The 72,089-nt window shown below is 42.6% G+C and overlaps 1 protein-coding gene across 1 annotated transcript; it reads left to right on the forward strand.

Annotated features, from left to right (window-relative positions):
• The first annotated feature begins 594 nt into the window (after positions 1 to 594).
• On the forward strand, positions 595 to 42,457 carry BRMS1L (BRMS1 like transcriptional repressor). The gene is made up of 10 exons (XM_077819063.1): positions 595 to 755; positions 16,123 to 16,213; positions 17,764 to 17,891; positions 24,193 to 24,272; positions 29,095 to 29,191; positions 31,207 to 31,290; positions 35,268 to 35,332; positions 37,385 to 37,424; positions 38,858 to 38,984; positions 40,879 to 42,457. Exons 1-10 carry the CDS (start codon positions 620 to 622, stop codon positions 41,000 to 41,002), a joined length of 972 nt encoding a protein of 323 aa, XP_077675189.1. The 5' UTR covers positions 595 to 619; the 3' UTR covers positions 41,003 to 42,457.
• Positions 42,458 to 72,089: the final 29,632 nt, after the last annotated feature.

Here is a 72,089-nt window from a genome sequence, read left to right on the forward strand (position 1 = left end):
GGCACTGAAACTCAGTATTCAGATGTAGGGTTCTGATGTCCAGGCCAGGAGGTACCAGGTGCCAGCCAGCCAGCCTGTCCGTCCATCCCTCCCTGGCCCCATCTCACGCTGCACAAGACCTACAGGAGGAGATGGAGCCAGGTCTGGCATATATTCCTAGCTCTATCTCATAAACTGTGACCGTCAAGGAGCCCTTCAATTAGATCAGCACCCTTGGTGCCAGAGGGATTGCAGGAGACGGTAGGAATTCCCTGCCTCTCCAGCCCCAGTGCTCATCACAAACCTGGCACCTCCCCTACCTAATCCATGGCCGTGAAACTACAGTCCCCTCCAGACGAACTACAATTACCAAGATGCTTTGCGCAGCGGCCAACGACGCTTGCTGAGTTTGGCGGGGGAGCCGCCACTCGGCCCAGTATCTACCAATAAGCGGCGAAAAGGGCCATGCGGCAGGGGCTTGGGTTGCGTTGTGTCGCGTGCGAGAATGGCGCGGTTTTCTTGAGGGGCGGGCAGGAGGAGGAGCCGCCGGTGGTGGTGGTGGTGGCGGCGGCGGCGGCGGAGGAGGAGGAGGAGGAGGAGGGAAGGGCGGTCCCGCGGCTCGGCGGCATCTCCGGGGAGGATGCCGGTCCATTCCCGGGAGAAGAAGGAGAACAACCACGATGAGATGGAGGTGGATTATGGGGAGAACGAGGGGAGCTCCTCGGAGGAGGAGGAGACCGAGAGCTCGTCCGTGTCCGAGGAGGGGGACAGCTCAGGTAACCGGGGAGCGGGTTCGCGGGCGACGGCACCAGGGGCCGCTTGCAAATGCCGGGGGAGGGTGGCCGCTAGCGCAATTTCACTGCACGGGGAGGGGGCGTTAACGCCTTCCCCCGCTGTGTGTGTGTGTGTGGGGGGGCAGTCCTCCCCAGCCTCCGCACGGCAGCATCTGACCCCGCCCCTCCGCACGGCAGCATCTGACCACCACCCTCTTCAGCCCTCTCCCTTCCCCTTGCACGGCTGCGTCTGCCCCCTTCTCCCCTGTACGGCAGCTTCTGAATCCCCTTCTTCTTGGTGGGGTTGGGGGTGACAGCCCACAGTCTCCCCTGCTGGGCAACTTGTAAAACCCCCTTTACTGGGGGTACGGCCTTCCCGCTCTGCATGGCAGCTTGTGGACACAGCCCTTCTTCCTCTGCCTGGCACCTTTTGAGCCTCCTCTTCCCAAGGGGATATGTCTCACCCCCTCCTTGTTCATGGCAGCTTTTTGCTTTATCCCAGGGGACCACAGCCTGTGCCACCACGCTCCCTCTGCATGTCTATTTCTTCTTGCCCTGTTGCCTGATGTGGGGGCCACAGCCCCCTTCACCTATCTGGTAGTTTCTCCTTTTCTGCCCTGGGGGGCACATCCCTTCTATCCTTCCCTTATGTGGAAGATTTCATCCTGTTCCCTTCTTACATGGCAGCTTCTCCTTATCTGTCTTTCCTTGACTTGAGTTACTATTTTTTTCCTCCCTATACACAGTATTGTAGTATCTTGTCCCTTGCCAGGAGTGTGGCGTACAGTTGCCAACTCCTACAAGACAATATTATGCATCTCAGATAAGGCTTTTTAAATAAACTATGAGTATTTAAAGAAACTGCAGAGAATTTCTTGTCAAAAGTTCCATAGAAAAGACTTTCCAAGGAATAAATATAATTTTTAAAATACTACATATCACTTACAAGAAATTATCTGTTGGTAGTGTTGTTGGTCCCAGGATATGATACACACAAGGTAGGTGAGGTAATGTCTTTTATTGGACCAACTTCAGTTATGTCAGTTTGTTGATGTTTGGCATTAGTGACGGAGCAGTTGAAACCTTCAGGATTGCAGCAAGGGGTGCATCAGGTAGTTATGTTCAGTATTTTGACTTGTTTATATTCATTGTGGGGGGAAAAAAGTGACGCTGCCTCCATGTCTGACTCTGCCCGGCGACTAGTGATGGTCCTCTATCCCTCTCCCACAGCCAGTGGGAGCTGCGGGGGGCGGCACCTGCAGCATACATTTCCAGGAGCATGGTTGCATGCATCTCTCCTCTGTGGGCTGCAGTGGGGAGGTTCTCCAGCTGCAGATGGCCCGTGGGCCAGGACTTTGAGACCCCTGCTGTTAAGCATAAGGGTTAATGCATAATATATACCTTCCACCAAGTTGGTCCAATAAAAGAAATTACTTTAGTGTCAATATTAATGTGGCTGTGAACTCAGTTGAAGCTACTATATTGCTTTAAACCGGCAAAAAGTGAGGTTGAGTTGGATAGGGAATTATTCTGCTTTAAATCAAGGGAAGAAGCTTTGGATGGAATAAAGTTTTGATAAGTACTGAAAATAATTGGTGAGCTTACCTTTAACATATTTAACTCCACTTGGTTTATTTTATCAACCGGTGTTGTCCAGAAGTTTTAGATATAGTTAGGCAACCAATACAGTCTGCCCTTGAGAATCAAGACTCCTCCAGTCCCACTCCCCTGAGTTTAGAAATGCCATATTAGTAGGGACCTACCAAATTCATGGTCTATTTTGGTCAATTTCACGGTCATAGGATTTTAAAAATTGTAAATTTCATGATTTCAGCTATTTAAATCTGAAATTGCTCCGTGTAACTTTAGGGGGCCTGACCCAAAAAAGAGTTGCGGGGGGGTCTCACAAGGTTATTATAGGGGAGGTTGTGGTACTGCTACCCTTCTGCTCTGCCTCCAGACCTGTGCTGCTGGAGAACAGCAGCTGCTGGCAGGGAGTCCAGCTCTGAAGGCCGAGTCGCCACCAGCAGCAGCACAGAAGTAAGGATGGCAATGGCAAGGTATGGTATTGCCACCCTTACTTCTGTGCTGCTACATACTGAACTAGGCCCTTACTTTGCCGCCACTCTCAGCCTGCCCACCTCTGAAGACAGCAGCACAGAAGTAAGGGTGACGAGCTATGGTGTTGCCACCCTTACTTCTGAGCTGTTGCTGGTGGGGCACTACAGTCAGAGCTGGGCACCCAGTCAACAGCCATCACTCTCCGGCCGCCCAACTCTGAAGGCAGCGCAAAAGTAAGGGTAGTAATACTGTGATCCCCTTAAAATAACCTTGTGACCTCCCCCTGCAACTCCATTTTGGGTCAGCCACTCCAATTTGAGAAATGCTGGTCCCCCCCCGTGAAATCTGTATAGTATAGGGTAAAAGCACACAAGGCCAGTTTCATGGGGGGAGACCAGATCTCCTGGTCCGTGACGTGTTTTCATGGCTGTGAATTTGGTAGGGCCTTACATATTAGTGATGAATGTCAAAGCCACAAGTTATGCTCATCATCTCAGATGAGAAAGACATTTTGTAGGACACCTTGGTATATCTGTATTGGCCACATCTTATAGGAGAGCAAATTCAGAAATTTACTTGAAATACTATTTTTTCTATCTCTACCTTTAAGGCAGGCTGCCCTAATTACCACAAGTCCTGCCCTTCAGGCTTTAGAGGAAGAAGAAATTGTAATACATTTTAGAAACATACCAAAATTACCTAAAACAATTCTCCCATACATAAAGTTGTGATTTTTTTTTTAATACCTTGAGGCATCCCAGGTCTAGAAACGAGTGATCTTTTGGGAAGTGGGGGATTTGATATCTCTGTCTCTATAAATCCTAGCCTGAAGGGCAGTGAGATATCTGACTTCTAACCAGTTACTTTTCCAGGACTATTACCCATCATGCTTCTCAAGTTTGTGTAACTTTAGGGAAGAAATACCAAATTTTTGGAGATAGGGAATATAGTAAACTACTGGCAGATACTTTAAAGCTATTTGGAGGTTGGAAATGTTACAAATAATGCTAGTGGAGATGGATTAATGGGCAGAGTGCAGGTGAGGCAGTCGGAGGTGCATGATAAATCCAGTTGATCATGAAGGTGTGCTATTCCATATGTGTTATCTATACATGAAATACTACCTTCTGCTAGGTGGAAGGTGAGTCTGGCTTGTGTGTGTGTGTATGTATGTACACAACTGTAGACATGGAGGGTCTATGGTTGTGCTAGCTGCAGCTGGAAGATGGCATTATTCTCTCATACTTTGAGATGGTGCATTCCGCATTGTAGCAGATGACAAGAGTACACATCCACACTACCCAGTATGTTGTGCAGGGGGCAAAGGGTCCAGAGGACCACTGATTCTCAAGGAGGATTGGGGTTGAGGTTGCTTATATTGATTTAAAATCTCTTGATATCAGTTTATGAAGTAAACTAATACTAATTAATTTGAAACAAAGCATTAGCTACAAAAATTACTTACTGAAACATGTCTAGAACCTGAAACATAGCTGAGACCCACTGAACTGTGGAACAAAGTAGAAGAAACTTTAGGATCCTGTGTGCCTTCCTGCCTTGTGTGAGGCAGACATCCTGAGGAGTAAATTGTTGGGGTAATTATGTAAGGGAGCTAAAGGTAAGAGTAGGAGGGTTTTTTCCTCCTCATATTTATACTGTCTGCAATGCAAGCCATTAACAGGCTATAACTGTTGCAAATATTCACGTCGAGCAATGGGTTATGGCTAGACAGGATATTTTACAAAACAACTAAATTATTTGGAGCCAGTAAGTTATGCACATTTTCAGTCCATATAACTTTCTGATTTTATTACTACACCTCTACCCTGATATAACGCCACCCGATATAACACGAATTCAGATATGACAAGGTAAAGCAGCACTCTGGGGGGCAGGGCTGCGTTCGCTGGCGGGTCAGCTTGTCTGGCTCCGACATGCTGCTCTGAGCAGTGTGTTAAGGGTGCCGGGCTGGGGCCGAGTGGTTGGATAAGGGGCAGAGGGTCTCGGGGGGAGAGGGGATGGTCAGGGAGCAGGGGTGGTTGGATGGTTCTGAGGTTCTGGAGGTGAGGCGGTCAGGGGACAGGGAACGGGGGCATTGGATAGGGCGTGGGAGTCCCGGGGGACCTGTCAGGGCACGGGGGTGTGGATAGGGGTTGGGGCAGTCAGGGGACAGGGAGCAGGGTGGTTGGATAGGAGGTGGAGTCCTGGGGGTGATTAGGGACAGGTGGGGGTCTCTGGAGGGGGCAGTCAGGGGACAAGGAGCAGGGGAGCTTAGGGGCTGGGAGTCTTAGGAGGGGTGGTTGGGGCAGGGGGTCTCTGGAGGGGGTAGTCAGGGGACAAGGAGTAGGGGGGTGGTTGCATGGGTCGGGGGTTCTGAGCGGTCAGTCATGGGGCAGGAAGTGACTATTAATAACTGAAATGCTCAAGGCCAAAGCAAGTTCAATATAACGCGGTTTCACCTATAACACGATAAGATTTTTTTGGCTCCCAAGGACCGCATTATATCGGGGTAGAGGTGTATTACCCTTGTCTATATTGCCTCTTCCCCTTATTGTTTACTTGTTGCATCTAGTCTTTAGTCAATAATGAATAATTTGTCCCATCCTACTGTTGCTTCTTGCCTGTTAACAGTAAAATAATATTTTAATCAACAGAAGTAATCTTCTGTGTTAAATATAACTTAATTTGAAATTGTAATTTTTGATCTAATAGTACTTCTGTTCTCTGAGTGTGTGTGTGTGTGTCTGTGAGTGTGTATGCAAACTATGGAGTCCGATACAGAATTCCCTGCCTACCTCTCAGAAGCTGCTGTGGTGAATGGAAACTCCCTGAAATGGCTGATGTCCTTTCTTTCAGAAGGAGCCCAAAAGTTCACTGTGACCTGCTCTTGTTCACCACCAAAGCTCTCCTCACTTGTGGAGTACCAATGTTCAATCATTCCACCATGCTGTTCAACTGTATGAGCCAGTGGGAGAGCTAGTGAGACAGCATAGTTTGAGGTGCCGACAGCATGTGGACAACCCAGCTGTCATCAAATGTAAACTGTACCATTGTGATGCTGGCAGACCAGATGCCTGCTTGTCCCTAGGCCTCACTGAACACTGACAAATGCATAGCTGGAAGCCATTCTGGCTCACCTGTATGTTAGTATTGTTAAAATAGATCTTAAGTTTATAAGAATGTGTTTAGACTTGATGAAATGCTTGTAGGATGCTGCATGTATTGATCTCATTTATAACATCTATATCGTGTGGTATGAAGTTATATTGAATGTTTGCATTATAAACCTCTAACTGTGTAACTCACCAAACAGGAAAGGAGCATTAATTAGTATGTAAAATGCTTGTCCTGTACACAAGAAGCCCCGTTGCACCCAAATGAACCATTGTGAAACATCAAAGGACAAAGACTTTGACTGATTGCGCCCATCTCCTCTTCATGAGTGTGGGGAGAGGAGGGAGAAGGCAAACGCTTGTCCCATGAGTTTGAAGTCTGGGGGAAGGGAATAAAAATTCCTGATCAGAAGGAACTGTATCACTGTGCTGCTTGGAATTTGGAGAGGGCAGTATTTCTAAGAATAAGTGTGGGGAGATCCCCATGCTGTTTAGCTTGGATTAGCTGTAAAGGATGTAGAATGTTTGCATGATGCATCAGCTTCTGTTACCTTTTGGAACCGAAGACTGTAACTCATTTGTGTGTGTATGTTTACCTGCATTAACCTTGTAAATAACTTATTTCTTTTTCTTAGTTAATCTTTAGTTTGTTATAGGATTGGCTACAAGTATCTTTGGTGTGAGGTCTAAGGTGCAGGTGACCTCATGTAAGGGACTGGCCCTTTGGGACTGGGAGTAACCTGGTTTGTAACAGTCTGCCCTGAGGCTGGTATTCACATTTGTGAGCTACTGTAGACAGCTGGGCAACCATCTTCCATCTTTAATGCCTATCCGAAATCAGCACCTGGCTAAGAATCTCCTCATTAGTCTTCCCTGTTGCATCTACATTGAAGTTAAGTTGGTAGCAGCCTTATGAGGGAGTAGAGCTAATTTCTACTCATATTGTCTGATGCCTTCTTTGGTAACAGAGGAACACACAATTCCATATAGGACTGTCTATGAGATTGCGCCCCATCTTATTGGACACAGATTCCACTGTATTGATGATGGGTACAGGAACTCAAGACTTGCTTACTGAAACTCATATGGAGGAATTAGGATTCATTGTGTAGCTAGAGCTCTTTCAGGCAATGAAACAGCCACTCTGCTTAACAACACAGTTTGATGCAGCTTTCTGACACAAGATGGCTTTCCATTAGTCCCTATGTGAACAGCGTTCTTAATCAAGTTGAACTGAAGCTAAACTTTCAGATAGTCAAAAACAAAGAAAGAAACTATGATGCCGAACTTCTTTATTATCTGTACAGTGATCAGGTGAACAAAATTTACCTGACTTTTCTATGTCCAAACCTGCAGGAAGCCTGGAGGATAAACCAAATGTTTCAGTTGGAAAGAACTAATGCAGGAAAGCTGCTGCAGGAATTGATGACATTCTACCAGAGCCTTGTGGTGAGAGTTGTGAAACCGTGTGTTTTTTTGAGAACTGGACTGCTGTGTTAAACTAAGACATCACCTTTAAGTCAAATTACTTACCACTTTGTGCAGTCTATTTTGGAGTCGCTTTTCAGCTGGAACTTTCAAAATACGCACTAAGTGTTCCTGTTGTCAAAGACATCAAAAGTAGGTGTCAAGATTTCATGTTGGAGTTCGTGAAATGGAGATTGCCATCAAATGTTCAGTGATTAAATCCCTTTCAGTACTAAGTCTTTCTATTGTGTTCCACCCTGCACGAGCTAGATGAAATATCAATCATTGTTTTGTAGAGACCTTGGACAGCTGAAGTAGTGGTAAAGAGTTTTGCTGGTTCACTGGCATACTCAAGACAACTGAGCAGAGTAGATTTTGGGTTGAAGTTCTCAAACACACTGCTGCTGGGGACAAAGACTTCAGTGGACTTGACTTATTTTCTCTTTTGTTGCTGTCGCTACCTTTTAGCAACACTGCAGTTGAAAGATTTTTCTCAGATGAATTTGATTAAAAACAAAACTGTGCAACAAGATACAAGAGGAACTTTTAGAAAACATTCTTTGAGTTAGGGCATATATGCAGTGACACAATCTGTTGTGAACAGTTTGCACCAATGAAATTATTGCATTGGTCACTGGTGTTATGTATTACCACCAGCAGAAGCATTCTACTTCCGATGAAGACTGCGAGGATGAAATGTTGCCTTTTAGAGACTAACAGTAACAAACCAATTCAGCACAAAATATGGACATTGACTGCCATCATTTAATGCAGTTAGAAATAAATGTTTTTTTTGTACAACATATGTGTGGGCTATTTTTAATGCTGTCATTAGCCATATTTTGTTTGAAACATCTGCCAACCCTCTATTGGGATACAGGTACCAGACTGGGGGGGGAGGAGGGGGTTGATTTTTGAATTTGATTGCCATCTCATAGCTTTGTTGCTAATGTGGATGAACTCCTGCTGGGGCTTGTAGCTTTTTTTATCAGACCTCTACTAGGTATCTAATTAAAGCTTTTGTTTGGTCTATACATCAAATAACAATGTATTTAATAAAACATCTTCACTTCATTATACAGATTGGGCTATTTTTTAAGTGACTTTGGGTTATTAATAAAGTAGAAATCTGGCAAATCTGGTGATTCTTCACCCTTCTATATAGTTCATTGTATTAGCGTGGTATGACACATCAACCTCAATTTGCCTCAATTTTTGTAGGAAAATTCTATCTGCTCTAAACTAACCTGCCAGTTTTCAGGCTGAGGTGACTAGACTTCTGAGCAAACTCAGGTTTATAGGGGAAAATGAGCTGCAATAACCACACAGTTACTTGTTGCGCTCCATAATAAGGTATGCATATTGAGTTTAAACATTTTTAATCACCAAATTTGCAGGGTCAGGAGCATCTTGCAAGGGAAAAATGTAAAAAATCAAAGGAATTTTTCACCAGCTTTTGCAGAGTAGTCCAGATTTTGCTGGATTTCTTTCAATTTGAGAGGTTTTGTTTTTTGTTTGTTTTTTAACCAAGTTGTGGTAGTCACTGTTACTTACTCAATACTGAGGTATTATTGCCTCTTTAAATTAGTATAAATATGTATATGTGGGTAACTTTTTTGGCTTAGAAAATCAGTTTATACAGCTATCAAGCAGGAAAGTAAGAGATTCAGTGTTTCATCTGTTTTGTCTTACTCTGCTCATCTGTATTGCTGTGTGCACAATACATTTTCTTTTTTTAATAAAGCTATGTTATGTAAAGTAATAAACTTTGAACAGGCCTGACTTTTTCAGAGTTGTTTAGCACCCACAACTTCCATTAACTTCAGTTGGACTTTTGGGTGCCCAGTACCTTTGAGAATGAAGATGTGTGATGCTCTGCTACATCTTATAACCCTGAAAGGAACAACTTTTTGCTAGGCACTGTATGAACACATAGCATTATGGGGTCCTGGTCCTTGACTGAGGCTCCTAGGGGCAGATGGAATGCAAATAATAAATTGTTCCTCTCCTCCCTTGTGTCATGTCTCCAGGCACAAAAAAGCTAGCACCAAGGTTTGCTCCCCACCTGCAAAAGTTCCCAGTTATAGTATAGTTGCAGAAGATTCCATCCAGCCGAGAAGCCTAGGTGTGGAAGAAACCAGCAAGCACTATAATTATCACCACATGACAACTGTTGATATGCCGGCATTGGAGCTCTTCCTTTCATGTCATTACCCGTGCAGATTGCCATGTTTAACAAAAAATAAGGAGGCTGAAGACTTGAGTGGTACTTGTATAAATCAGTCTGATACAGACACTTTGTTAAAATTCCCCATGGTAGACTTATGCTGGAATTAAGGAGGAGGCAAAAGAGCTTAGTATGGTCGCACCTAGCAGAGCTCTTTGGGACCGTAACTGGTGTTTTAAATCCAGACTGTCTCCATCTGGATATCTGTGAGGAATTGTCACTGTACTTCACAGAGATGAGAACTCATATCTGAAGTGGCCTCATGGGGACATCAAGAACAATGAGTCTAAGACAGCTTCCTCACAAACAATGCAGCCTGTTTGTCCAAGTAGTAGTCACGGAAATACTAACAGCAACTGGAACAGTCACGTGTGTCTTTGACCCTTCCTAGCTAATAAAAGAGCTGAAAACACTTGGAACCATTCCTAAAGGATGGTAGCATGTCTTTCAAATGGGGAATTCTCCTTCCTAACCAAGAAACAGATAATAGCCTGACCAGTGCTAAAGATGCTGCTGCCACTACCGCTACTGCTAAATACTAGTGACCTTGCCAGTTACCATCTGATACAGCCTCCTGAAGAAAAGCATCTCTCTTTCACAAAGAGAAGTTGGAACCAAAAAAAAGTGGTATTATCAAACCCACCTTGTCTCTGTTTTCTAGGCAAGCCAATCAAGAAGCTAGTCAAAAAAGCTCCAGTGTCAACAATGCTCCGCTGGTATCCTGGTTATTTTAGAGTTTAGAGACAAGGCATTGTTTAGAGACAGCACCAATTGCTCTAGGGGATGACCTGTCTATGTACAAGAGAATTATATCCAGCCTCATTAATAGATCTGTGACATTCAGTGCTAATGAAATTATCTTGTCTCCCCTCCATGATATTGTAGGGGTGAACAGAAATGTCCTTTAAATAACTCTTAGGGTATGTCTACACTACAAAATTAGGTCGATTTATAGAAGTCGATTTTTAGAAACCGATTTTATACAGTCGATTGCATATGTCCACACTAAGCACATTAAGTCAGCGGGGTGCATCCTCACTACCGTGGGTAGCATCGACTTACAGAGCAGTGCACTGTGGGTAGCTATCCTACAGTTCCTGCAGTCTCCACCACCCATTGGAATTCTGGATTAAGCTCCCAATACCTGATGGGGCAAAAACATTGTCGTGGGTGGTTTTGGGTACATGTCGTCGTCAGTCACCCCTCCCTCCGTGAAAGCAAAGGCTGACAACCATTTCGTGCCTTTTCTGTGCAGATACTATACCACAGCAAGCATGGAGCCTGCTCAGCTCACCGTCACCACTGCTGTTGTGTCCTGGGTGCTGCTGTCAGCAGACGGTGCAGTTGGACTGCTAACCATAGTCATCCACTGCTTCCGCTGCAACTCTGCTCTCCTGGTGCCATGAATCCACCTCACAGGTCCTCTCGTCGTTCTGTAGAAATATCTATTCTCATGGCATCTGTCATCATCCACTGCTTCCGCTGCAACTCTGTTCTCCTGCAGATGCCATACCATGGCAAGCATGGAGCCCACTCAGCTCACCACTGCTGTTGTGAGCATTGTAAACACCTCGCGCATTATCCTATAGTATGTGCAGAACCTGCAAAAGCAGGTGAGGAGGCGACGACAGTGCGATCACAATAGTGATGAGGACATGGACACAAACTTCTCTCAAAGCACGGGCCCTGGCAATTTGGACATCATGGTGGTAATGGGGCAAGTTCCTGCCGTGGAATGCTGATTCTGGGCCCGAGAAACGACCACAGACTGGTGGGACCGAATAGTGTTGCAGGTCTTGGATGATTCCCAGTGGCTGTAAAACTTTCGCATGCGTAAGGGCACTTTCATGGAACTTTGTGACTTGCTTTCCCCTGCCCTGAAGTGCAAGAATACCAAGATGAGAGCAGCCCTCGCAGTTGAGAAGCGAGTGGCGATAGCCCTGTGGAAGCTTGCAACGCCAGACAGCTACCTATCAGTCAGGAATCAGTATGGAGTGGGTAAATCTACTGTGGGGGCTGCTGTGATCCAAGTAGCCAACACAATCACTGAGCTGCTGCTATCAAGGGTAGTGACTCTGGGAAATGTGCAGGTCATAGTGGATGGCTTTGCTGCAGTGGGGTTCCCTAACTGTGGTGGGGCGATAGACGGAACATATATCCCTATCTTGGGACTGGACCACCTTGGCAGCCAGTAGGTAAACCACAAGGGGTACTTTTAAATGGTGCTGCAAGCACTGGTGGATCACAAGGGACATTTCACCCACATCAATGTGGGATGGCTGGGAAAGGTGCATGACGCTCGCATCTTCAGGAACTCTGGTCTGTTTGAACAGCTGCAGGAAGGAACTTACTTCCCAGACCAGAAAATTACTGGTGGAGATGTTGACATGCCTATAGTTATCCTTGGGGACTCAGCCTACCCCTTAATGCCATGGCTCATGAAGCCATACACAGGCACCCTGGACAGTAGTAAGGAGCAGTTCAACTATAGACTGAACAAGTGCAGAATGGTGGTAGAATGTGCATTTGGACGTTTAAAAGCACGCTGGCGCAGTTTACTGAGTAGGTTAGACCTCAGCGAAACCAGTGTTCCCATTGTTATTGCTGCTTGCTGTGTGCTCCACAATACCTGTGAGAGTAAGGGGGAGACGTTTATGGCGGGGTGGGAGGTTGAGGCAAATTGCCTGCCGGCCGATTACACACAGCCAGACACCAGGATGATTAGAAGAGCACAGCTGGGCGCCCTGCACATCAGAGAAGCTTTGAAAACCAGTCTCATGACTGTCCAGGCTGCGGTGTGACAGTTCTGTTTGTTTCTCCTTCATGAAAACCTGCCCCCTTGGTTCACTCTACTTCCCTGTAAGCCAACCAACCTCCCACCTTCGATCACCACTTTCAGAGGCAATAAAGTCATTGTTGTTTCAAAATCATGTATTCTTTATTAATTCATCACACAAATGGGGGAAAACTCGCAAGGTAGCCCAGGAGGGGTAGGTGAGGAGGGAAGCACCGGGGGGGGGTGGTGGAGGAGGAAAGGACAAGGCCACACTAAAGTTCAAAACTTACTGAATGCCAGCCTTCTGTTCCTTGGGCAGTCCTCTGGGGTGGAGTGGCTGGGTGCTCATAGCCTCCCCTGCCCGCGTTCTTGGACGTCTGGGTGAGGAGGCTATGGAACTTGGGGAGGCGGTTACACAGGGGCTGCAGCAGCGGTCTGTGCGCCTGCTGCCTTTCCTGCAGCTCCACCAGACACCTGAGCATGTCAGTTTGCTCCTCCATTAGCCTCAGCGTTGCATCCTGCCTCCTCTCATCATGCTCCTCCTTCCTCTCATCGCATTCATTTAATGCTTTCCTGGACTCTGCCATTGTTTGCCTCCATGCATTCTGCTGAGCTCTTTCAGTGCTGGAGGACTGCATGAGCTCTGAGAACATGTCATCGCGAGTGCAGTTTTTTTCCGCCTTCTAATCTGCGCTAGCTGCTGGAACGGAGATGATAGGGAGAGCGTAGAAACATTTGCAGCTGTTGGAGGAAAAAAAGGGAGAGTAGTTTTTAAAAAGATACATTTTAGAGAACAAAGGGAAGATTATTTCACCCTGAATCAAGCGATTCACATTACATAGCACATGTGCTTTTGGTACCAGGTTGCATTTTACCTCTCATGAGTGCCTGCCGGTCACATCACACATGCTTGGCTGGGCAACAGAATTCGGCGTGCAGGCAGCCATGGTAAGGCAAAAGGTTTCAGCTTCTTCAACCTTCATAACATCTGGGAATGGTTTCAAACAGCAGCACCCTCCTTTCCCATACCAAGCAAAGCCCATTGGGTTGGCCGTTTAAAAGGAGGGGCTGCGGTTTTAGGGTGAGTGTGCAGCACAACCCAACCCCTGCCCCAATACTCTGGGATGATCACTTCAGACCCTGCCCCCTATGTGGCTAGTATCAGGGAAGATCCCTGTCAGCAAAGTGCGAACAGCTCAGCATGAACGGGCCTCCCCCCCACTGCGGGGCTAACAGTGGGGATGATTTCTTTTCAGTCAAAGGCAAACAGCACAGCAGGAATAAGCGCCTCTGAATGTCCCCTTAAACAAATTTCCCGTATTTCAACCAGGTGACCATGAATGATATCACTCTCCTGAGGCTAACACAAAGAGATAAAGAATGGATGTTGCTTGAATGCCACCAAAGCCTGGGCCCATTCGCTGCAATGCTTTGTTCTGCAATAATTCCAGGCTACTTGCTACTGGCTTGGCATGGTAAAGGCTTTTAGAGTACCCCCAGAAGAGCTTCATGGAGATGTCCCTGGAGGATTTCTGCTCCATTCCCAGACAAGTTAACAGACTTTTCCAGTAGCTATACTGGCCGCGAATGCATCCCAAGTCTTTAGGGAAAATTAATCATTAAACACGCTTGCTTTTAAACCCTGTATTATATTTACAAAGGTACACTCACCAGAGGTTCCTTCTCCGGCTTCATGGTACGGGAGCCCACCTTGGGAGGGTTGGGAGGGTATTGGCTACAGGGTGATGAACAGTTCGTAGCTGCTGGGGAGAAGGGATTCTCCGCTTGCCTGCTGCTTGCCGCTATCCTCAACCACCTCCTCATCTTCCTCATCCACAAAATCCTCATCCCTGTTGCGTGAGGCTCCCCCCTTGCAGGTGTCCACGGACAGTGGTGGGGTAGTGGTAGGGGACCCCCCTAGAATTGCATGCAGCTCATCATAGAAGCAGCATGTGTAGAGCTCTCACCCGGAGCGACCGTTTGCCTCCTTTGTTTTTTGAAAAGCTTGCCTGAGCTCCTTAATTTTCACGCGGCACTGCTGTGTGTCCCTGTTGTAGCCTCTGTCCATCATGCCCTTGGAGATTTTGACATATATATTGGCATCTCGTCTTTTGGAATGGAGTTCTGCCTGCACAGATTCTTCTCCCCATACAGCGATCAGATCCAGTACCTCCCATTCCGGCCATGCTGGAGCTCTTTTGCGATTCTGGGACTGCATGGTCACCTGTGCTGATCAGCTCGCCACGCTGGCCAAACAGGAAATGAAATTCAAAAGTTCCCGGGGCTTTTCCTGTCTACCTGGCCAGTGCATCTGAGTTGAGAGCGCTGTCCAGAGCGGTCACAATGAGCACTCTGGGATAGCTCCCGGAGGCCAATACCGTCGAATTGCGTCCACACTACCCCAAATTCGACCCAGCAAGGTCGACTTTAGCACTAAACCCCTCGCCGGGGAGTACAGAAATAGATTTTAAGAGCCCTTTAAGTCGACAAAACAGGCTTCGTCGTGTGGATGGGTGCATGGTTAAATCGACCTAACTCTGCTAAAGTCAACCTAAACTCGTAGTGTAGACCAGGGCTTAGTGTCCCCATTTAAAATTTTGTTTTGTTAATGTTTGCTGAACTCTGGTGCATCCAGCTAACTTTCTTCTGACTCCCCTGCCTTTGAGTGGTGAGAGCTCACAATACGCATCTCTTGAGACGCCTTGCCTTCTCTTCTACCGAGAAGCCCTCTGGGAAAGATTTGGGAGAAACTCCTAAAAGAGTGTGGGGGAAAAACAAAGCAGAAACTCTTGTGGAAAAACACTTTTCAAGTTCTCTTGTACATCATAGAGAACAAAAAAGCAAATTCCACCCTGAAAAACGATAAGATTTACATTCAATATTTTGGAGCACGTACCCAATACCATCGAGGATTCTCTCCATTTCTAGGACATTTAACATTTATCTGCATCTGAATTAAGAAAGCAACTAAGCCTCTGTGTACCTCTATAATAATAGGAGATGTCAAGCAAAGTTTTTAGGGAAAGGCTAAAGAGAGCAGAAGAGCTTTGCCAAAATCCAACATTCCTTGCTTTTTTTTTTAGTTTTTTAAAAAAGGTACTTTGATCTCTAAATGCAAGTATATTTAAGGAAATATTCAGAAATGTCAATAAAATAACTCTGGCAATGGTGATGAATCTGTTTTTATTGCATTGCTTTAAAATATTTATTTAAATAGTCACTAAGATAGATGAGGGAGATTCCTATACTTGAGCTCTTTGGCTGCAAAACCAAGAAAGCAATTTAATATAATGAAAATAGTCTTCAAAACTGAAGTACTACAACTTTCTTTTTTAGTGGAGGTTAATCTATACAAAATATCAGTCTATGGATAACCAATATAACTCCATGGACTATGCACTCATTTTGTGTGGATTGCTATTGCTTCAACTAACTAAACTGATCTCCATTTCTTCTAATTCTAGAAGAAACCCAATTAGGTTAGTTAATTTTATATACCACAGCAAATGTAAGGTAGCTTTGAAATTTGGAATTGTCTTCAGCAGGGGACTAGTATCTCTTAAATCTTTAGCTTACAGAACACCAGTAGCTGGCTCAGTTTTTCATAAATTGTTTATGGTTAGCTTGGTCTTAAGTTGTACAAAACTGGTAAGTTAATTTCCATTACATTTATTCTCAGATATAGTTGTCAAAACCTCACCCACTCCCCCTTTTTTTTTCTTCCAGAAATGGATGATGAGGACTGTGAAAGAAGAAGAATGGAATGCTTAGATGAAATGTCCAATCTTGAAAAACAATTTACAGACCTCAAAGATCAGTAAGTAGTCAAACATTTTTAAAAAGTCTCTCTTCCTTTGCGGGCTCATTCTTTCAGTAGTGCTGTAAGTGACCACGAACAGTCAAGTCTTTCCTTTCCTGTGTTGCAGGAATTACTCTTATCTGGATTCTACCATTCCAGCAGCTGTTGACTCTTTAAAGAGCATGGTGTTAAATTGGCGTTCTGAGATGAAATAATTGTGCGAGTAGCCAAATTTCTGCTTTCTTCTCATTAGAATTTTTAGGGGGAAGATAAATGTAGTTTTTAGAGTAAGAAAGGGGATCGCAAATGCAGTTGCTGGGTGGAAGTGCCTGCATGAGTCTCCTGTCCAAAAATGCTGAGGGGATATATGTGGACTTGCATTCTTGTGCCATCAGGACTCCTTTTCCTTCCTTATGTCATATGCAACCAGAGGCATCCCCCCAGCATTAATTAAAAGTGTGTCTACAATTAAGTTTTCGACATCAGTGTAGCAGACTGCAAAATTTGACTTCTCCCTTAGCTGATAGTCTCACCAATAAAGTATGTTTTGAATTGTCATTTAGATTTTGTTTTCAGAAATAATTCTGTAAGGTCAAAAATTTGTGCTTTAGCAGCAATTAATACCTATCAGCCTACTTCACTGTCTTTAGATAGGTTTATCTTTAATAGACATGAAGTGAAAACTAAAACAAGCAGGTGAGCTACACCCTACAGCTTTCACCTTAACTTTTAAAAAGTGTATTGCATATCAGTTATCACTATTGAACCCAGAGGCTCCACTTGAAAATGGGGCTCTGTTGTCTTACTAACTCTAAAAACTGTTTATGATACTACATTGTAATCTTTAGACTTAACCTGTCTGTTCTGTAGGTAAAGGATTTTTCCTACATCACTCTGCCAATTAATATCAACTTGTTCAGAAGGGAACAATTTTAGAGGTTTTAAAATATCAGCTCACTTTCTATGCCAGTTGAGTATGTGATATCTTAGCTGAAGGTGCCAGTTAGTGTTCATTGTCATGGTGGGAATATTTTGTGTGGATGCAGATTCTGTCCACTGAGAACTGATATGAAGGCTCATCTCATTCCATTTAGATTGCTCATCTTTTTGCATGTAGTGTCATCTGATGATTCAGTTGCTGCCAATCTGGGTAATCTTCGTACAAGTTTCTGTATACCATCCCCAGTTCCTAGTCACTTTCCCTTTGGTGTTTTTTGTTTATTTTTAAAGTGAAGAGATCATATTCTGCCATTAATATCTGTGATTCCATCTTCAGAAAGAAGGGATAGAAAATAAGAAGGGATAGAAATGCTACGCTTGTACATCTTTCCTAGAAGGTTGAAGTATACAAAAAGAAAATAGTTTACTTTAAAAGTGACTTTTTTGTCTTGGAATTTAGAGTGGCAACAGATGTAAATTTCTAGGTTTTAATAGATCTGTCATGAGATTATTAAATTTTATGATTGTAGATATGGGATTGTCTAAAGAATTCTTGCATATGAAACTGTCATTTCTGCTATTCTGCTTGTATTGGCTCTTAAGTAATAAACTACATTTTTTATTTTAAGACTTTACAAAGAAAGATTAAGCCAAGTGGATGCAAAACTACAGGAGGTCATAGCTGGAAAGGCACAAGAATACTTGGAACCATTGGCAGCTTTACAAGAAAACATGCAAATCCGAACAAAGGTGGCAGGTAGGAATGTGACATGATTGTTGCTGTTTAACAGTGTAGATCTACTATGCAACTTTAAAGTCAGGTGACTCCTTCTAGAACAGGGGCGGGCAAACCTTTTGGCCTGAGGGCCACATCGGGTTTCCAAAATTGTATGGAGGGCCGGTTAGGGGAGGCTGTGTCTCCCCAAACAGCCAGATGTGGCCCGGCCCCCGCCTCCTATCCGACACCTCCCCCCGCCACTTCTCGCCCCCTGATGGCTTCCCCTAACTCCTGCCCCATCCAACCCCCGTACCCAATGGCCCCCCCAGGACTCCTACTCCATCCACCACTCCCTGTCCCCTGACCACCCTCCACCCCTGCCTGCCCCCTGCTGCCCCATGCAACCCCCCCTCTCATTCCTGACTTGCCCCCTGGTACCCCTACCCCATCCAACCCCCTGTTCCCCGCCCTCTGACCGCCCCGACCCCTATCCACACCCCCGCCCCCTGACCACCACCCCCAACTCCCCTACCCTCTATCCAACCCCCACTACTCCCTGCCCCCTTACCACGCTACCTGGAGCACTGGTGGCTGGCGGCACTACAGCTGCACTGCCTGGAGCACCGGGTCAGGCTGCGGCTCTGCAGCTGCGCTGCCTGGCTGCCCAGAGTGTTGCGCCGGAGGCGCGGCATGCTAAGACTGTGGGGGCGGGGCCAGGGGCTAGCCTCCCGGGCCTGGAGCTCAGGGGCCTGGCAGGAGGGTCCCGCGGGCTGTAGTTTGCCCACCTCTGTTCTAGAACATGTGACTATTATAAATTTTGAAATATCTCAGAAGAGAAATCTAGTGGACACTTTTTTAGCAGAAGCCAACATTGTAATAGGTTGTCTGTCTTCTCAAAGTACTGTCTAATTAAACTCTAGGCAGTGTGATGTTATCTTGTGCTGCATCTGTTCTCTGTCTCTGTAGCATTGTACAAAATGATTACATTTCTGCATTAATAAGGGCTACTATTTCTATTAGTGTCAGAGGATTTCAAAAATAAAGGATATGAAAATGTGAAGGAGACTTTTGCCACTTAGATTAATCTTAAATGGATCAAATTTTGAGTTCAAACTACTTGATACTTTTTTACGGCTTTAAAAATCTTGTTTTGAGTTGTGATGTGAGTTGTCTTTTACAAACTTTAAAACTGCTACTGTATTTTATTGGAACTTGTTAGATCCCTTAACATACAGTGCTAGAAGACAATATGACACACATGCACACTTAAGCTTGTAATTTTTAACATCTAGCACACTGAATATATTCTAACACTGTCTAGTTTCTAGTTATAGTTTTGTATAACCAGTTCAGCTGCCTTGTAATCCATGTCTCCAGATCTTACTACGCAGAGGTTATAGGGCATGTATATTCCGTAACAATGGGTCTACAGCAGGTGTTCAATTCTGACCCCCAAAAAAGAAAAACCAAACAATTCCAGGAATTTTAAACTCCTAGAATTTAGCTAAATTGAATCTTAACATCTGGATACAGTTTTAATAAGAACTCTTGTCAACTCCATTTTGTCAGCTGAGGTAGAGTATTAGTCATGCCGCATGGCAGTTACATGGAACGCTGACATGACAAAAAAATCGAAAACAAAGATCTGCTCCTCCTGTTCTACCGCAGTACTAAGTTTTTTGGATGGTGATCTCTTCAACCAGATTAATCCACGGATGCTCAACCTGTCTGTGATAGGAGAGGGGTTTCCCCTAACACAGGTTAGAAAAGAGCCTATGAGGAGACTTCCTACCAAAGAACTTGATGTACATGAACTCCTCCCTGAGGGGAAATAATGAAGTAAGCTCCAGCAGCTTCACTTGGGCTATGCTAATGTGGACAGACTCCGTGTTCACTTTTTGGGTTTCTTACTGTCACTCAGGAAGCCATGGCCTCTAGAACAGTGGTTCTGAATCTTCTCAGACTACTGTACCCCTTTCAGGACTCTGATTTGTCTAGTGTACCCCCAAGTTTCACCTCACTTAAACTACTTGCTTACAAAATCAGACATGAAAATACAAAACTGTCATAGCACACAATTACTGAAAAATTGCTTACTTTCTTGTTTTTACCATGTAATTATAAAATCAATTGGAATATAAATATTGGACCTACGTTACCGTGTATAGTATATAGAGCAGTATAAACAAATCATTGTATGAAATTTTAGTTTGTACTGATTTTACTAGTGATTTTTATGTAGCTTGTTGTAAAACTAGGCAAATATCTAGATGAGTTGATGTACCCCTGGAATACCTCTGAGTATACCCAGGGGTATGCGTGCCCCTGGTTGAGAACCACTGTTCTAGAAGAAACTCTTGCAATCTATTTTTCCTGCATTCCCTGCACAAGTTATGTTATCAGGCCATGTCTACCCTACAAAATTATGTTGATCTAACTTACATCAGAATACAACCACTGCAATTATCAAGTTTCAGAGTAGCAGCCATGTTAGTTTGTATCCGCAAAAAGAAAAGGAGTACTTGTGGCACCTTAGAGACTAACAAATTTATTTGAGCATAAGGTTTTTTTTCCTGATCACTCTTGTTACAGCGTGTATGGTAACACCCATTGTTTCATGTTCTCTGTGTATATAAAATCTCCCTACTGTATTTTCCACTGCATGCATCTGATGCAGTGAGCTGTAGCTCATGAAAGCTTATGCTCAAATAAATTTGTTAGTCTCTAAGGTCCTTTTCTTTTTGCAATTATCAAATCACTTGTGTGTGTATGCACGCTTGGCTACTTGTATTGGCAGTGTGTGTCCTTACTAGGAGTGCTTGTACCAATATTATTGTCAGTGTGAGGCATTGTGGGATGGTTCCTGAAAGCCAGTAGCAGTTGATGTAAGCAACACAGTATCCACACTGACACTGCATCAATGGTGACTCTCTGGGAGGGGGCAGGAGGTTGGGATGCAGGATGGGATCAGGGGGTCGGCACTTACCTGGGGCGGTGCCAGCTCCTGAAAGCGACCTGCACACCCCTCTGGCAGTGGTCGGGGCAGGGACAGCACGTGAGGACACCCCCACACACACCTCCCGGGGCTGCAGGGATATGCTGCCCACTTCTTGGAGCAGCGTGGAGTGGGCAGGCAGGAAGCCGCCTTAGGCTATGTCTACACTGCCACTTTCAGCGCTAAAACTTTAGTTGTTCATGGGTGTGAAAAAACACCCCCCTGAGCAACAAAAATTTTAGCGCTGAAAAGCACCAGTATAGACAGCGCATACCGCTCATTCTGGGTGGTTATTTTTTATTGCTGGAAGAGCTCTACCCCGGCGATAAAGCATGACTGCACTGCCCACGTCACAGTGTGGCCAGTCCCGCTGAGCTGCTGGTGGTGGTGGCAGCAGCTCGGGACCCCCTGGCCCTTTTAAATCGCCCAGGGGCTGGGTGGTGTATGGGGGTGGCAGGCGGGGTCAGGGGAGAGATCCGGCACTGAATATTCATGGAGCCTGGGCACCACAGGCCCATGCAACTCGCTGCCCCTGGCTGGGATCATAGAAAACTGACATAGCAACTCAGATACTATGAAAGGTGCTGACATAAAGCAATATATTAGACCTCATTCTTGAACAAATTCTTTGAAGAGGAAAGCTGCTCAGTTCATTTGCATTATAATACTGTGATTTGTCCTCTGAAAAGTGCAAGATCTTCCATACATGCAGATACCAATGTTCTCCAGGGTTAGGATATTTAGCATACAGCCAGTAGTCTTGTTCTCAGTGTTAAGGAACACCACCCTTATATGAATCATCCAAATACAGGTACACATAGTTCTACTTCTTGGAGAGGAAAACTTGGATAATTTTGAGAAGCTTTTCATGTTTAATACATTAAACAGGTTGTTACATTCTCTGCTACAGAAGTTTTCTAAATTGTCATGGTACTTGGCATACAGCTCAACAGTTTTTTGGTTGTTCGAACCAAATCCCCTACTGTTATATCTATTGCGGTTGTACAAGAATAGGGTTTGGAGAACTCGGCTTGAGATTCCTCAGTGTGCTTTGTGTTGTGTGCCAGCCTGTGGTCACCTCAGGAAGACCTGCTCAGACAAACCACCAGAAACAAAGCTTTATTTTGTAAGGAAACATAAGGATTGCTTGCTTCAGGCTCCCTGCTTCAGTGCTAAAATTTCCTGCTGGGAAGGCAGAGGGTACTTCTGGCAGGACCCAGGAAGTTTTCCCAACATGCAGTAGTAGTCCACTTATAGTTATTACTGCTGCCGCTGAAATAAACTGGACCTTGGGCTACACAGCCATCAGTCAGTTAGGAACCAGAGAGATTATAAACAAATGGTAAAAGATTTAAAACAAATAGCCCAAATCTTTTCTCAGCACACTTTATCAGCCTCTTCACTTCTTTAGCCAACTTGCTGAGATGCTGTTTCACACCGGTATGCAGGTGACCTCCGCTAACTTGGAGTTTTAATTCTAGCCTGAATCAGAAGGGCTATAAGAAGTGCTGTATTATCATGCCCCATTAATCAGTAATAGCATTTATTTCAGTTTTATTTTATAGTAACGCTATTTCTTAAACTCTAAACTTAATATCTGAAACTGTTACCCATACTATATTCTCATTACCCAAAAGTGAGTTGAAAAGATGTTTTGTTGGTAAATAGTTCACTGATCATGAGAAGATAATTTTAAGAAACATGATGATTTGTCTTCTAACATCTTAACTCTTCAGTGTTAGATGGGGATATAATTCAGTGATAGAAATTGTTCATTCTAGGTCTCTTATTGCTAGATTAAGATGTTAATCTGACATTATCTGTTGTGTAGGGAGGGTTGGAGAAGCAGGCTGCAAGAGTTTTTAGAAGCTAATATTTGCTGACACAGTAAGGAATTTTTTTTAAAAAAATAAAAGTGGTTATTCAAATCAGCATGTAAAATGCCCTTTTAATTTTTAAAAGTGATTGTTTTTCTTGGCAGTAGAGAAATTGCTAATTTGTACTCATTAATTGGGGAAGTGCTTTGTGAAAGACCAACTGAATTTGCAAACAAATGTACTGGCATAAGACAGTTTTTACTTCTATTTTAACTATTCAGACCCCTTAATTGAAAACTTATATGAGCAGAAATGGATGCAAATAGAATTTGAGGTTACAGAGAATTCAGTGATTTTTGAAAACCACAAGAGACTATCCAGGAGATTCAAGTTCTCCATTTAGAGAAGAGATACAACATGGACCACTAATAGGAATTTAAGGGCACTTCAGTTTCTGTGCTTGTCAAGCAAGAAGCTTGTCCTCCTAGGTCACATAGGTGAACACACGAATAGCCATCCTGGGTTGGACCATTGGTCCATCTAGCCCAGTAACCTGTCTTCCTATAGTGGTTGCTGCCAGATGCTTCAAGGGAATGAACAGAACAGGGCAATTTCTCAGGTGATCCATCCCCTGTTGTCCAGTTCCATTTCTGGCAGTCAGCAGTTTAAGGAGCATGGTGTTTGTTCCTGACTATCTTGGCTAATAGCCATTGATGGAGCTATCTATCCACCATGAACTCATCTAATTCTTTTTTGGACCCCATTATACTTTAAGCATGTTATGTTGTGAAGGCCAAAGATTGAATTGGCCTATCTCATAAGATTGCCCACAAGACTGGTGGTTCTGGCGGCTTGTGATGTGGCCCCTGTCTCTTGACAACAGCCTAGAGACCACCAAACGGATAGTCATACCCAAGAATTACTGACTTTGGCTGGGTACATTTTGCCCTCTTCTCCTGCCTTATTAATTACTGTATTATTGTTAGCCTCCCATTCATTACTATTAAACATAATACTGAAGTAGCACTTAGAGACCTCAGCCAGGTTGTGGCCTCATTATGTTAGTGCACTGCATGCACATACATGTGCTTTTTTTTTTTTTTTTTTAAATGTTGCGCGCTCTGCTTGAAACTGTCTTCCTCCAATGCACCAAGTTATCTCAGCCAGAAGTGGCAAAGCTGTAACATAGTAAGTCTATCTTGTGTTGCACTGACAGAATTTTACATTAGTTTCTTTTCCACCTATATTGCCAGCAAGATAAACTTTTAGTCTGCATAAATACAGAAGTGAACAAAATTGAGAACAGTTTTCTCTGCAGCCTCTTGAGTTCAGTCAGTTATTTTTCCATACAAGTTTTATACTCTGTGTACTGTCTGAACACTGTCAATATGTAAAATAGGTTTTGGGGTTTTTTTTGCATATGTGCATTACTGTAGGACTAGCAATAGTGATCTTAACAGATAATTTTGAAATCCGTTACTCCTATTTTTTTAAAAAAGTAATAACGCTGTAATTTGTCTGGTTGCAGGTATCTATAGAGAGCTCTGTTTAGAGTCTGTAAAGAACAAATATGAATGTGAAATTCAAGCGTCTCGCCAACACTGTGAGGTATTGTCAACTTATTTAAACGGGTGGCTAATCAAGTCTGTCCTTAATGGGTGTGCAACAGTTTCCAAGATCGGTACATTTTAAGTTTGTAGTTTTGCTATAACTTCAATATTTTGATGTATTTCTTTTGAAACGATAAAGAAAGTTACATCCTTAACAACTTAAAGAAATGAGACCTCAGCTAGGTGTCAGTTTGGTTTACATAAACAATATTAATCTTACCTTCATTAACAGGGCCTGTCTAAGATTGAAAAGACCTCCGATCATTTTTGGAATCTCTCTTATATACTAGGCATCCGAGAAAATAGTTAGTGGTATTCTGCCATAAATATAGTAGTCACATTTTGCAATAATTATATTTTTAAAAACAGCTTATGGGAAGAAAATAATGTCACTATTCAAAAATTGATACAGTACTAGAGAAATAGACATCTGTTTCTATTTCAGTAGAATCTCTGATCATTTCAGCAATAGATAGAAAAGTATTTGCGTAGACCAAGTTGTAAAATAATTAATTCTATTGATCCTTGTTCAGGTGGAAAAAAGTATCAAAACCTTTAAACCCAGAGATAGAAATTCTGCTTGTAAAAACAAAAGCTTATTTCTGTGAGTGCATATAATATTTGAAATGTCTGGACTAATATGGATCCTCATATATGGATACTATAGCCTGTTTACCTGGATGTAAATTGTCACAGCCTGATCTCGTCCATCTCTGAATAGACATCAGTCTACTGAGATTGAATCCCATGTGCTTCTAAGCTTCCTGGGTCTGGATAGTGACTGATCACTGCTCCGAGCTCTGTATCTCTGAAGCATACTCCCTCATGTCTGCCACCATTCTTGAGCAGTGGGACCCTCAGTCTTGCTGCCTACACTCCAAACCCAGTGCCTTAGCCCTCCTGACCCTCCAGTTGTTAGACAAGTCTTTGTTTCCTCCCCCCACACCTAGCTATAGGTGCTCCAATTTCCTTGTTATACCCTTCAGGGATAACATGGCAGTAAAGCACAGGCTTAGCAAAGAAATCTGACACGCTTCACCTAAGTCACAGGAGTTACAAACCCATTGAAAACAAATTCCCAAATCCAGTCCCCTTCAGTGTCCTTGCCACCCCTGAGAGCCTTGCCTTTGGTTAATCCAGGCCTGTCCTAAAGCACTCAAAATGCACGCAGTGCGCTTGCACAAGGCCCCCATCTCAGTCGTGGCCCCAGTCACTGGATGGGTAGTGTTATGATGTGGTGCACAGGGTCGCAAAGTCACTCATCACTCAAATTTGGCCTGCTCCATGGAGTGCGGGGTGGGTGATGATAGTGAGCAGAGCTGCTGGAATTGGGCAGAGCCTCCCTAGCCCGGGATGGGAGGGGAGCGCTGAGCTGGGAGGACACTGGTGAGTGTCTGGGGAGGTCCTGGGGAGGGGTTGGGGGTGAGTTGGTGACCGGTTGTTAGATGAGTGGGAGTGTTTGCGCGGGGGGGGCAGCTGCAGGGTGAGTGGCAATGAGTGGCAGATGTTGGGAGCTGTGACAGGAATGGGGGATGTTGGGGGATGTAGGTGGAGCTGCCATGAGTAGGATGTATGTCACGGATGCTGGGATGTTTGTGGGGGCTCTCAGGATAAGTGGGGGCTGGTGGAGGGTTCTAGGGGGATGGCTACTCATGCATTCCCAGAATATCAGCGTTTCCAGTACTTCCGAGAATGATGTGGGTCTGTCCCAGCTGGCATGACCACACGCCGCACAAGGGGAAGGGGACATTTCTAAGAGCGTGCTGCTCTGCCCCCACCAGCAGGAGCTTAAATGCAGTGTAGGTTATTAACATTAACCGACATAAGTCCTTAATCTCTTTCATTCACCAATATAGAAATTACAATAGAAAGTTGTGAAACAGACTTACTGTGTTCACATACATTTAACCCCCATTTAGAATTATAAGTATTTTGTATAATTAAAAGTGATGGTAAAGATAACTTTTTTCCTTTTCTAAGAGATTTTATCTACATCTTGGCAATTTATCCTAAGGACTTGAGCAAACATCTTGGTGATTTCTTCTTGAATTTCCAAAGCCTCCAACTTTTCTTGTATTTCCTTCATATTTTTTTCTGGTTCATCTGTTTTTTCTTTACATTTTGGATATCTTTGACAACAGGGAATCTGATATAGTCTCATAAATCAAATCAGGCAATCCAAGCCTTTATATTACAGAAGAGATGAACTCCACTGAAATTTTAGGTACAGCTGTAGAAACTGATCGTTTGATACCAGATAATTTCTCAGCCAACTGAACTGCCTCAAGTGCTATTGTAGATAAAGGAGAACATGACTAGTGAGTGTTTCCTCTTTGTTAATGACTTGTAGAAGGACTGAGATTTCAGATACTGTTTTAAATGTCTTTAAAAGTCTAATTGCTATATCTAAGCAGTTTATAATTATTGTGTCAGATATGTACTATTCTGTAAATAAAATCCATGGTATGACCTTTAAATAAATTAACTTAAAAAACTTTAAAGCCAGCAACCTTGAGGGATGGGAAAGCAGCTGAAGTATTTGTTGGATTATGTAGAGAATCCAGGGTTATGTATGTATCTGCTTCTGTTTGTCGATGAAGGAAGGAGCTAGTATAATATCTATAACTAAAGATAAGCCATTAATATATTTGGAACCAAATGGTGATAGAGTTTTTATATCCCCTTTGAAAAGTGCTAATTAAATTACGTTTTAAACTATTGTATGGTTATGTCACTGCAGATTTAGGACTGTTTTAGTTCAACACGTTTAAATCTAGGTTGCATTATTCTGGACACAAAATATTTCTATTGTAGCAGTCATTTTTTCATTTGCACACAAAGTACAGAGGACAATTGTTACTACAATTCTATAAGAGAATCTAGCTGTTACTAGTACTTTAGTTAACGAAGATTAAGGGTGGATTTGATTTAACTCACTAGTCAGGAAGACTCAATTTAATCATGGTTTTCTACATAAAAGTGCATTCTTGTACATATTCTTCACAACTCAGAGATGTAGGTTTCATTTTTAGAAGGTACATACTATACATTTTTAAATTGTTGGTTTTTTTAAACTTTTCAGATTAGTTTTACAGCTATATCAGAAAATGAATGATTTTTGGTTATTTCATTTACCAAAGATAATTGAAGCAGATAGTTCACCTCCCAGTGACTTCATAAATATTTCCAATTCAACAGGTTAATCATTAATATTTGGAAGATTTTCTTGCCATGCTGTATTAGGAGGAGAACATCACCAGACAGACATTTAAATTGTTTTATTTAACTAAAACAACGTTATGTATTCTGGATTTTTTTCTTCAACAGCAAACATATAATATTTTAACAAAACAAGCATATGGTCCTCGCTTCTCACATTTATCTCCAGACTTCTTCTCCTTGTCCAGATCTGTTCCACCCCCAACAATCTTCAATTCATTGAACTTTTTGAAACTTTGCACTTTTAGAGAGAGGTAAGGGATTGACTCTGTGTACACAAATTTGCAGAGGGACAATAGAGTTGAGGTCTGTTATTTCTCACCTCTTTTATTTATTTAAAACATTTTTGCTGTTTAACAAGTATGTTACCTCTGGAGACACAAATCCACAGTTTGAGTACAGCAAAACTAAGCATCTCTGATAGTGCTCAGTCTAGAAGATACCCAGTCCCATTGGGTAGATAGAAAAATTAACCTAAATAATCTATACAGAAGCCTGTGGACCCTAATAAGATTGGGTCCTTAATCCATGAAGTATTGGAACTCATTACAAAACTTTTCTTAAACATTACATGAATATATTGTCTCCTACTATAGAATTAGAATTTGTAATCCCTATTCCATGTTGAGATATCTTTGAGCTATAATATATCTTTATCTTTAGATAAAATGCTTTTTGAGGAAAATAATCTATCAAAAAAATCTGATTTTTTTTTTAAATCATTGATTTTTATCCACCCTGCAAAGATTAGACCTTGCTGAAAAATGGGGACGTTTTAATAAAACTTACTTACAAATTTGGAAAACTTGACCAGGTCTAAATAGACAGTTGAATCTGCACACCGCTACAGAGTACATTCTGAATATGAAGTTCACAGTGAATTTGGTTGGAGATAGGATACCGGACTATAATGACCATGTATTTGATCCAGTCTGGTATTTCCTGTGTTCCTGGATGTGACTTTATATGACTGAAGGAGTGGGCAAGTCTTGACCAATGCACACGATCCACGTCCTTGACCCACAGCCTAAGCTCCTCCAATTTGGTAAGAACTACCATTCATTCAGGTTTATTCTTCATTATCCTGACCTAATCAATAGACTCTTTCCAGTGCTCCTTGTGTTCCATTTTTGCTTTAGATCTACTTCATATCTTGAGAAGAGCATGAGTGATGGGTGTACCATCTTCTCTATTTTCCATTGTGAATCTTTCATCAGACAGTCATGAGGGGAGATAATGTCCAACTAGAGAACATTCTGGTGGAGATCTAGCTGCTTCCTTTACATCTCCTTCTTATTATGGTCCCACTCAAATCCTCAGCACATGCACCCATATTTGATATCTGTATATCTTGCATCCACATGAAATATCTGGAATAAGTGTAAGCTTTAAGGGGCTGGGACATCACACTGAAAAAGCAGGTGGATGAGGGACTCGGAATCAGGTTCAAAATGTGGCTTATGTTTCAAGGCTGTATCTAAATGCATAAGAAGCTACTTTTATCATGTTGCACCTGAGCTTCTAAACTAGTCGATGTCAAGTGCATTTAGTTGATAAACATGCATGAATGCATAAGTTATAATTTCTTGCTTTTGTTTCAGAGTGAGAAGCTCTTGTTGTATGATACTGTACAAAGTGAACTAGAAGAGAAGATCAGAAGGTTAGAAGAAGACAGGCATAGCATTGACATTACCTCAGGTAAATAGGATTTGAAAGATTTTTAATGACTTGCTGTCACAATTCAGGGCAGCTGCATCTGTACTGTCCCTCCATGGGCCATTAAGAGCACCCACTCTAGGCTCCTCAGCCATCACCTCTCTTGGGCAAAGACCCACATCTCTCTCTCCCTCCTGACTGGGTTTTTTCCCTTCTGCAGAGTTCCCTGTCTACACTATGATTTCCCCATCAATCCAGACTACCTAAGCAGGTCTCTTTCTCTGCTTTGCTTTCTCTACAAAGACTACGAGCAACTGTAATTGCCAGTAGTCACAATTTACCACACAGTCATTTATAAGCAATCACATTTATTCTTAAAGTGAGGGCATTACAGAGAAAACGTTACAGAAAAGAAAAGAACTTGCATGTATACCAATAAGCTTACCAGAAATCTCCCCCATCTCCAACCAGGGCTATGGTAGGAGTCAATCCTTCATACTTCACAAAGGCATTTTTTCTGCGGTCACAAGTTCATAGCAGCCTTACCTTAGAACTAGCACACCCATGAATAGGTTAGTCTTTTCTTTTATATCAATTGGGCCTTTGATCTTCGGGTTCCGGGAACAGGTAATCAGTAGACAATGGTCCCCTCTTCAGGACGTAATTTCAACAGGCTGGATTTTTGCATAACTGCAAGTGGGAAATTGTATTCATCTGTAGAGATTCCACAGGCAAACACTTGATACTGTTTGTTCCAAAAGTCCATTCTTGTCTGGTACATTGCTCAACATAGTCCTTTTGAAGTTCATAATGTGCCTGGGTTCACATCCCATCTCACTCACCCCTCCCCTCCCCCCGCGTGAAAAGTTACATGTAATCCTGACCTATAATAATACATACCTTTGCATTTAATACAATGGACTCCAAAGATAGTTAAATTTGATTCAATAAGGCTGTTCAAGGATATTGCAGAAAATTGTCATGTCTGTCATCTGGTAGCTAACTGAAAAGGAGTACTTGTGGCACCTCAGAGACTAACCAATTTATTTGAGCATAAGCTTTCGTGAGCTACAGCTCACTTCATCGGATGCATACTGTGGAAAGTGTAGAAGATCTTTTTATACACACAAAGCATGAAAAAATACCTCCCCCCACCCCACTCTCCTGCTGGTAATAGCTTATCTAAAGTGACCACTCTCCTTACAATGTGTATGATAATCAAGTTGGGCCATTTCCAGCACAAATCCAGGTTTTCTCACCACCCCCCCCTACACACACACACAAACCCACTCTCCTGTGGGCCTATCATACACATTGTAAGGAGAGTGGTCACTTTAGATAAGCTATTACCAACAGGAGAGTGGGTTTGTGTGTGTGCGGGGTGGGGAGAAAACCTGGATTTGTGCTGGAAATGGCCCAACTTGATTATCATACACATTGTAAAGGAGAGTGATCACTTTAGATAAGCTATTACCAGCAGGAGAGTGGGGTGGAGGGAGGTATTTTTTCATGCTTTGTGTGTATAAAAAGATTTGCTACACTTTCCACAGTATGCATCCGATGAAGTGAGCTGTAGCTCACAAAAGCTTATGCTCAAATAAATTGGTTAGTCTCTAAGGTGCCACAAGTACTCCTTTTCTTTTTGCGAATACAGACTAACACTGCTGTTACTCTGAAACCTGGTAGCTAACTGTTGGGTCAATTATATGCAAGTACTGCATCTATAGAGCCTTTCATCACATTGTGGAATGCTGTTAATTGTATTTTAGACTTTATTCTAAGCCTCAATGAACTTAAAGTAGATACAATCTGCTGTCAGAGCTAATGTCACCATGCCTTGTCTGCTATGGTGAAAATCTGTTAATTTTATCTGTCTGCCAAAATTAAAGGCCTACAAAATATAGGCACATTAAAATGTGACAATTGCCATTCTTCTCACAAAGAGCATATATCAAGAAAATTTGATTTATATCATTGTCAGTTTTTTTTTTTACTGTAAAAGAGTTAAACATCAAATTAATGAATGTAATTGTAACATTCTTATTATACTTTTTCAGAGTTATGGAATGATGAACTACAGTCCAGGAAAAAAAGGAAGGATCCATTTAGTCCAGATAAAAAGAAACCTGTTGTCATATCAGATATCCTTTTTCTATCGTTCTTGTCTGTGCAACATTTTGTTTTTTATAGCCTTCTTACCACATGTTCTCCTGTTATATTGTCTGCTAAAGCAATAATATATTTTTTTACTATGTTTAGGAAGTCTTAACAGGCTTGCAAATCCTTGCCATGTAAATATCAGTAACAAACCATTTACAACAGCAAACTTTTGTTTAGAGGGACATTATCCAGTTATATAGTTGCCATATCCCTGTATTTAACAAATTCCTACCATATCAGAGTGAGCATGATTACAAATTCCATGGCATGTCACTTCCAGTGATTTTTATTAAATACAGTGAAGTCTCTGAATACACATTTAACAGACCAAGCATGTATTTCAAATGTTAATATTTCAAAAGAATTGGACAGGTGTGCTGGGTTTTTTGCAGGTGACTGTATCTTGTCTGAGTATTGAATAAATGGTAATCAAATATGCAAGTATTTGTCCTTTGTCTATTTTTTGGGTACATAATTGGTGTATTAGTTTTTCCATAACAATCTCTGATCTCCTAGTAGCTGCTAGGCTGCTGATAGCCTCTCACTGAAAAAGAAAGATAGCTCAACTCTAGAGGCATGCTTAATAAATACTTTTTTACAGCTGTTCTTGGCAGACAGATTTTGTTCTAATTGTGGTGGCGGAAATCTAGTTGAAAGGTCACCTTCTGAGATCTTGAAAATCCAGATTAAGATCACTGTTTTTAAAATACTAGTTTCACTATTGAATAATTGCAAAAGTGACTGGTTTTTAATTCCATCTAATTTTCCACTTCCAGAATAGAAGAGATTGAATTCTTGCACGTCACCCGGGTTTCTGCTGTGACTTTGTTTCAATACACTGATCCATGGCATCAGTTCCAAGCAGCAAAAACAGAGGAAGGAAGTTGTTACATAGTAGCAATCATAACAGTGAGAGTAACACAGACCAAAAAGAGGAAAAGCATTTTCTAAACATGCTTACAGAACAATTTGGGAGTGAAGGGAGAGGATTCAAGGAAAGGTTTAAGGGAAAGTAAGCAAAAAGTAAGCGAGAAGGCACAGAGAATACTCTAAATTAGATAAAATTTGGAAACTAATTCTACTGGCCATTGACAGTAATCTTGTAAAATAAAAGGGATTTAATCCCAAATTCTAGTCTTTTAAAAACTCTGCCTAAACTTTTTCTGGTAAGATAGCAAAGCATTTTTTTATATGTCTAGTAAGTAGTGTCATTAGTTTGCAATCTTTAATTTAAAAAACATACAGTTCCATGCACATTCTATGCAAGATGATGGGACAATGGATATATCATCTCCAAGAAATGGAGAACCATTTTTCTGATAATGTTAAGCCACTAAAGTCCAAGGTTGATATGCTTCAGAAGTTTAAGAAATTGATAAATTTGAATGAAAATGGTAGCTTCCTAGGATGCAAGGATAAGTAAGGAGTTAAAAGCATAAGGATGGCATGATACAAGGCTCAGGAGATGGAGGATGAAATGAATGATTCTGGAGGACGGCTTTGGAGATGTAGGTAAAAGGAAGATGAAATGAATGTAGGTGGAGTTGTAGTTGGTGTTTTGAAGGTGAAGATTAGAAACTTGAATTTGTGAATAGTAGAGAAGCAATTTGAAGACTGACATGATCAATAGTAGTATTTTTGGGGGGCTGAAAGGTAGTCCTGTCAGAAGCAGGAAAACTAGAGAAAGAGGTTGCAGTAATTAAGGTAAAATGACCAACATCTGGACTTTGCTTTAGAAGTAGAAGGTTGGGATTTTTGTGGAGATGTCAGAGGTGGAACCTTCAGAGGCAAAGATTTGTATTTGTTTTGTACAGTGCCAAACACACTTCTAGTTCCAGTGAAATAAAATGACAGAATTTGGCAGTAGGGGGAGAGAGAAGGCTTAATATGACATTGCAGTTGAGTTTGGATGATAGTAGAATGTTCAACTGTGGAGTAAAAATGGGGTAAAACTTGGACAAAAGATGCCCCTCTTCAGGTAACTTTTTGAAAGGGAGTTACACTATGCAGAAAGTAACTTACTTGTTGACCTTTTCTTGTACTATGTTCTGTAGCTTGTGCAATTTAACTCCATATCTTGAGTGTTCTTTACCTTGTTTACTGACTGCGTCTAATTCTTAAGGCTTAAGAGCCCTCTGTTTTATCAGTTTTTGATTGCATATTTTAAATTCCAGAGGTCAGGATTGCTAATGTTTGCAGGCTTTAGGTTAATAAGGAGTAAGGACAAGATTCAAAAGCAGTGAATTCATAATTTTGTCACAGTTTACAGCTGATGTCCAATGCAAGCTTCCAGAAGTAAACACAAAACCCAGGAGATTGATTGGTAGACCCTCTTAGCCTGGAGGAACGGGAGAAGGTCTAATGTCTTTGTACTACCCTTCAGATGCACCCTCATTTCCCCCTTGCAGGGGAGGATGAGAGAATTCAAAGGTGGGCTGAATCCTAGGAGTTAGGTCTAAGGGAATCAACCCTAAATATTTTTTTTAGCATGGAGGCCATTTAACCATCAGACTCAAAACGCATGATATTTTGAGGTATTTAGGTCCCTCTATTAAAATTAAAAGCAAAGTGAAGTTAAAGTTGTGGCTTTCTTTTTTAAAGTCTCTTGCTGTCTGTTTCATTCTGCATGTCTCTAATTGGGACACACCACATCAAGACTACTGTTTTATTGGAATATTTCCCAGAAAGATGACCTGTCGTAATGACAGTGGATAGTAATAAATGTTACTCAGTTAGGATGGCGTTATCATAAATTCAGTTTAGTGGAGATGCTTTTAGCTAGTGCCAGAAATTTATTTTGGTTGGTGGTTATTCAGTTGTTTGGATGTAACGCTATCATCTGGTCTTCTAATACAGGAATTACTAAAAGAAATTAGGGGGTATAAATTTCCAAGTATTCATGTGCAGGATGGCTGTGTGCTGGAGGCGTCAAGCCGAGTAGATTCAAATTACAAGATACACTGGCAGTTCTTTCTTATTTTTATAGACAGAGAGAGAGATCCATGTTAATTTGCTGTCTGGTGCTTATTTCTTAAAGTTTAGTTAAATTTGTCTAACACAATATATAATGCATATTGGAATTTCTTAGTCTTTCAGTAAGTTACAGTCTTTGAACTTGACTTGACTTGAATGAGAACTACAAAATAAAGTTTTTTTTAAAAGTGTTAATTAGTAACGAATGTTTAATTTCAACAACTTAAACTTTTTCTTCCAGTTTCTCAAACTGCTTCAAAACTAATGTGTTTTTCAAAGTCAGGGCGATTTAACTTTAAACGTTCATAATTTATCCACTTTTTCAAACTTGCCTTGTGTTATAGAGCTTGCTGGGGTTGAAAAAACAAGACAGATCTGAAGACTTTTGTAAAGTAGTGTGTATAAAATTCTGTTTTGTATTTGTGTATATTGTAGTAATTAACAACTTATGGTACAGAGTTGATATTTTAAGGTAGAGCTTTCAAACCTTTTTAACTCAGTATTTCCAGTCTTTCAGATACTTGATTTCTCAATCTTAACATTTTTTCTATGTAATAGTATATGATTTAGAATCACTAAGAAACTGCACTGGAGATGTTAATTTAGATGCTTGCTTTCAGTATTGTAGAAAAATAAGCTGCCAGGATTGATTTATTCTGTTTGGAGTACAAGAAACAAGGATTGTTTTGGTGTCTGTCAAGTACAGAATGGGTATATAATGTCTGTTGTAGTCTTGTATCCCTGTGGTGTGCTGCAGTAACAACCTTAATGTAATTGTAAATATGATAGCTTCTAGGAAACTTAAGTGACACTTGTACACTGTGTGTCTCTCTCGACCTAATTTTTGCAGTGCTCTTTCACTTCATTTGGAATTCTGTGTGTGGAGCAGTTGCAGAATAGAGTCACTAAGTCACTTCAAATTATGAAGATTGTAGACCTTTTATGCTAATTTCAATGTTAAAAGTGATTCCCTTAACTTTTCAACGTCCCTATATAGTTTATATGTTACAGGACCTCGATATACTTGAAGATTGGACAACAATAAGGAAGGTATGATTGGAGGATGAATGTCAAAAGCATTGTTTTGTTGCCCTGTTCTCATACATTTTACAGATATGTAGGTAAGCTTCCATTAAAATAATCGAGAGCATAAATATTGCTAAATAGTATTTTTGCAATGAAGTCTGATAGTTATGGCATGGGAATAGAGTGATGTGCATTCTAAACTTAGTTCTGATACTGAGTAGTCTTACCTTGGCTATGTCTCTTAGGGTAGGTCTTCACAGCAAAGAACGGGGTGGGATCGGGAACAGAGAACCCTGCAGCAGGGAGTCTCATATCCTGGGTCAACTGACTTGGGCTCGGGGGCTCTCTGTAGGGGGCTAAAAATAGCAGTGTAGACATTCTTGCTTGGGCTGGTGCCTGGGTTCTGAGACCCACTCTTCCTTGCTGGGTTTCAGAGCCCAGGCGCCAGCCCAAGCGGGAACATCTAAACTGCCATGTTTAGCCCGACACTGTGAGCCCAAGTCAGCTGACCTGGGTTCTGAGACTCGCTGCTGCAGGGTGGGTATGCATCATCGTTGCAGCGTAGGCATACCCTTAGCCTTTTCACCTCAGTTCCTAATCTGTAAAATGGGGAATGCCATAGTGAAGGCCTGGCTTACTCTACAACAAGCTGGACCTAAATTCTGTTTTACTCTGGTACACTATGCTGGAAAATCTGCAGCAGCTTCTTTAAAAATTTCAAAAACATTTTATAATTGTGAAAATGAATGAAAGTAAATTCAGTTTATTTTGCTCTGTCACAACATATTTCATCGTGCCATAGATGTTGGTAAGGTGGTGTGGCAGTTGGGACTCTAGGCAGGAGTCTAACCCAGTTGTTTTCAACCTGCAGCCTGTGGGCTGCTTGCGGCCCAATCAGCACAGAGCTGAAGCCCATGTGACATCCTCAGGGCATAGAGGTAGTATTGGATGCGGCCCACATAACGCATTGTGGGCCTCACATATGGCCCACAGTGGTAAATAGATTGAGAACCACTTGTCTAACCTGACTGTACTTCCCCAGTAGCTAGAAAACCTCCTTCCTGCCATAATGTCCTGGGACCTAATAAAAGCTAGAACCAGCTAGTCACCAGGCCATATAAGCAGTATTTCCCATCTTGTAGAACCCCAAACTAGTTCAAGGGGAAGTGGGCTAGAGAAGAGAATCGGGACAGGGACACCTTCATGACATTGGAACCACCTCACTTCCTAACTGTAAAGTATTCCCTAGACTGCACATAAAACTGGATGGCTACTTGAAAGCCAACCTGTCTTCCTCCTCTTCTGTGGCACCAGAGGAGGGGAAGCAAAATAGAAAAATATACAGCTAAGAAATATACAGAAAAGACACTGAAGGTGGGTGTGGGTAGGAGATAAACATGTGCAAGAAGGTGAACAAAGCAGAAATGTCCACTGTGTTCCTGAATGGTACAAGGGAACATGGGCAAATCCATCACAATTGAGGGTCCAACACATAAAGTTGGAAATTGCTTTGCTTGACCTACAGCAGGAATTATGCCGAACAAATATCAGACCATAGACACAATTTCACCCTAGTAGCTCTTAAGTATGGCCGAGAGAAAATAAAGCTGATTATTATACACACAACTGTAGAATGTACTTGGATACAACTGTGAGCTAAACAGAGGCTTGTTTCTATAGCTTTTTGAATGAGCTTTTCATTTTCCAAAATCTTTATCTGGCAGCTATTGATTCATGCGATCTTTGGTTTGGTTGGCAACCTGCAGAGTGACGTAACACCAGCTATAAAATATTGTATAAAGAATTGCTCCTGATTTATTTAAAATCAAAGCCCATTAAAGCAGATAATGGATCGGTTTCTCTGCATGCTTTTATTCAGCTAATCGGTGGCGTTCAATGTTAGAAAATACTTTGGGTTTTTTTTTTTTTTTTAGAACAAGCATTTAAACATGTATATGTAAATGCTAATATATTAAAGAGCTGCACTGCAATAAAACTTTCCTTAAGGCATTTTAAATAAATATTCAACAAGTAAGCTCTCTTAACTTTCTCGTTTTTCCTTTTTTGTACTTTAAGGCAATGGCTACGCTGGGGCCACACAGAGTAAAGCCGGAACGTAAGTCATAAAAACCTCACTGCTTAATACATTCTGTTTTCATAAAACAAAACTCATTAAGCACAACAGCATAGATTTTTATCTAGATAGAACAGAGATCTGTCAGACACAACAGGGACTGCAGTGGTTGAGGAGGGGAAAGGAAATCAGAGACCTTTAAGGGTATGTCTGTACTTCAAAAAGAAAAAACAAACATGGTCAGCTGACTCAGGTTTGCACCATAGGGCTGCAAACAGCAGTGTAGATACTCTTGCTTGGTCTGGGTCCTAGTCTCTGAGACCCAGTGAGTGGCATGGATCTCAGTGCCCAGGCTTCAGCCTGAGTGGGAACATCTACACTGCTGTTTTTAGCACTGCTACACAAGCCCTCATTAGTTGATCTGGGCTCTGAGACTCACTGCTGTGTGTGTCTTTGTGTTTGCTGCAGTGTAGACATACCCTAAGCTGCTTTCTAGCTCTCAGGCCTTGGTTGAGGCACTGTTGTGCTCTGTGCTTTTCAATAGGGTTGCTCTCTCCACTGACAGACTGACTTTCTTACATATGTTTGATGAAATAGTTATTTTCTTTATAGTCTCAGTATCTTCTGAATGGTGCAATGTTTTTAAAATCAAGGTTAATATTTAAATGGTGAAAGAATACCAGAAGAAGGAGTAGACCCATAGAGAAATGGCTTGGATTGGCTTGATACATGTCAGTGCAGCATATTAATGCTTTTTCTCTGGCTTCTACCTCCCCCAGCAGAGCTTCGGGTAGTGTTTTGAGAGCGTCCCCATTTCACTATGCTCTGCTACTCTGAGTCAGTGAAGAGCAACTTGGGGGAGAGGAACGGGACAATGTCTGGATACCAAGGTGATATTCACCTTAGATGCCCAAGTTAGGCAGAAAGGGAAATGAGGAGGAAGTGGTTGGGGCACAAGAGAAGAGGAAGCAAGTAGGTGTTGCTTTTGTTAGTGACAAATTTCTGTTGGAGTATTGTGGTTAATGACATAGTACACTGACACAATTGTATTGGGGAGGAGGAGAGTTGAGGGGTGTGGGGGGGGGAGAAAGAGGAAGAAATCTGATCAATGGTTGATACTTAGACTTGCCCCATATACCACAGTTACCATGGTGTTTGTAAACTTTTCCATTATTGATATAGGAATACTGCAGATACTGTGGTCAATATTAATTTTACCTGAAAATGGAAATTGAGTTTTTAATGGACCCCACTACATAAGGAGATAAAAGAAAAAAGCATCTCTTCTCTTAACTATCTTAGATTTTAGTTTGATTGTTGCCCAAAGTAGCATTCTCCCCCCCCCCCCTTTTTTAATAACTAAACACTTAGCATATATGCATGTGCTGATGTAGCTAAGTATTTGAAAATAAGTTTATAAACCTGACTGTAATATCTGCATGGTCAGTGATAAATATTTCTGTTGATCATTTTAGCACCTGTCAAATTAGAAAAGCATCTGCACAGTGCTAGGTCTGAAGAAGGAAGACTATATTATGATGGAGAGTGGTATGGACGTGGACAGACCATATGTATTGATAAGAAAGATGAGTGCCCTACAAGGTAAAGGTCATTATAGCCTACTCCCATTTACAATAGCATACATTGTACAATTGTATACAGTGATTGAAAAGCCCAGCCTTACAATTTCAGTCAGCTGTTGCCATATCAGTTACTTATCGGTATTTTCTATCTTAAAAGATAACCAGCTACTGTCTTCTAGATATCTATTTTTACCTTCCTCCAGCATAAGTACCAAATGACATAAATGTAGGGGCTTAGTTATCTTAATATTAAAATACTTAAAATTTGACAGCTGATGTATATGTCTGAAATAATAGCCTAAAACTAGGGCTGTCAATTAATCGCAGTTAATTCATGTGATTAACTCAAATTAATCGTGATTAAAAAATTAACCTTGATTAATTCACTTATAACAATAGAATACCAATTTAAATTTATTAAATGTAAAGTCCTTCACTTAAGAAGGGAAAAGCAAATGCATAAATTTAAAATGGGGAATAACTGGCTAGGCAATAGTACTGTAGAAAAGGATCTGGGGGTTATAGTGGATCACAAATTGAATATGAGTAAAAAATGTTATGCGGTTGTGAAAAAGACTAATATCATTCTGGGGTATATTAACAGGAGTGTCGTATGTAAGACATGGGAGGTAATTGTCCAACTTTACTCAGTACTGAGCCCTCAGCTAGAGTACTGAGTCCACTACTGAATGTCACCCTTTAAGAAAGATGTGGACAAACTGGGGGGAATCCAAAGGAGAGCAAGAAAAATGAAAAAAGGTTTAGAAAATGTGACATATGAGGAAAAGTTTTTAAAAAACTGGGCATGTTTAGTCTTGAGACCTGATGATAGTCTTCATACATGTAGAGAGGATGGTAATCAATTGTTCTCCAGGTCCACTGAAGTTAGGACAAGAAGTAATGGTCTTAATCTGCAGCAAGGGAGATTTATGTTAGATATTGGGAAAAACTTGCTAACTATAAAAATTAAGTACTGAAATTGTTACCTAGGGAAGTTGTGCAATCCCCATCTTTGTCTAAGAACAGGTTAGACAAACACCCATCAGAGATGGTTTAGGTATATTTGGTCCTGCTGCTGTTCAGGGAGATGGACTAGATATCCTCTGGAGGTCCCTTCCATTCCTGCATTTTCATGATTCCGTGAATTCTCTTCAGCTGATTGTCAAAGTAATAATGACTGAACTGGCACACCACTAGCAATCAAGTATCAAATTATATTTATATGTATATATTTTAATCCTTAAAGCAGGTGGTCCAAGGGAAAGTATGGAATGTGCCTTGAAACTGCTTTCTAGTAATGAACAGTGAGGAAAAACAACTCCAAAAGTGTTTGCATTAATGTTTAACTAAGTAATCAATGTAAGAAAAGTTCAATTAGCCAAACAATTCAGTTTTTTCTTTACATATATGTACTGGCTAACAGTTAAATACAAGTTCTTCCTAACTTTCTCTATGCTGGAGAGCAATTTCTTTTGACCTGTTGGGTTTTTTTTCAGGAAGCCCACTTCAGATTGGTGGATTGATAAGGTTTTCTCAATAGGTACTATGAGACAAATTTGTATTTTATATTATAGACCCTATAAATTAAAAGGGAAGATGAAAGCTTTATTTAACCAAATTAAATGTTTGAGATTCATTAGAACTATCATTTTTATTACATTCAAGAGATGCTTGGATGAAAAATTATTTGTGAAGATATAGTGTTCCTAGATATGTCCATGTATCTTTAGTGTCAGCTACAGAATTCTGTTGTTAAAAATATCAACATAATCAGGAAGGAGGCAGTAGCTGTCTGGGCCTAGTACTACTTAATGCAAATATTTAGTATTCCAAAAGACCACCCTACTTGGGGGGCTGATCCTTTGGTTTATAAGATCATTTGTTTCTAAATTCTATTTTTTTTTTCTTTTCAGTGCCATAATTACAACAATTAACCATGATGAAGTGTGGTTTAAGAGGCCTGATGGAAGTAAATCCAAACTGTATATTTCTCAGTTACAGAAAGGAAAGTATTCAATAAAACATAACCACAATTGACCATTACTAATCAGATGTGTAACAAGTGGTGTTACCATGCTTGATGTGCCATGAGGTGAAAGATGTATTTAATAATGTTTTGTATTCTTATTAAATTTATGGCAGTATCTGATGTATTTGTAGTACTGTAGGTAAACTTCATGTGGATGTCCTTGAATAGGTGATGACTCTTAATCATGTTGACCAAGACATTTTACCTCTAAGTTGGGTCTAGTGCCTAAGATATGAAGTATGCCTTCACAGATAATGGCTGAACTTCTGATTTAAAAATATCTGTAAAATGCAAAACATTTGCTTTTATTATTGGTGACTAGATTGTGTGGTAATTGTGCAATTATTTTTACCAGCAGTTCACTCCATATATTAAGTGAATTGTCATGTTTATCTTGGGAGTGTAAGTTAGTCTGCACAAATGTTGCTTCTGAATAGTCTAATGACTTAAGTATTCTTTTATCCAAAGTGAACAGAATTTTTTAAACTTGAGACCCTGGACAGCTCTGACTTTTATAAGGTTTACCATGCCACTTGTAACAAAACAAAGCCAACATTAAGAAATTTTTGAGGAGCACTTTCTGGTACCCCATAATAAATTTAAAATGTTGGTGGCTTTCTTTTCTAGGTTATGCAAGAACATCACTAGCAAAGCCAATGTAAAATTAGGTACACTACAGGTAGAGGCAGTGCTATGTGGCCCATAGAGGGTATGAGTGCCTGGCAATAGTATGATGTAAATGGTAAATAACTGAAAGTATTATATTGCATGCTGTACTTGTATGATCTATAGTCTTATGAAACAAATATTCTAAAAACACTTTGTCAAAAGTAAAATGTACCCTCAGAAATGGTATATCTGGGACATATTAACAGTGACCTACTCACCATATGCCAGCTTTCCAAATTTCCCATATTTTACTCTCTTCTTAATGGAATTGTTTCATGCAGTTTAAAGAAAGTTAAGCTTGCACAGAAGTTATATTTCAAGACATCAGAGGCAGAGTCTGAAATCCTTAATGTTATAGTACATGTTGGAGTGTGTAGAATAACATGGGATTGGATTGGATTAGTGGGATTGGAGAAAAGTCAGGTTTTTTTTTTTCCTGGTGGTTGTGTGCACTTTATTGTCCATTATGATGACACTTCTTGGAGCAAGGAAAACATGCATTTGCTTAAATTGATCCTGGCAATGCAAAACTCTTTTGCCCTACATAATACTTAACTGCTTTACCTCTGAAATGTCATTGCTGGTGCAGGATGGTCACTACTTGACTGTTGCCAAAAGTCTAAAAGATTGGACCTTTACAGTGATAGAAAAGCATTGCTCAGGATAAACTGCATGTCACATTAACATTAGCCAACTGTACATAAAATGACAGTTGATGTGTTGGCTTTTGACAGTACTTACTGTATGTACACAGTTTGATAAAAAATTTGTAATAAAATATTTGTATTTTTTAACGTAGTGTATAAGTGATCTGTGATAGTGGACACTTTGTACAGTTGTGTTACTCTTTTTATTTTTCCTTGAGAGTTGCAGATGTTTAATTCTAAAGAGAGCTAAAAATATTGTAGTTTTTAATGTTGCCTAGAAATGTTTGTCTTCCACAGAACCTAAAAAGGTGAATACAGATATTTTACTGAAAAATCACTTTTAAATCCGATATCTTTGCAATAAACTAAAATGTAGAAGTCCATATTTCAGTATACGTATGGACTTGTGTAACCAGAGATGTAACACAAGTCTCTGTCTTTCTGGCTTCTTTACCCCGAGGTCTTTATAATATGTGAAAGCTTAAACCCTACAGAAGTATAAGTCATACACATGTACTAAACAAGGTTTGTTTAGAAAATTGTAGAAATATACAGTTGTTAATTTGAAAGTTAACACTTTTTTAGTTTTTTCAAAATCTTTGAAGAAGGAACTGCACAAGTTACTCACAAATGCTATCTAAGTGTGTAAATGTGCAACTTTAAGTTGTGGAAGTGAATTTGGGCATTACTGTAATATGGACACTATGCATTACTCAAGCATTTTTAACAGCTGGCCACAGTAACATTAATATACACTTTTGCCTGCAAGAGAGGGGAATGAGTGCAAAACAAACTTAAGCATTGTGGAAAATAGTTCACAGTCTAGAATAGGTGTGCAGGGGAATGTTAGTTTATATTGGGCATGTATCTTGAGAGTATAGTCTTTGTACACAAGCTCAGTATTTGCTGCTTTGTCTCCATGCTATCCCTTGTTACTGGTACCAAGCCAGTATTACACTCTTCAGACCTGCTCTACACTAACAAATGTGATTGTCAACTAACCCTTTAACACTGTTCAGACACTATATAGACAAGTAAGGGCTTGCTTAGCATTTGTAACTAAACAGTCTTCAACCCCAGTTCAGATAGCACAATTGCTGCCATTAAATTTTGTAGTGTAGAGCAAGCATGAACCCTGGGTACAAAGAAATGCCTGTCTGCAACTGATATGAATGGGACAGAATTGAGTTTGGGGGCTGGGGAAGGAAATTAGAAGTCTATATTGAAAGAGTGGGTTTTAAAAGCACATTGCTTACTTTTTCACTTGCCTAATTTACTCAATAAATCATTTAAAGGGTATGTCTGCACTGTAGCTGGGAGGTGAGATTCCCAGCACAAGTAAACAGACTCCGCTTGAGCTAGCATGCATAAAAAATAGCAATGCAGATGTTATGGCATGGGCGGCGGCTCAGACTATCTATCTACACTCAAACCCAGGGAGTTGGCCAGGCTTGGGGATGGGTGACTAGCCCGAATTGCCATCTGTGCAGCACAGTCCATACGGCTGTTTTTAGTGCACTACCTCAAGCAGTACTAGCATGAAGCTTTCTACCTGTGCTAGCAATCGCACCTCCCAGCTGCAGTGTAGACAGACTAAGCAACTCTTTGATTTTCCTGGCAAGTAAGAGGCTAAGACAGATTCTGAACTTTTGCATTAGATACAAGTTAACTACTTTTTTTTAATTTGGAATTTTTAAAATTGGCATTCCAAGTCCAGTGCTTTTCCCATTAATTTCAATACAGAATTACCTTATATTCTGTCAAAATTATTTTACTCCTGCATGTTCAGCAGAAAAGGGACATGTCCATGGAGTAAACATGGATAATGGTTGCCTAAGAAAAGCTGAAACTTCAAGAGGAGTTGATTTGTTTTGGTAGTGCTCCCTATTTATTAGTGATCAGGAAAAAGGAGGGCGCTGTACTGTGACAAAATTTGTAGACTCAATTACTTAGTCAAATGAAGAGAACATCCAGAACTTTATAGGGACTTGGCTAAGCTGCATAAAAGGGAGAGGTCTACGATAGACCACCCAAATCAGGAAGAGGAGATGGATGAGGCATTTTTAGAACAAATAACAAATATCCAAAACACAAGAGCTGATAGTAATGGGTGACTCTACCTCTCCAGACAGCCGTTAGAAAAATAATCTAACAAAACATAATATCTTCAAATGTACTGGGGACAACTTTGTTTCAGAAAGTTGAGGAAATAACCTGGAGAAAGCCATTTTAGAGTTGACTCTGACCAACGGGAGGAATAAGTTGCCAGTCTGAAGGAAGAAGGCAATTTGAGTGAAATTGATAGGTTTCATGATTCTTAAGAAAGGAAGGAGTGAGAGCAGCAGAATAAGGACAATGTACTTCAAAACAGACTTTAACAAACTCAGGGCTGCTAGGTAAGGTCCCTGGGAAGAAAATCTAAGGGGAAAAGAAGTACAGGAAAGCTGGCAGTTTCTCAAGGAGACCATATTAAAGGCATAATTGCCAACTATTCCAATGTAAGAGAAAGATAGGAAGAGGCCAGTATTGCTCCATCAAGAGCTCTTTAATTACCTGAAAATCAAAAAGGAATCCTACAAAAAGTGGAAACATGGATGAACTGCTGAGGAATACAAAAGAATAGTACAACCATGTAGGGACAAAATGAGAAAGGATAAAGCCTAAAATATGATACACCTAGCAAAGGACATAAAAGACAATCTGAGGTTCTTCAAATACATTAGGAGCAACAGAAAGATGAAGAAAAGTATAGGTCCTCTAGTTAGTGGGGAAGGAGAGCTAATAGCAGATGCCAAGAAGGCTGAGGTGTTTAATCCCTATTTTGCTTCAGTTTTCGGTAACAAGGTTAATGGTGACCAGATACTCAACACAATTAGAGGTTAAAGAATATTTAGATAAATTAGATGTATTCAAGCTGGCAAGGCCTGATGAAATTCATCCTATGATACTTAAGGAATTATATGACTCAACTTTGGAACGGTTAGCAGTTCTTTGAGAACTGATGGGGAATGGGTGAGTTCCCAGAGGATGAGAGAAAGGTACTATGTTTTCCTATCTTTAAAAAGGGGGACAAACAGGACCTGGGGAACATAAGACCAGTTTGATACCTGGAGATACTGGAATGAATTATTAACCAATCTAGAGGATTACAGTGTTATAAGGAATAGCCAACATGATTTTGTCAAGAATAAATCATGCCAAACGAACCTAGCTTGCGTCTTTGACAGTGTTACTGTCCTAGTGGATAAGGGGAAGCAGCAGTCCTGATATCTTGAGTTTAGTAAGGCTTTTGATGCAATCCCACATGACATTGTCATAAACAAACTAGGGAAATGGGGTCAAGATGAAATTACTATAAAATGAGTGCACAGCTGGTTGAAACACTATATTGAAAGAATAATTGTGATGCTGGCAGACCAGGTGCCAGCTCTTGCCAAGGCTTTAGGCCTCAGCTGAGCGCTGACAGATTCACTGCTGGAAACCACTCTGTTTCACCTGTGCTGGTATAATTAAGATGGGTCTTTGAATTTATTAACAATGTGTTTAGTCTTTATGAAATGCTTGTAAGTTGCTGCTTACATTAATCTCACTTATAACATCTTTATCACATACTATAAGGCAATACAATTTTTTGCTTTATAACTGTAAAAAATGTTTGCTCTGAAACAGTGAACCCAGTCAGGAGGAATTCTCTTCTAACCATCAAGGTGGCCTGTCAAAAGTAAATGGGCCACTGTGGGACATCACTATACAAAGACTTTATTTGCCCCTTCATACCCATAAAGAGGCTACATGCAAAAGGGCTTGTGTCATCAGCTTGAATTCTAGAAGAAGGAAATAAAAATAGCTGACCTTTTTTCATCTCTTTTGCTATCTAGAGTCTTTCAGGTCCACAGCTGCTATGAACCAGAAGCAGAGATCTCCAGGATCAACCTGGGTTAGCCCTGAAAGACATTCAGAGCTGACAGATTACTACAGCACTGTCACCTTTTAAAACCAGAGACTAACTCATTTGTGTATATGCTTGCCTGCTTTAAACCTTGTAATTAATTTTTTCCCTAGTTAATAAACTAACTGAAAATTTATTACAAGTTTGGCTACAAGCGTTGTCTTTGCTGAGATATTTAATAGATAGATTAAATAGACCTAGGGTAAGTGAATGGTCTCTTGGGACTGGGGGCAACCTGAAAATACTGTGATCTTTGGTTTATAGCAACCAACTATCATATCACTAAGTTCAGCTTCCCTGGGTGGCAAGATAGACTGGAAGGCCCATGGGGACTGCCTGTGACTCCATGGTAAGACAGTTATAGTGCTTCAGCAGTTAACATTTGTTACTGGATTGGTGAAATCTACTTACAGAACACACAACGAATTTGGGGTCTCTCTCCTGCTTCATGACAATCTGCCCTGAGGTTAGCACTCACGGTCATGAACCACTCCAGACAGCATGACAGTTGGCCTAGTCTTGGCAGTATTCACATGCCACAGGTCAAATTGGGTTTATAGATCATAATCCCAGCACTGTTAAAAGTTTAAACTTGATATTGAGAGTTTTAAGAGCTAAAGATTAGTCACAATGAGTGAATCACAGTCATTTGAGAGTCTTGACCCAAAAGCCATTACACTTATGTAAAGAGAGGGGAATACTCCCTAAAAAAGAGCCCCAGATCAGGAACTGAAAATCACTCCAGACAGTATGACAGTAATCAATGGCTTGCTGTCAAACTGGGAGGATGTATCTAGTGAGAACCTACAGGGATCAGACCTGGGTCCAGTACTATTTAATATTTTCATTAATGATTTGGATAATGGAGTGCAGACGGGGGCATGCACAGGAATAAAAATGTGGCTGCTTTTGGAGGGGCACTTTCTGTGCCCCTTGTGGCTGGAGGAGTTGCCTCCTTCCTCCTCTCCCCCATAGCCAATGGAGGTGTCATCTGCCCCTGCCCTACAAAATTCCCAGATTGACACCAAACTGGGAGGGGTTGCAAGCTCTTTCGAGAACAGTATTAGAATTCAAAATGATCTTGACAAATTAGAGAATTGGTCTGAATTCAACAAGATGAAATTCAGAAGTCCATTTCATTTGGGAAGGAAAAATCAAATGCACAAATTCATAATGGGGAATAACTGGCTAGATGCTAGTACTGCTGAGAAGAATGTGGGGCTTATAGGGGATCAAAAGTTAAATGAGTCAAAAATACAGTTGGGGAAAAAAAACTAATCTGATATATCTTTTAACAGAAGTGTCATATATAAAACATGGGAAGTAACTGTCTTGCTCTACTCAGCCCCAGTGAGGCTTCAGCTGGAGTAGTGTGTCCAATACTGGGTGCCACGCTTTACAAAGATGGAGAGTCCAGAGGAGAGCAACAACAGTGAGAAAGGGTTTATAAAACTGACCTATGAAGAAAAGTAAAAAAACTGGGCATATTTAGTCTTGAGAAAAGAAGACTGAGAGGGGACCAGATCACAGTCTTGATATATGTTAAGGACCATTAAAGAGGATGGTAACAATTGTTCTGCACATTCACAGAAGGTAGGACAAGAAGTAATTAATCTGCAACAAGGAAGATTTAGGTTAGATATTAGGGGGGGAAATCGAAGTATAAGGATAGTTAAGGACTGGAACAGTTACCTAGAGACGTTGTGGAATCCCTGTCACTGCAGTTTTTTAAGAACAGGGTAGATTAAACACCTCTCAGCTGATGAGGGGCGGGCACCACCACTGCTTCCCAACAGCTGGTGGGGGCTGGGCTGCTGACAAACAGCTGATAGAGGGCAGCATCACCACCAAACAGTTTGATGGCTCAGAAGGGCTTTAGGGGAGGGCAGAAGCAGTGGGCAGGGGCCTCAGGAAGGGGATGGAGGGGGTAAGGGGCGGAGCAAGGCCAGGGCCTTGAGGGAGGGGCAGAGCAGGGGCAGGGAGGGGCAGAGCAGGGGCAGGACCGTGGGGGTGGGGCCTCGGGGCAAAGCGGATGTGGGACATTCCTGGGGAAAAGTAAAAATTGGCGTTTGTGAATGACCTGGTTTAAATCATCACTGATAAAGATTGCAGGTGACAAAAATTGGGGGAGTGGTAAATAATGAAGAGGACTGGACACTGATACAAAGGGATCTGAATACCTTGGTAAGATGGATGCAAGCAAACAATGTGCCTTTTGAACCAGCTAAATGTACATGTATACATTTAGGAGCAAAGAAGGTAGGCCATGCTTACAGGCTGGCCGACTCTTCTGAAAAGCAGTGATTCTGAAAAAGATTTGGGGGTGGATAATGAGCTGAAAACATTGTGACATTGTGACCAAATGGGCTAATACAATCCTTGGGTGCATAAACGGGAATCTTGAGTATGAACAGAGAGGTTATTTTACCTCTGTGCTTGGTAATGTTGGGACTGCTGCTGGAATACTCTTGTCTGGTTCTGGTGTCCACAGTTCAAGAAGGATGTTGATCAGCTGGAGATGGTTCAGAAAAGAGCCCCAAGAATCATTAAAGGATTAGAAAGCATGCCTTATAGTGATAGACTCAGGGAGCTCAACATATTTGGCTTAACAAAGAGAAGGTTAAAGGGTGACTTGATCACAGTCTGTAAGTACCTAAATGTGGAACAAATATTTGATCAGGGGCTCCTCAGTCTAGCAGAGAAAAGTATAACACAATTCAATGGTCAGAAGTTGATGCTAGCCAAGTTCAAACTGGAAATAAGGCATACATTTTTAACAGTGAAGGTAATTAACAATTGGAACAATTTTTCAAAGGTGGTGGTGGATTCTCCATCACTGACCATTTTTAAATCAAGATTGGATTTTCTAATCTTTCTAAAAGATTTTCTAAAAGATATGCTCCAGGAATTTTTTTGGGCAAGTTTTATGGCCTGTGTTATGCAGAAGGTCAGGCCAGATAATCACAATGGTCCTTTCTGACCTTGGAATCTATCAATCTATATGCATTTCCTGCCTCACTTTCCTCTCTGCTCTGCAAAGTTATTTGGACTTAGGACAGTCAACTGGGATATCCAGGATGCTTCTGCACAAGGCTTCTCTCAATCATGGAGCGTCTCTCTCCTGCACGTCAGTTTTCTTTTACTTTGACTAGTCCCACAGTTAAATAGGAAAACTCCCCCATCCCAGCTACAAAAACATACCCCTCTCTTCCTCAGTCCTGCTCATACCTTTATCTATGAGTCTCTTGAGTTTATGAGTCTATATCTACACTAGCACTTTTGTCAGTATCACTTTATGTTGCTCAGGGGTGGGAACTCTCTCCTCCCCCTCAAGTAAACCTTCCCCCCCCCCACCAAGTGACGTAAGTTACACTGACAGACACGCTGGTGTGGACAGCGCTATGTTGGCAGGTAACCTCTCACTGACATAGCTACTGCCGCTTGTTGCCAGTGGTTTAATTATGTCGGTGGGAGAGCTCTCTCCCATCAGCATAGAGCAGTTACACAGGAGATTGTTAGGGGGCTTATTCCTTCACCCGCTTCCTTCCCTGGTCCTTCTCGCATGAATAGAGAGCAACAATACCCGAAGTCCAAAGGTGCAAACAATTCGATGTCTATTGGGGTGAACTTCCAGCAAGCATGATTCCAGTTTCCTTCCTTAGTGTCCCCCTTCCCAGCTCTGACACCACAGAGCCTTACACCTGTGTCCTTGTTCCCATTCCTGCCCTTAGCCAAACATGATTCCAATTTCCTCACCCACATTCCCTGTTCCCATCTCCCCCTTTAGCAAAACATGATTCCAATTTCCTCACCCACATTCCCTGTTCCCATCTCCCCCACCCCTCTCACCCACACCCACTAACTTCCTCATTGACTACAGATTATACAGTAAAACTTGAGTTCTGCTTAGCTATACCTTAACCAATCATTTTCCTGAAATTTAACTAACCAATCCTAACATATTGTAACATGATTATGTAACCAATTATATCCCACCACCTTAATTAGTTTACACCCAGCAAAATGAATTATACAGCAGACAGGAACAATCACAGAACCAGACAGAGATTATACAGACAAACAATAGCAAAGTGGGAACTATAATGACAAAAGAATACAGAAGTGAGGATTTCACATCCCAGCTATTGATAAGCGAGTTCTTGCCAGACAGGATGCTATCAAACTAAATTTCCTTTTACATTTTTTAGGCACTTCCCTTTCTCTGGAGGTGATAGGCACTATCAGGACAGGATTGTATTCCTAACAGCCCAATAGCACCTTCTTTCAGTGTGACTAGTTTGGAATGTGAGGATGTGAACGTTTGTTTCCCAGCTTATGGCTGCCTCTGTTGGTTAGCCAAAGGCCTTAGCCTAAGAACAGGGCCTCAGACTGTCACAGTAAGAGAAGGCCCTTATACCGGCAGACAGTGATTTTGATTCTCTTTGTACCTCTATAACTAGCCAAGTGATAAGAATACACCTAAATTCTTAGAGTATAGGCCTTTACAGACAGGCCTGAATATCTATATCCTAACAGAGATCTTACAGCAGCATAGCTGCATCGGTACAGCTATGCCGCTGTAAGGTCTCTAGTGTACACATGAGTTAAATCTTCCCGCTGGTTCCTTTGTTCTGTTCTCATTCTCTGTAGAGAAACTGGAGGAACTACTTTCTCCTATCTTCTACTTTCTCCTATTGCCTCCTGAATGGACAACCATTAAGATTTAATGACCCACTGTTGTCCCAGATTTGGCAGATACTTGCTATAGCCCTTGTCAGTTCATGGCTGACACACTGCGCACTGAGGCACTCCATGACACAGCAATTTCATAATATCAGCCAGGAGTCATAAGCTGTATGTAGACAGATTTCCAAATTATTAGACAGCTTCTTAGGGTGTGTCTACATGGCAATTGAAAACCCACAGTTGGTCCCTGCCAGCTGATTCAGGCTCCTGGGGCTCGGGCTAAGGGCCTGTGTAATTAGGATATAGATATTCAGACTTGTGCTGTAGCCCAAGCTCTGGGACCATCCCACCTCACCTGTCCCATTCGGCCTGAATCTCTACACCTCAATTAAACATCCCCTTAGCCCAAACCCCAGTCAGTTGCTACGTAACAGCCACAGATTTTTAGTTGCAGTGTAGACATACCAATAGAGGCCAATCTGAGGGCTGAGAGAAGGCAAGAATGCCTGCACATCAAAGGCTGGATATCTAGTCCTCAAGGAACTTTAGTGCCTGAGATCAGAAAGAAGCAGTCTTTTGGCCACTCAGTGTATCTAAAATAGCACATTTATGCTTTATCTACACTACAGAGTTAAGCCAACAAGTTACATCAATGATCATAAGCTGCTTTAATTACATTGGTTGTGTACGTCCACACAATGTTCCTTGTGTCAGTGGAGCACGTCCACAGTCATTGCTCTTGCACTGACAGAGAACATTGCATCATGGGTAGCTATCCCACTGTGCAATTCGCCACCCTCTGGCAGCCTCTGCTGCTGGGAGCTCTGGGAATGGATAGCAGTGCATCATGGGGGTGTGCTCGCCATTCCATGATGCAGTTATTTCCGTGCCATCATTCCATAGGCTTCCAACTTCATTTTGCACCATTTTTCAACAGTCCTTGTAAACTGTGCCCACCATCTCTGCCTGACACCATGGATCCCGAATTGCTGACCAGTCTGGTGATGAGAGTTATGAACACAACACGGCTGGTCCTGCAGTATTTCATGGGCTGCGGAACAGAAAATGAATCGGTGATGCCTGCCCTTCTGTCTGCCATGGAAACAAATAATTCAAGATTGCTGCTGGCATTCACAGAACAGCTGCACATGGCGGACCATCGGCACTGGGCTCAGGAAACAAGCACTGAATGGTAGGATTGCATTGTGATGCATGTATGAGATGACGAGCAATGGCTGCAGAACTTTTGGATGAGCAAATCCACCTTTCTAGACCTGTGTGCAGAGTTCGTCCCAGCACTGCAGCACAAGGACACCAGAATGAGAGTTGCCCTTACTGTTGAAAAGCAAGTGGCTGTCTGTGACTGGGTATACCAGACCCTGCTAGGCCCCCTGCTGGAGACTTCATGGCCCTGCCACACCATGCTCCAAAAAAGGGCAGTGGATAGGGTCCTCCAAGCTGTCTAGAGTGGCTGTGTGGGACACAGCCAATCAAAGCCCAGCAGTCTAGTATAAGAAGAGCTGCAGGGCCAGAGGGAGTTCAGTTCCTTGTTGGAGTTGTAGGAGTGTGCTTGTCTGATGGAGAGCCCAGCCTGCAGCTGGGGAGAGTGAGAAGGAGCCTTGAGCTGGTTGCTGGAACTCTATTAGGATAAGGCTCTTAGGTAAGGGTGAAGACAATGCAGGGCTATGGGAAGTGACCCAGAGAATTAGAGAAGTTGTATGACATAGTTAAAGGTACACAGCAGACAGCTGTTATCTACAGGGTCCCTGGGGTGGGACCCAGAGTTGTGGGTGAGCCTGGGTCCCATTCCCCCCAGCCCCATGAGCCACTACAGGAAAGTGGCCCAGATATTGAGGCATTCCAGCGGGGGAACTGAACTATGGTGGCCCAGTTGAAGAGCAGTAGCCAGGAAGCCCCAAGAGAACAAAGACATTACATCAGGGAGGGAGCCCTGGGACACTGCTCTATCCTAGAGCACAGACAATCAGAGAGAATGCAGGCATGCACACTCAGACAAAGGGGCACTCACGAGAGGTGAGTGCACCCTGTTACACCATTGCTGCGTGGAAGCTGGCAACTCCAGATTGCTGTCAGTCAGTCACTAATCAGTTTGGAGTTGGAAAGTCCACTGTGGGGGTTGCAGTAATGTATGTGTGCTGGGCCAGTAATTGCCTGCTGCTACAAAGGACTGTGACTGTTGGTAATGTGCAGGAAATAATTGGTGGCTTTGAGGCAATGGGATTCCCTAACTGCGGGAGCGGGATAGATGGAACGAATATCCCTATTTTGGCCTGACCACTTTGTGATGGAGTACCTCAACCAAAAGGGCTTGCAGACACTGGTGGATCACAGTGGATGTTTCACTGACGTCAATGCAGGGTGGTCAGGGAAGGTATATGATGCATGCATCTTTTGGAACACTGGACTGTATAGAAAGCTGCACACTGGGACTTTCCTTCCAGACCAGAAGATTCCCATGGGGGATGTGCAAATGCCCATAGTGATCCTTGGAGACCCAGCCTACCCTTGCTCATGAAGTCTTACACTGGGAACCTAGATAGCAGCAAGAAGTGCTTCAACAAGAAGCTTAGCAGGCGCAGAATAATTGTTTAATGTGCCTTTGGCCAATGAAAAGGATGCTGGTGCTGCCTCTTTGGCTGGTTAGACCTCAATGAGGAAAATATTCGCATGGTCATTGTGGCCTGCTGTACTTCGCGTAATATTTGTGAAGTGAAGGGGGAAAAGTTTCTCCAGGGTTGGAGCGCTGAGCTTGATTGGCTGACTGCTGATTTTGAGCAGCCAGATACCAGAGCAATTAGAGGGGCACAGCAGGAGGCTATTCGAATCAAGGAGGCTTTGAAGGAGCATTTTGACAGTGATTCCCAGTAATGTGTCTAAGCATTTGGCCAGGCAATGTTTACTTGCTGTTTTGAATAACCCCTGTAGTGCTTGCTTCCTGAACTTTAATTGTAGTGAGCAAATGTTCCTGCCTATAGCCACTGTTTATTTGTGTCAGACACATGTTAGTTGGTGCAAACATTTAAAGAGTCAATTTTTATCAAAGAATAAAGTTTAATACTGGAAAAAACACATTTTTTTTAATCAAACCGGGGACATGGAAATGAGGAATGGCCTTTTGGTTACAGCTCTCACAGCTGAGTGTAACTCCAAATTTCACTGTGAAACCAGTCCCATTGGGTGGAGTGCAAGGGGTACTGTGAGGGACTGGAAACATGCACGGAATGTGGTTGGGGAGTTTGGGGAGGGCATAGAATGGACTTCTGTATTGGCTGCAGGGGGACTCATGCTCGGATGTTCTCTGACTGCAGCATGATGAGGGACTTGAGCATCTCTGTCCTCCAGTAGTTTAATCATCTGTTCCTTTCTTTTCCAGACTATCCAGCCTGAGTTTTTTTTTATTGTCTCCCTCCACACTCTTATTTTGCTATGTGCTGTATCTGTTGACTGCAGCATTTCGTGAAACATATGCTTCTTACTCCTCCAGGTTCGCTGCCTTATCATACGGAGGTGTTCACCAGTGTGGGGGAGTGGGTCTGCAAGGGCACATCTGCAGAAGCCAAAGAAGCAATGAATGGAGACAGTACTGTGAGTGTGCTCACAGCCGTAAATCACACAATTTACACACACACACACACCCCTTTCTTGGGTAGCACACAGGTGGGTGTGAGTCCCAAATATGGTGCATTTGCTGCGGGGGAGGGATGGGTAAGGGGGAATTGGTAAGAAGGGACAAAGGGTCTGGCTGGTTTGCAAAGGGGGTTACTACAAGCACCTAGGGAGACTATTCTGAACATTGGTACCCTTTTCCACATACTAAGGTAATCAAACCCAATATTTCACTCCTAAGGGTAACCCAGGATGCAAGGATACCTCTTCTGCATGCGTGTGGCTTCAGAGCAGCTCCGTATGCCGCTCGCCTGTGTTCTGCTCTGGTCCCTGCAGAAATAATTGCTGGGTGGCACAGCAAAGTTGCCTACAACTGGTGGAGAAACAAGGTAGCTCTGCTAAGGAACCTTTAGTAGAGGATTGCAGAATACCTACAGGAAAGTTTCCTAGAGATCACTATGGAGGATTCCTGGGCCATCCAATTTACACGAACCAACTTTTCCACGGGGCCCCCACTGCATAGATGCAGAAGCTCAGTTGTTAATTTCTGTTCCTTATTCCTCCTATACCACATCTCAAAGTAAATGAGAGCACCATGCAGAATCAAAGCAAAATGAGCACTTTCCCCAATGAGCATTTACCAGAGCTCCCCACTCCTGCCTCATGTGTACTAGTGCCAGGACTGTCTAGACCCCTCCAGAGTCAGAGAGGTTCTGACTCGCCTCGCCACCGGACGACCATCCACGTGCTCCACATCCTCCTTCAGTTCTACTGCCTCATCCACCACTTCCTTCGCGGGGTTAGGTCTGCTGGCTGCTGCCTGTAGTCCCCCTGAAGTATCCACAAGGCTCTTGGCGATGGAGGTGGGGTTGCTGCTGAGGATGGTGTGCAGCTTTTTGTAGCAGTGGCATGTCTTTGATGCTGCACCAAAGTGACAGTTGGCCTCCCTTGCCTTCTGGTATGCCTGTTTCAGCTCCTTGATTTTAGCATGACATTGCTGTGTGTTCCTTTTGTGCTCCTTCTCCTGTATGCTACCAGCAATCAGCCTGTAGGTATCGAAATTCCTCCGGCTGGGGCGAAGCTGAGGCTGCACAGTCTTCTCTCCCCATAGACCCATCAAAGGGTGGCAGAGTCTGCCCCAAAGTGAGGGGGGCAGGGACCCCTGCCCTTCCTCTTCTGCCCAAAGCCCTGCCTGTGGCCAAGCCAGAAGCCAGAGTGGGCTGGGAGCCATGGACTCTTCACCTCCCTACAGCTGCCCCCATGTGGCTCTTACCTGAACCTGGCTCTGTCTGGGAGGCGGCAGCCCAGTCATGGTAAGAGCTGCGTGGGCAGCTGTGGGAAGCTGTACCACGGCCCTTCCACCTGCCCAGGATGAGGGGGTTGAGAACAGCCCCTGGACTGTGTCTTCACCCCATGGGCCCCCTGCCCACGGCAGATGGAGGGTCCATGGTGTAGCTGGCCAGGTGACTTTACCATAGCCTGGGTCCAGGTAAGAGCTGCGCACAGCACACAAGGAGCTGTGGGGAACCATGGACCCTCCTGCCCTGGATAGGGGGTCCGCAAGGCAGGGACATGGGCGAGGGGCTGCTCTTGGTCCACCCCACCACCACCCTGGGCAGGTGGAGGGTCTGTGATGCGGTGCCCCACAGCTGCCCGGGCTTCCTGGCTGAGCTCCAGCTGCTGGTCTGGTCGGTGAGAGCTGGACCTTGCCCGGGGGGGGGGGGGGAGAAGAGGAGAGTTGGGGTCAGGGCCCCTCCTGAAAAATGGCCAGGCCTGTCCACTTTCAAAAAGTGGGAGGGCTCTGACCACCCCCTGTTCTGGTGCCACTGCCATCAGATCCAACAACTCCAGTGCGCTCCACGAGGGAGCGCATCTCTTGCATAAAGCCGGCATGGTCAGCTGGGAGGATGCTGTGTTAACTGTCCATGCTGAGTAACCAGGAAGAGAAATTTTAAAAATTTCTGGGCCTTTAGAAGTGGGAGGAACACATACCTGTATATCTTCAGGGCAGTGGGATTCAAACTGCTGACCAGAGCAGTCAGGATGGACATGGGGGACATCGCCTGGTGGCCAGTTAGGGTCACATAACCAAGCACACTGTCTACACTGATGCTGTGTCACTCTAACTACATCGCAAAAATCCCTATGCTGCTCACTCAGGTGGTGGTGGTATGTCGGCGTAGCAGGGGAGTTACAGCGGCGGGAGGAGCATTTCAGTGTGTACGCTTCCACTGTTTTGTCCATGAAAGCTGGCTGTTGTCAGCAAAACTGTAGTGTGTAGACAAGTGTAGTCTTACTTGTCTACACACTAGTAGGTGCCTCGTGGGAGGGACACAAAGGGGGAACCAGGTAAAGGGGAGGACATGTGACCTCCCCATGTGTCTCCTCCCAGCCCAGGTCCCCCAAGCTCTCCCTGTCCCCACCCCATCCCATGTTACCTGGGGGGCTTTGTCCTCCCTCTGCGGTGGCTCCCCCGGCATGTTCAGCTGCTCTTCCTGGCAGCCAGGCTCCGGAGCCACTTCTGGATGCTGCCCAGTGCAGCACAGCAGCTGCCTGGGAGAGCACCTGGCTGTGTCAGCAGCGGGCTCAGCTTCTGGGGACAGTGGCCAATTCTGAGCATGCCAGAGGTGTGGAGGGTCTCCAGCTTGCTCAGCCACTGAGCCCCAGAAGCTGAGCCTGGGCGGGGGGCAGCCCACTGCTGCCGCAGCCAGGCACTCTCCCAGTCAGCCGCTACGCTGCACTGGGCAGCCTTCAAGGCAGCGAGGCTGGAAGAGGAGAGGCTCTGGCCTTGCCTCTTCCCATCCAGCTCTGGCCCTGCCCCACCCGGGACAGCTGCCGGAGGGTCACTTGACTCTTTGTGCCCCACCCACAAGTCGCCCTCTGGCTGTGGAAACTGATGTTAGCAGGCAGTTAAATTTTGCAGGAAAACTTCCCTAGGGTTATAGGACAGGGAGGCAGTGTTACCTAATAGATAGAGCATTGGATTGGGAATCAGAGTTCTATTTCTGGGTCAGCTACTGCTTGCTGGGTGACCCCAGGCTAGTCACTACAGCTGTGTGCCTCAGTTTCCCCATCAGTAAAACAGGGATAATAATACTTAAACCTCCTTGGTAAATTGCTTTAATATCTGTGGATGAAAAGTGCTATATATATGGGCTAAGTATTATTATGATGACAGGAAGTTGTGGTGGAGAAAGCAGCATGGAAAAGTATGTAACTGAAACTTCTAAATGCAAGTGATGATGTCCTGAGAATAAAATCAGGGAAATGTCCTGAGAATAAAATCCCTGTTTTTTATTCCAATTGGATTTATCCAGTTAGGATCTGATTCTGCCAACCTTATAATGGGTAGCCTTATTACACAGGACTATAGGCAGAATATAATACTCAACATGAGTCAGTGTGACAAGACTCTGTTACTGCTGTATGTATTTAAAGATCCCGATTCAAAGCCCACTGAAGTCAATGAGGGTCTTTCTATTGACTTCAACATGCTTTTGATCATGCCCTTACTTCAGGAAGGCAAGAGATGAGTCAGCGTATTTACACTCAATTGGATTATTATGTTTTAAGAACAGGTGATAACTGAATAACCCAGGAAAAGAGATCTACAGTCTCCTAAAGGTAGTAAATGGCTATAGTAAAGCCTCTAAGCTTTATTTAAGGAAGAGGAGCTACAGTACCTCTCTAGTTAAGAGACTCCTATTATCTGCTATGGACAGTATGGCCTAGTGGTCAGAGCAGGAGTCAGGTCGAGGGGGTAGAGTCGGCATCTAGGTTGGGGAACAATGCCAAGGGTCAGCACCAGAGTTAACTGCCAATTCCCAGAGCCAGGGGTCAAGCCAGGAATTGAAGCTGAGGGTCAGAGCCAAGATCAGATGCCAAAGCCAAGGGTCATGCCAGGACTAGGCATAAGGGCAGGAACCAGAGAAGAGGCAAGGACCAAGCCTGGAGCAGGAGCACATTGGGAACAGGAGTGAAGACAGAGGTGAGGCAGGAGTAGAGCAGGAACAGGCTTAGGTGCAAGAAGCAGGCAGGGACCAACAGAGCCACAACAGGAAATCACCTAGTTGCTCAGACAACTTCCTGGGCCTCCTCTGGCTTAAATAGTGTGATTGGACCGATTGGTTAAAGTGACTTGTCACACAAGAACTCTGGCACAGGCAGGGATAGAATCCAGATCTCCAGCAGTCAATTGTCTTCCCTTAACCATGAGACCCTCCTTTCTCTTCCTGCAATCAATTCCCTGCCTCCTTCACATTTACTGCACAACTGCCAACTTCTGCAACAAATGAGGCAAGAGTCTTACAGAGAATAGCCCCCTTTACTACACAGCCTTGATTCATCCCCAGCACAGATCCATCCTGTGCACTGAATAAGGCAGGGGATTTTTTCCTGAGGGGTCGTGTGGAAAAATAGATTTTAAGTAGGTAAATTTATTAATGCTTGTGAAGTACTCTGATACTACAGTGGTAAACACCATAGAAAAGCCCATAAGGGAATTAATAATTCTGTCTTCAGGACTGGGTGTCAATAGTATGCAGTAAACAATGCATGAGGTCACACACTGAACAATGAGGATAAAAGAAAATGCTGAATATCTGCTCATTCACTGAGCACCATCCATCCTGTGCACTGAATGAGGCAGGAGTCCTATGGAAAAAGTAGTATAAGATCAGGTATTAAAGACTGTTTCATAATGCACATGCACAAGGGACCAAGGACACCTTAATTCTGGAATTTCCTAACTTTTAAGTATTAGATTTTGCAACATTAATATTGTTCTTGTAATGTAGTTTTGTGTGTGTGTGTGTATGTATATATATATATATATATATATATAATCTCAAGGACACCAGCTTAGACAGTTTAATGAAGGTTGTACTGTTCCAATTCTGCTCTTAAACACCCTTGTTTTGTAAAACTTGTTCTTTATTGAGTTTAAGAGATTTCCTATTTTAAAACTAAATATCTCTAAGGACTCGAGGTATTGTGGAATAATGCTATAGCAGAGGTTACAGACTTTAAATTACAGACATTACTCATGCTACAAGAACTAACTTTCTTAGTCTGAATCTGGATATACTTTAAGAACCTTCTCTATATTTCTACAGATAATGTTTTGTTTTTCTGAACAGAAGAGAAAACAGAGGAAGTGCCCAATATTTAGCATTAACATTTGGCTAGCTGTACTGGATTTTGTGTTCTTGTCCAACAGAGCAGTGCAATGGGAAAATCTTCAAACGATCTAACTGCCTTTATTTTTCCAATTGCTCAGTGGCAAATGACAGAAAAAGAGGAAGACCTAGTGAAAGAGCAAGTTTATGAAGGAGATGTGGAATTTCTCTTCATACTGTGTGTAAATTAACCAGGCTACATACTTTTTCTGAAACCAAAAAAACTCTGATGGTTCAGTTAGAACTTCCCCTAAGGAAATTAAATCCAAAACAGTCAGTGATGCTTGGAAAAGTTAAATCTGCCTCAAGCAAATAATTTGACCAGAAGACACATGAAAGCTATACCAGAGATGCATTTTGATGAAAGCCTGAAGGTGGCAGTAAATTCATGCAGGAGTTAGTTAGCAATAGTTTTTGAATTTTCTATTTCAGTATAATATTAGTTATATTGTTCGGTTTCTTGTAGTTGCAATAGAACTACTTTTGGATTTAATCCTATTGCATGTTAATTAAAGGATATTCAGAAAGAGCAGATAGTGTCTAGAGTTGTAAAGAAGGATTTTTTTTTTTTTACTACTGTATGTTGAAAGCAAAATCACTGTGTAAAGACTCAGGAATTGAAACTGATTATATGCTTTCTAGTTGCTATAGAAACAAAGTATGTAATTAAACAAAAGGAAACATATAACATGGGTTATCCTGATGAAAGTACTTAGAAAGGATTGAACAATGAATTAATGTTTTATATGGGAAACTAAACCAACAACAAGGCTGGGTTGGCTTTTTTTTTTTTAAAGAAATGAAAATTCACCCACTCAATTTTTTGCTCTCAGTTGACAAATCCTCAAATGGATTTATAAAAAGGAACATCAAGAATAATACAAAATGAGAAGTGGTGACACTATGAAAACTCATTTCAGTGTGCTTGCAAGCTAATGACATTAAATATAATATTTTTATCATAGGATGGAAAAATATCAAAAGTAAATTTAAACAATTGGGGCAAAAATAAAAGAATAATGTTCCCCTATTAACATAGTGTTCAATAGAATTAATTTCAAATCAATAATTTTAGTCTAAGCCAAATACTTATTCTATACAAGTGCAATATTATTTACAGTTTCAAATACTTGCTCTGAGGTTTTCAGATGATATTCATAATATCAGTTCTGTGAAGGGTTCCTTCAAAGAAGGGACATTTCTGTAACATAAAGGCCATGCATAAGAATTTCCCTCTGTTAAATAATATTTTAAATATACAGATTAATATGTCAAACTATTATGCGATAATCTGAGAACAGAAATAATGCATAGTGTCAGAAAAAATGTACATCGTAATCACAAACAAGAAATGCTGTGGTTTTAACAAATATTTCAAATTAACTTGCTGTTAGTGACAGCTTCCAGAAGAGGGCACTTTGAGTTTTCTTATATTATCAATACTATTCATTTTCAAAGTTTCACTTCAGTTCCCAGAACTTTCTATTTCTTTATTTTTTTTTTAAATAAGAGAGTCAATTAGAATTCAATGTTGATTAAAAAGCAACAATTATATTGTCTCCCCGCTCCCTGAAATACTTTCACAGATACCTGTTCTTGGGGATGTGAGGTGACTACAGTAGTTTAACATACCTCTTTATTGGAAAAGAGGTTATGATTGTATTATCCCAATTCTGCTCATACTGTCTTAGAACCTGTCAAGGTTCCTCCCCCACTCTGAACTCTAGGGTACAGATGTGGGGACCTGCATGAAAAACCTCCTAAGCTTATCTTTACCAGCTTAGGTCAAAACTTCCCCAAGGTACAAAATATTCCCCCCGTTGTCCTTGGACTGGCCGCTACCACCACCAAACTAATACTGGTTACTGGGGAAGAGCTGTTTGGACGCGTCTTTCCCCCCCAAAATACTTCCCAAAACCTTGCACCCCACTTCCTGGACAAGGTTTGGTAAAAAGCCTCACCAATTTGCCTAGGTGACTACAGACCCAGACCCTTGGATCTTAAGAACAATGAACAATCCTCCCAACACTTGCACCCCTCCTTTCCTGGGAAATGTTGGATAAAAAGCCTCACCAATTTGCATAGGTGACCACAGACCCAAACCCTTGGATCTGAGAACAATGAAAAAGCATTCAGTTTTTTACAAGAAGACTTTTAATAAAAAATAGAAGTAAATAGAAATAAAGAAATCCCCCCTGTAAAATCAGGATGGTAGATATCTTACAGGGTAATTAGATTCAAAAACATAGAGAACCCCTCTAGGCAAAACCTTAAGTTACAAAAAAGATACACAGACAGAAATAGTTATTCTATTCAGCACAATTCTTTTCTCAGCCATTTAAAGAAATCATAATCTAACACATACCTAGCTAGATTACTTACTAAAAGTTCTAAGACTCCATTCCTGGTCTATCCCTGGCAAAGACCAGCATACAGACAGACACAGACCCTTTGTTTCTCTCCCTCCTCCCAGCTTTTGAAAGTATCTTGTCTCCTCATTGGTCATTTTGGTCAGGTGCCAGCGAGGTTACCTTTAGCTTCTTAACCCTTTACAGGTGAGAGGAGCTTTCCCCTGGCCAGGAGGGATTTCAAAGGGGTTTACCCTTCCCTTTATATTTATGACAGAACCTTTTCATCAGCTTGAACCTGGCTTTGACCAAGTTTGTCACTGAAAAATCTAGAAAGGAGAGCTTTTCACGGAAGGGACTCTGCTTAGCACATGCCTCACAGCATCCCTCAGAGCAGACTTCCACCAATGGCTCTCCAGTCCAGAGTCTTTTGTAGAGCAATGGGTGCTTTGAATGATGCCATCTGCTTCTCCAGCAGTAACTGTCACAGTGCTTTATGGACTGGGAAGTGCAGGGAGGTAAATAAAAACCCTGTTCAGTGTAAGATTCTGTGTTTGGGTGACTTTATTACAAAATGTGGTTATAGTGAAAGAACATGCACCCCCGAAATAACATCAATTAGCTCAAGGAAAACAAGTACTTTACCTTGTCTCTCTGTCTCCTTTCCAAGGTTCTGTGTAAAATGGGCCTTTCTCCCTCCCCACTTGTATAATCCCTGCTATGGGAGAGGATTACCCTATAAATCAAACAATCTCCATTTTGGATCCCTCCAATTCCCTCTCAGTGCAGCACAATTGTTGATACAAACAGGCCACAAAAAAGCGGGTAACTTTAAATAAAACAGGGGAAGGGCATAGAGCTGGCAAGTGCTGTTACAGAGGCTGCGTACATCTTGTCTCTAGCCTGCCTACTTTCACTGTGAAAATAAAATGGGGTGGGGGGGAAGAGAAAATGAAACAAAACGTGACTTCTTGGAATTGTCTGGGAGAGGAAGCCATGTCAGACCTTCCTACTCACCAGTTAGCCCTAGCATCAGCTACTGTTTTACTATTTTTGTACTGATTCATAAAGTGAATTGTACCTTAGACCAGACATCCAACAGCATCAGCACAAGCATCTCTGAACAAAAATTAACTAGAAAAACTTGCTGATTCCCACTGACTTTCTGTTAAGCTCATTTGAGTCTGCCATACTTTTAGGCCATGTCTATACTACAAACTTCAGTTGATGCAAGTTACATTGTTGTACAGCTGCCAAAGCTTGTATGTCGCTTGTGTGCATGCATACCTGTTTGCTTGTGTCAGCTCTGCATGTACTCACCATGAGTACGTGTGTCAATGTAAAGTGCATTGTGCTGGGCAGGCAATCCAGTGTCCCAGGAAGTTCCTTTGGGGACGTTTTTGTAGTGTTTTGTGGGGCAGTAATGATTTGCCCAGGGATTTCTGGGAGCCCACAGAGCTCAGCACTATTCCCTAGGAATATTGCAAATGCAGGATGTATGATTTTCCTGTACTTTCAGATTTCAGGAAATTCCACAACTGAAAACACAATGAGGAAGATGAAGATATATTTTAGGAGAGTTTTTTGGTGGACATAGAGGAAAAAAATTCCAGATTGCTGGTGATGTTCACGGAGCAAGTGGAGACAGTGGCATGCTGCTTCTGGGCCCGAGAAATGAGCATTGACAGGTGGGATCACATCGTAATGCGGGTCTGGGACAACGAGCAGTAGCGTCAGAACTTTCAGAAGTGAAAGGTCATGTTCCTGGATCTCTGTGTGGAGCTCACCCCATCCCTCTATTGGAGGGATACCAGAAACAGACCTGGATTGACAGTGGAGAAGCAAGTGGCAATCAAGCTCTGAAAGCTTGCAATGCTGGATTGCTACTAGTCAGTGGGAAATCATTTTGGAGTTGGAAACTCTACATGATGGCTGTTGTTGTGAAAGTGTATGGGGCATTAATCATCTCCTGCTACTGCAGGACTGTGACTCTAGGCAACATGCAAGACATTTGCAGCAATGGGGCTCCTGAACTGCAGTGGGGAAATATATGGCATGCATAATGTTATCTTGGCACCAGCCCACCCTGCTACTGAGTGCATCAGTGACAAGGGTTACTTTGCTCTGGTTATACAAACACTAGTGATCACCAGGAATGTTTCATTGATATCAGTGTGGGTTGGTCAGGGAAGCTGCATGATGCATGCACCTGTAAGAACACAGGACCATTCAGAAAGCGGCAATCAGGGATATTCCTTCCCAACTGGCAGATTACCATTGGTGATGTGGAAATGCCAGTAATGATTCTGGGGTACCCAGCCTACCCCTTGCTCCCTTGGCTCATGAAGCTGTACACTGGCTATCCTGACAGTGCCAAAGAAATATTCATCTACAGGTTCAGTAGGTGCACAATGATTGTGCAATGCGCTTGTGGTAGATTTAAGGGTTGCTGGGTTGTTCACTCATTAGATTAGAGGCAAAAGGGGAATAGTTGCCATCAGTAAGGAGGGCTGAGGTGGGGTGGCTGTCTGCTGGCTTTGAACAGCAAGACAGCAGAGCTATTACACAAACCCAATGTGGAGCTATGCTTTTGAGGGAGGCGTTAAAGGCTTATTTTCACAATCAGCCATAATTGTGTTCTGTCTTGGGATAGTGTCTGTCTTGTGTAATTTACATTGTGTGTGTTTTAGGTTTGGCTGCTGGTATCCTGTTGTGCTTCCTGCAAATTATAAATACTGCTCGGCCTGGGGCATTGCCTACTGCTATGAACTGGGTGGTGCTTGGTGTGCATTTATGAGTACTGTTCGATTTCTTGACGGCCGCTGTGCATTCTGTAGCATTTATTGTGAACTAATCAAGATACTTTAATTCTCCAAATGTAGAACTTTATTGAGTTCAAAAATTCTGTGCACAAAATCAAAGTGCCAACAAACACGTACAACGTCATACAAACTTCTAACATAATTTAACAGGTTAAAACTTTTAAAATTCCTTTTGAAAAGGAAGTAAACATTTATGTCCATTGGTGTAAACAAAATGTAGTTTTCTGTCCTTTGTTGTGGCTATACATACACTGACCTGTGAAACCACAGATTAGTGTATTTGTAGCTGTGGTTTTCTTTGCTCTCCCCCAGCGTGGAGCAGTAGGGGGTAAGGATGTGGTCTGGGATCTCACATGGTATGTTGGGGGGTATAGAGAGCAGTGACGATGGAGTTCTCCAGTGGGTGCAAAGGCTGATGAGTTCAGGATGTTTGGATCTGTAGGGCAATGAGGGTCTGCACCATTTGAGTTGGCTGCCTGTGAAGACCCATTTGATATGTCTACATGCATTGTAAGCTCAGCTCTGTGGGACCTGCGCTTGTGCACTCAGTGTTTCTAAGCCCATGCTTGAGCATCCACACTGCACTGTAAACCTGGGTTTACAGTTGCTGTATCTGGGTCATACAATCATGAAACATGCATACTGCACTATGTTGACCCTCTGACTTGGCTCTGTGGCTTGAATGGTGTCCATGTTGCAAAATGACAGAGCTTGAAACCCAGCTTGAGGCTCAGTGGGGTTCGGGGTTGAACCGCCCCTCAGGTCAGTGGTTCCCAAACTTTTTACCTAGTGCCCCCCTCTTACTCCTGTCCGTGCTCCCCCTGCAAACTGGGACTGGTGTGGGGGAGCAGCTCTGGAAGGTGGGGCCACAGACAGGTGTAAGAGGTCCAAGGCTGGGGCCACAGCTGGGGGCAGGGCAGGGAGCAGAGCCTTGGCTGGGGGCCAAGGCCAGCAGCTGGGGCCCCAGGCATCGACATAGGTGCCGGAACTAGGAGTGCTGGAGATGTTGCTGCACCCACCTAGTTTGAAGTGGTTTCCATGATAAACAGTGTTTACTGTTTGGTTCAATGGCTCTCAGCACCCCCGCTATACAAATTGTTTGAGCGCCCCTCAGTGCGGGGCTGGCAGCTAGGGCTGGGAGCAGAGCCCCAGGTGTGGGGCTGGCAGCTGGGGCTAGCAACCCAGGGCCAGGAGTGGAACTGGGTGGCACTCCCTCCCTGCCCCCCCGTAGGGGCTGGCCTGGGCCCCAGCCACTCCCCTTGAATGTTCTTCTGTGCCCCCCCCAAGGGGGGTGTGTCCCACAATTTGGGGACCTAAAACCCAGCTAGGGCAGAAGACTTGGGTCCTGAGTGCTATTGACCCAAGTCATAGATTTGTGTGTGGACAGTAGGGGGGTTGGGCTCAACCCTGAGTCTGAACCCCAGTTTACAATGCAGTGCAGACATTACCCACTCCTTATCCTGCTGGAACTCCCAGGCCCTCTGCTTGTGCTCTCTGTTTTTCTCCATGCTCTTAATCATATTGGCTCTTTGTTCGTGATGTGATGCTGCACTGTCTTGTAGGATTTCACAGAACACGTCCTCCCTAGTCCTCTTCCTTGTCCTCATCAGGCTAAGACATTCTGCAGGGTTGAGGAGTCTCCCCTCAAAGCCATCGTGCTAGAAGCTGCTGATAAAAACAGACACATGCCCCATTAGATTTACAGTCACAATGAAAGGGCAACGATAAGTTTCAAAACTTCTTTCCCATATTCCCATGAATACTTTTAATAAGAAATGTTTATTGACACTTCGGCTTTGGAGTGCCTCAGCACAGCACTGCTCTCCAGCTTAGGGTTGCCAACTCTCCAGGATTGTCCCGCAGGCTCCAGGAATTAAATATTAATCTTTAATTAAAGATTATGTCATGTGATCCAACCTCCAGGAATATGTCCAACCAAAATTGGCAACTGTACTCCAGCTCAAACCATGGTGAGTATTGCCAGGAAGTGAGGAGGTGGGAGGGAGGGAGAAGATTTTCTGTTGCATGAAGCTATAAAATTCTGGCCTCTATTCCATGGATATGAGTACAGAGCAATGGAAGTGAATATTGGCAACATTTTCCACAGGTGGTGGTGATTTTGGCTGATATCTTACTCCTGAGGGTCACAAAGGGACAGAGAACCCAGCTGCTACTGGTGTCCTGAAGCCATCTGGGCCCATATGCCGCTAGCCTGTTCGCTGCCATGGTGACAGCTGGATTCACGGCAGAGTGGCCTAGGAAAGTGTCCTATCATAGAGGAAGAAATAAGGACATCATCCCGAGAAGCCTTCTGGAGAGGATTGCAAGGTATCCCCACGAAAGTTTCATCAAGATCTCTCAGGAGGATAAAAGACATAAACAAAGTGTTCCATATGCTCCTCCTCCCTCTGTCTAGCCTAGCATGGGAATGAAAAGCAGATGGCAGTGTGCCCCTTTGGGGTCCATCCAGATCAATAAGGATTTCTGTTACCACCTGCCTTGTAACCTTGGGTGCTTCTGTGCTGTGCAGCTTTGGCCCAGAGCCCTGACACCAGCGGCCTGCACACAGTGGCCCCACCTGGACTTCCACCAGCCTGGTTATTCCTTGCAGGGTGACACCAATAGCCCTTCCAATCCTGAATCTTCCCCAAACTGTCTCTCCTGCAGTGTCCAGTCCCTCTCACTGGATGCTCACAGAGGTTGTTAAATTTGCTACCTCCAAAGATACAGAGCAGCCTTAGTTTAACTGAGGACTTCCTCTTTCAGTTTAATACACAGCACTGAGATGGTTTTGTAATAAAACAAAACAAGAGTAATTTTTTAGCAAAGAACAAAGTGATAAGTAAGAATAGGGGATAGGTACAGCTACAAGTAAAACAGAATAAAACACACTTCCTAGTGGCTAAAACTTAATTTCAACAAGTTACAATCTTTGTCTAAGCAGGTTTCTCACCTATACTCAATTCCACTATTCTTGGTTTTCAGGCCAAGAAAATCCACTCCTCTTCCTTTGTTTCCTAGGTATTGGATGCCTAAATGGCTTTCTGTTTCTGCTTATATTTCCCAATATCTGTTGTCTCTGTTTCAAGAGCCAGGAAATCTTCCTGGGGGGTGTAGGCTTTATCCCCCAACATGATCATTAAGTAGTCTTCCTTCCTGCTCATTCAGCTTGATTCTATGCAGATGTACTTTTCATTGTCCGCTGAGTTATTACCTGGCTCAATTTACACTGGAGACACAGGAAAACAGGCAAAACAACATGCCTTTATCTAGGACAGGTTGGGCTTATGCTCTTAAAAGGTGTTTTGCAAGCAGTACATATTTCCAGCATACATCTGTAATTCTTTATACACCACAGCATAATACTGATGACCAGTGTGTTACTGGTTTTCATATGATGCCTTACATGGCTCACGAAAGCTTATGCTCAAATAAATTTGTTAGTCTCTAAGGTGCCACAAGTACTCCTTTTCTTTTTGTGGATACAGACTAACACGGCTGCTACTCTGAAACCCGTCTTACTATTAATGTATATCATACAGTATGGTGAAACTCAGTAGTTTTCCTCTCTGATGTGATTGCATTTTCCCCAGTGTAAAATTTCACCATGCTAACAGGTAAGAAGAAGCATTTCTTTCATTATAAGTAACAAATTCAGTGTTATCATGAGAACTCTTTTGTATTATCTCACAATAATGGAACAGTGTCAGAAATGGCCTACCCTCTTCAATGATGAATGGCATTTTTTGTGCTATGCCCTTACAGTGTGTAACAGAGGTCTATGAAATAGAAAACCTGGATGAAGAATACTAGCAATTCCTAATTTTCTTTTGCAAGCACTAGTTATCTGAATGCTGAAGGGAACCAATAAGTTATGGAATGTGAGTTCAATAAAAGCCATTTGCTGCTGTCAAGGTCCTATTTCTGCACCCTTTTTCATTATGTTACCACCATTATATTAAATTCCTTGACCTCTGATACCTTCTACAACTCTCTAAAATCTAGTACTGTCCACTCTTTTCTTTATAAGCTACCCTTGACCCTTGATTCTCTTTCATACTACCAGACCATATCTAACCTTCCCCTTCTTAATAAATTGCTTGTAGAGGTTGCCTTCCCCCATCTCTTTAGTCATTTCTCACACAATTGTGCAGAGCGGTGAGTGCTTTCAATAGAAAATTTCAATCAGTGTAGCTATTGGTCAATAGCATGGCCATCTCACTTCTATGTATGTAATAATCTCCCAATCTCCCCCTTTTTGATGATGGCCACTTCTTTCCCCACCCCTTTTTATCTCTTTGACATAGTTGCCTTTGATTCTGCGGCACGCTTCATCCTTCAGGATCATCTCCATATCTATACAGGAATCTGTGGTTCCCCCTGTGCCACTTTTCCACTCAGAAATATCTAATAGTTAAGGCCCTACTGAATTTGTGATATTGCGGAAATTGCAGATCCTGCAATATTAGGCTACCACTGCAATTTTGTCAGCTGGGGGCTGACAGCAGGAGCCCCAGCTGTCAGCCGCCTGGGGCTGAGAGTGGGAGCCCTGCCATGGGGCTCCTGCTGTCAGCCTGGGGTGGCTGGCGGCTAGGGCTTCTGCTGTCAGCCCCGCACATTAATTATTACAATATAGGTGAAGCAAAATGACTGGTTATAAAAAAAAATTAGCAGGCATGACATAATACTTGTGTTGTTCCATCAAATTTTTCTTAAACTAATAGCTCTGGCTTTTCCAAATTACTGCAATTAATAAAGTTCCGTTATTACTTTTTTGTGATTTTCCATGTCTTGTCTGCAACTCAGCTGCAATTATTTGATAATCATCCTGCAATTCAAGTAGGGCCTTACTAATAGTGTTTTCTTCTGGTGCTCTTTTGCACCAATACCATGGAGTCTCTAAGCGCTGAAAATCATCAGGGTAGACATGGTAGTTTATATAAAAGACTGAAATAAATTGACTAAAGAAAAAATAATAAAGAATAGAGGGCTAACATTTTTCTCTACTACCTTACCACTTCTACCCTGATAATACTCAAATGGACGTATCTTTTGACACCTCTAACACACCCTTCATGGTGCCTTCCCCCTGCTTCTCCTGTGAGGCAGCCCTAGATGACTCCCTCTAGGCCTTCATAGGAGAAGGTAGAGTTTATTTCATTTTTGGAAGAAACGGGGACTTCCTGGGGCTCCTTACCCCCTGAAAATGATCAAATTTTTGCTGCAAATCTCGCATATGCCTTCATCTTGAGTATTGTTTTTCTCAGTGCCCCTCCTAATGCCAGCTGCGTAGGCCCTAGCATGTGCAGGCTGAATGGTGCAGGCTGTTTCTTCCCCAGTGTGCTGTCTCCTCCATTCGTTTCTGACCACACCACATGATTCATTGTCTACAGCCAAGCTCTGCGATACAACCGCATTTGCTCCAACCCCTCAGACAGAGACAAACACCTACAAGATCTCTATCAAGCATTCTTACAACTACAATACCCACCTGCGGAAGTGAAGAAACAGACTGATAGAGCCAGAAGAGTTCCCAGAAGTCACCTACTACAGGACAGGCCTAACAAAGAAAATAACAGAACGCCACTAGCCGTCACCTTCAGCCCCCAACTAAAACCCCTCCAACGCATTATTAAGGATCTACAACCTATCCTGAAGGATGACCCAACACTTTCACAAATCTTGGGAGACAGGCCAGTCCTTGCCTACAGACAGCCCCCCAACCTGAAGCAAATACTCACCAGCAACCACATACCACACAACAGAGCCACTAACCCAGAAACCTATCCTTGCAACAAAGTCCGTTGCCAACTGTGCCCACATATCTATTCAGGGGACACCATCACAGGGCCTAATAACGTCAGCCACACTATCAGAGGCTCGTTCACCTGCACATCCACCAATGTGATATATGCCATCATGTGCCAGCAATGCCCCTCTGCCATGTACATTGGTCAAACTGGACAGTCTCTACGTAAAAGAATAAATGGACACAAATCAGATGTCAAGAATTATAACATTCATAAACCAGTCGGAGAACACTTCAATCTCTCTGGTCACGTGATTACAGACATGAGAGTTGAGATATTACCACAAAAAAACTTCAAATCCAGACTCCAGCGAGAGACTGCTGAATTGGAATTCATTTGCAAATTGGATACAATTAACTTAGGCTTGAATAGAGACTGGGAGTGGCTAAGTCATTATGCAAGGTAACCTATTTCCCCTTGTTTTTTCCTACCCCCCACCCCTCCGCCCAACGTTCTTGTTAAACCCTGGATTTGTGCTGGAAATGGCCCACCTTGTTTATCATACACATTGTAAGGAGAGTGATCACTTTAGATAAGCTATTACCAGCAGGAGAGTGGGGTGGGGGGAGGTATTTTTTTCATGCTTTGTGTGTATATAAAAAGATCTTCTACACTTTCCACAGTATGCATCCGCTGAAGTGAGCTGTAGCTCACGAAAGCTTATGCTCAAATAAATTGGTTAGTCTCTGAGGTGCCACAAGTACTCCTTTTCTTCATTCATTTCTGGATCCACTTCAGAATTGCCCTTCTTGTTTTCAACTGGTTCTCACAGTTTCTAGAATTTGTGAGGTATGTTTCTGATGGTTCTAATGAAGACTTGCTCATTTGTATATTGCTGTGTCACGATATTGTCTGGTACATGAGTTCTCCTTTCCTCTCAACTGCAGACATATTCTGGAACCAGAAGAAAATATTGAATATACTTGTGCACCATGATTCTTTTTTTAAAAAGTGTATATATAGAGCTTATGAGACTTTACATTTTGAAAATCAACTAGATTATGAGTTTTAAATGTTTGATCTTTAGTTCCGAATGTGTTTAGCGGTGAGAGGCTGTATATTTGACGGGCCAGATTCAGCATTTTGCTATGGACCCTCTGCGGCAGGTAGGCTAGCACAAAGGGGCCATAAAACAGATGCAAGGCCCTCCAGGAATACTCCTGTCTCAGAATGCTCCTGTAGTAGGAGCAGAGTCAACTCTCCACCACCTATGCAGGAGCCACTAGCACAGGAGACGTTCTGGAATGGGAGAGGGAGCACAGACAGGCCAGAAGAGGGAGGGAAAGCATCAGGGGAAGGAGGATAACATAGCTGCTCAAGTGGACTCCAGAGAGGCTGTTGAAAGAGGGGCCCAAGTTAG

The sequence above is a fragment of the Eretmochelys imbricata genome, chromosome 6 (assembly GCF_965152235.1).
Source record: "Eretmochelys imbricata isolate rEreImb1 chromosome 6, rEreImb1.hap1, whole genome shotgun sequence".
NCBI classification, from domain to species: domain Eukaryota; kingdom Metazoa; phylum Chordata; order Testudines; family Cheloniidae; genus Eretmochelys; species Eretmochelys imbricata.

Coding starts and splice junctions, on each gene's coding strand:
- BRMS1L (XM_077819063.1), top strand. CDS start 620: ATGCCGGTCCATTCCCGGGAGAAGAAGGAGAACAACCACGATGAGATG. Junction 37,425..38,857: donor ACACAGAGTAAAGCCGGAAC/GTAAGTCATAAA, acceptor TGATCATTTTAG/CACCTGTCAAATTAGAAAAG. Junction 38,985..40,878: donor AAAGATGAGTGCCCTACAAG/GTAAAGGTCATT, acceptor TTTTCTTTTCAG/TGCCATAATTACAACAATTA.